Source organism: Dipodomys spectabilis, unplaced genomic scaffold (assembly GCF_019054845.1).
Source record: "Dipodomys spectabilis isolate Male_0828 unplaced genomic scaffold, ASM1905484v1 ptg000069l, whole genome shotgun sequence".
Taxonomy (NCBI): domain Eukaryota; kingdom Metazoa; phylum Chordata; class Mammalia; order Rodentia; family Heteromyidae; genus Dipodomys; species Dipodomys spectabilis.
In genome coordinates this window covers 5,637,348-5,699,069 of record NW_024870746.1, presented here as the reverse complement: position 1 = coordinate 5,699,069, position 61,722 = coordinate 5,637,348, and the positions used below count along the sequence as shown (strand labels likewise).

The window sequence follows — 61,722 nt, the reverse complement described above, 5'->3', positions numbered from 1 at the left end:
TGATCCTAAGATCTCAGCCTCCTGAGTAGCTAAGATTACAAGTATAAGTCACTGGTCCCCAGCTTACTTTATTATTTTATTCATTTTTATTGCTAGGGGCTGGGAAGATGGCTCAGTGGCAGAACGCTTGCCTTGCATGCATGAGGCCCTGAGTTCCATTCCTCAGCACCACATAAGCAAAAAGAAAAAAACCAGAAGTGGCGCTGTGGCTCAAGTGGTAGAGCGCTAGCCTTGAGCTGAAAAGCTGAGGGACAGCGTCCAGGCTCAGAGTTCAGGCCCCACGACCGGACCCAAAAAAAAAAAAAGAGTATCATAAGCTGAGAGCTTATGTCTCATGCCTTTAACCATAGCTACTCAGGAGGTGAGATATGAGGATTGTAGTTCAAAGCCAGCCCTGGCAGGAAAGTCTATGAGACTTATCTCCCATTAATAACTACAAAACTGGAACTAGCAGTGTGGCTCAAAGTGGTAAAGTACTAGCCTTGATGGAAAAAGCTCAGACAGCACCCAGGCCCTGAATTCAAGCCCTACAATCAACAACAACAACAAATTATTATTGTCTATAAGAAATGGCCTTAAGCTGGGCGCCGGTGGCTCATGCCTGTAATCCTAGCTTACTCAGGAGGCTGAGATCTGAGGATCGCAGTTAAAAGCCAGCCTGGGCAGGAAAGTCCATGAGACTCTTATCTCCAATAAACCACTAGAAAACCGGAAGTGGTGCTGTGGCTCAAGGGGGTAGAGCGCTTGCCTTGAGCTGAAGAGTGCAGGGATAGTGCCCAAGCCCAGAGTTCAAGCCCCATGACCGACCAAAAAAAAAAAAAAGAAATGGCCTTATGGCCTTATGACCAAGGCTCCGGTGACTCACACCTTTAATCTTAGCTACTCAAGAGGTGAACATCTGAGGATCATGGTTCAAAGCCAGATCAGGCAGGAAAGTCTGTGAGACTCTTATCTCCAATTAACACCAGAAAACTGGAAGTGGTGCTGTGGCTCAAGTGGTAGAGCACTCACCTTGAGCTGAAGAGCTCAGAGACAGTGCCTAGGCCCAAAATTCAAGCCCCATGAATGACAAAAATAAAATAAAATAAAAAAGGCCTTATTTCAAAGAAACACATGAGAAATGTTCATCATCCCTGGCTGTAAAGGAAATGTAAATAAAAACACCCTGAGATATCACCTTACCCCAGTCAGAATGGCCTATATCCTAAATCCAGACTGACAAATGCTGGGGAGAATGTGGAGAAAGAGGAACCCTACTGCACTGCTGGTGGGAATGAAAACTGATACAACCACTCTGGAAAGCAATCTGGAGGTTCCTCAGAAAACTCAACCTAGACATATGACCCAGCCATACCACTTCTAGGCATGTACCCTGTGCAACAGGAACCAGGATACAACAAGGACACCTGTACTTCCATGTTCATTGATGTGCTGTTCACAATAGCCAAGATAAGGAAAGAACCCAGATGCCCTGCTACAGATGAATGGATCAAAAAATTGTGGTACCATATACAATGGAATTTTACACAGCCATTAGAAAGGATAAAATGATGGCATTTGCCAGGAAATGGAACTAGAACAAATCATATTGAGAAGGTAAGCCAAGATCAGAGAGACAAATGGCATGTGTTCTCCCTGATATGTGGATATTAGAATTAAAATGCAGTGAAGGGGCTGGGAAGGTGGCTCAGTGGTAGAGTGCTTGCCTTGCATGCATGAGGCCCTGGGTTCGATTCTTCAGCACCACATAAGCAGAAAAAGCCAAGCCGGGCACTGGTGGCTCACGCCTGTAATCCTAGCTACTCAGGAGGCTGAGATCTGAGGATCGAGGTTCAAAGCCAGCCTGGGCAGGAGAGACCGTGAGACTCCTATCTCCAATAAACCACCTGAAAACCGGAAGTGGTGCTGTAGCTCAAGGGGTAGAGCACTCGCCTTGAGCTGAAGAGCTGAGGGACAGCGCCCAGGCCCAGAGTTCAAGCCCCACGACCGACAAAAAAAAAAAAAAGAAAAAGCCAGAAGTGGCGCTGTGGCTCAAGTGGTAGAGGGCTAACCTTGAGCTGAAGAGCTGAGGGACAGCACCCAGGCCCAGAGTTCAGGCCCACAACCGACAAAAAAAAAAAAAAAAAACAACTAAAAACTAAAATGCAGTAAAGCCAGGCACCAGTGGCTCATGCCTGTAATCCTAGCTACTCAGGAGGCTGAGATCTGATGATCATGGTTCAAAGCCAGCCCAGGCGGGAACATCTGTGGGACTTATCTCCAATAAACCACCAGGAACCTGGAAATGGTGCTGTGGCTCAAGCGGTAAAGCACTTGCCTTGATCTAAAGAGCTCAGGGACAGTGCCCAGGCCCAAAGTTCAAGCCCCATAATCAACCAACAAATAAATAAGTAAATAAATAAATAAATAAAATGCTATGAGATATATGAAGTAAACAGGACTCAAGTTACCCATACACAGTGAGACCAAACGAGGATAATCTTGGGAGAAAGGCACCAAATTGCAATACTCAAACACCTCTTCATTTGTATATAAAATAATATGCATACTGAAAAGAACCCCAAGGATAAGGAAACAAAGTACCTCTTCTTAATTTGTCCTATGGTTTTTTTAGATGACTCTGTATTCTTTACCTCATATATAGTATGTGTACGTGCACATCTGTGAGAAGGTGGGAGCAGAGCACAGAATTATTGGAAAGCAGGTAAAAATACACCAGAGGGGCCTATCAGCTGCATTGGACATTGATGAGGATGAATTAAGCAACTCAAGGGTGGTGATGGGAGGAAGGGAATAAGAAAGAGGGAACAGCTGATACTAAGCAAAAGGAAAGAAATGTATGTATCACCTGATTTTTTTTAAAAAAGTTTTATTGTTAAGGGTCATAGAGGGGGCTGGGAAGGTGGTTCAGTGGTAGAATGCTTGCCTTGCATGCATGAGGCCCTGGGTTTGATTCCTCAGCACCACATAAACAGAAAAAGCCGGAAGTGGTGCTGTGGCTCAAGGGGTAGAGCGCTAGCCTTTAGCTGAAGAGCTGAGCGACAGCGCCCAGGCTCAGAGTTCAAGCCCCATGACTGACCAAAAAAAAAAAAAAGGTTATAGAGTTCATAAGTAATATAGATTAAGATAATGATGACTATCATTGTGAAGATTAAAAGGTGTTTGTGTCTTTAAATAAATATAACTATGACCAGTATTGTGAAATTTATGTAGTCACGTAATCTCAATAAAGAAATATTTTGGGGGAAGAAATGGCCTTGTTTTTATCTTCCAAGGATTTGGCACAGTATTTGATACATAATAAAATGTTGTGATTAGTGAAAGAGAACAAATGAGTAAATAAATGAACAAATTACTAAAAAAGTTCTTAAACATAGCCAGCTGTGGCAACACCTCTCTGCATAACAATAAGGGGATATTGATGACTTCCGTCCAAGTAAAAGACTAAACTAGAAATGAGTAAAGATAAAAAAGACATGTCAGAGGACCAGACATTTAAAAATAAAAAATGGCAGAAATCTAGAACTCTAGCTCAGGTACTTTATATCAAGAAAAAGTTGTATGTGGGCTGGGAAGGTGGCTCAGTGGTAGAGCGCTTGCCTTGCAGGCATGAGGCCCTGGGTTCGATTCCTCAGCACCACATAAGCAAAAAAGAAAAAAACCGGAAGTGGCGCTGAGGCTCAAGTGGTAGAGCGCTAGCCTTGAGCTGAAGAGCTGGGGGACAGTGCCCAGGCCCAGAGTTCAGGCTCCATGACCAGACCACCCCCCCCACCAAAAAAAAGTTGTAGGTTATGTGTGGTATTAGGATGAGCTTTGTAGATGCTAGGCAAGGGCTATCTGGCTGAGCTATGCCCTGGTTATCGTTTTTTTGTTTTTGTTTTTTGCCAGTTTTGGGGCTTGAACTGTAAGCCTGTGTGCTGTCCCTGAGCTTCTTTTGCTCAAGACTGGCACTCTACCACTTGAGCCACAGCACCACTTTTTCTGAGTATGTGGTACTAAGGAATCGAATCCAGGTCTCCATGCATGGTAGGCAAGCACTGTACCACTAAGCCACATTCCCAACTCTGCCCTGGTTATTTTAACTGCCAAATTGGCAATGTAATTCTGGAGAGCTGTGCAGAAGAGTGGACACAGTTTTGAGAAATAAGTAACCGAAGTGCACAGGAATGGCCTGTGATTCCAGGAGGACCTGTGGGGCTCTCCTAACTTAGGGCTCTGTACTCCCCCACTCTCCTTTTTACCACCCCTCAAATCCTAAACTAAACATGCTGGCACTCATCCTGTATCTCTCTTACCCATAGGATTCTCAAATGGACTCATCAAACCCAGTGTGTGTGTATGTGTGTGTGTGTGTGTGTGTGTGTGTGCGCGTGTGTGTGTGTGTGTGCGCGCGCGTGTGTGTGTGTGTGTGCGCGCGCGCGCGCGCATGTGTTTGTCATAAGACATGAGCTCGAAACCCAGGTGCTGTCCATGACTTTTTTTTTTTTTTTGCTAATTATGAGGGCTTGAACTCAGGGTCTGGGCACTGTCCCTGAAGCTTCTTTTGCTCAAGACTAGCACTTTAACACTTGAGCCGTAGCACCACACTTCCAGCCTTTTCTGTTTATATGGTACTGAGGAATCGTACCAGGGGTTTCATGCATTCTAGGCAAGCACTCTACCACTGAGCCACATTCCTAGCCCCCCTGAGCCTTTTTGCTTAAGGCTAGCACTCTACCTACCACTTGAGCCACAGATCCACTATCAGCTTGTGTGTGTGTGTGTGTGTGTGTGTGTGTGTGTGTGTGTGTGGTTAATTGGAGGTAAGAGTCTAATGGACTTTCCTGCCTGAGTTGGCTGTGAAACGCAATCCTCAGATCTCAGCCTCTTTATTAGCTATGATTACAGGCACGAGCCACAGTTCCAGCACTGATATATTACCCTGCAAGTCCCCTTTGTTCCTCAGCACCCAAGAAAACTGAACATATTACCTTAATTAGCCAGCAGAGGGCAAGGAGTTGAATATGTTGGATCTCTTGAAAGAAACTTTTTTTGGGGGGATGGGGAGTACTGGAGGAGAGCAGTACTGAGATCTGAACTTGGGGCTTCATGCTTGCTAGTCAGGCTACCATTTGAACCACTCTGCAAGCCATGCAAAGTCTCTCTTTTACACAAGCACCTGTGTTCTCTAGTCCCCATCACAGTGGCCGTGGGTAGCTTTGGGCAGTGAAAGGGAATGACCTAGTGAGGCATTTTTTCCAGTTGGAACTGAGGTCATGGCGAGACAGGATGTGTCATGGTGAGGGCATGTCTCAGGCTCCATAGTTCTGAAATGGGGTTTAGGGAATGGAGAGAGTCCAGTTACTAGTGTAAATTGGCTCCACAGACCAGAATAGGCAATGTGAAGCTTCAGGAGAGATGGCAAAACTACTTAAAAGTCTGAAGCAGGAACAAAACGGAGGGCATGCCCAAGTCCACTTAGAAGCCTGAAGGCACGGTGTTCCCAGAGGGGAGTGAACAGGAAGCCAAGACTTCCTCTCTCTCCCTCCCTGTTCTTAGCTTCAAGGTCACTTGCTGCTGTAATGAATTCCAACCTGTGTTTTAATTGGCACTGTTCCCAGGGCATGATGACAATAGCTCAGCATCCTGCTCCCACTGACCCCTATAAACACCCCGAATGTTCTTAAATAATAGTCATTCACACAAATGTCTCACACATATTATCCCATTTTACCACACCAATTGTGTGTAGGACTTTTTTTTTTTCTGGTACAAAGGATTGAACCTATGGCCTGGTACATACTAAGCATTTACTCTACCACTAACCTACACCTCCAGCCTTTTAAAAAAAAAATTGGTACCAGGCACTGGTGGCTGATGCCTATAATCCTAGCTACTCAGGAAGCTAAGATCTGAGGATCATGGTTCAAAGACAAGAAAGACTCTTATCCTCAATAAACCACCAGAAAACTGGAAGTGGTGCTGTGGCTCAAGTGGTTTAGTGCTAGCCTTGAGCTGAAGAGCTCAGGGACGGCCCTCAGGCCCAGAGTTCAAACCCAGGACAAAAAAAAAGGGGGGGAGGGCTGGGAAGGTGGCTCAGTGGTAGAGTGCTTGCCTTGTATGCATGAGGCCCTGGGTTCGATTCCTCAGCACCACATAAGCAAAACGAAAAAAGCCAGAAGTGGCGCTGTGGTTCAAGTGGTAGAGCGCTAGCCTTGAGCTGAAGAGCTGAGGGACAGTGCCCAGGCCCAGAGTTCAGGCCCCACGATGGGACCCAAAAAAAAGGTTCAGAGAAGGGGAGATTCTGGGGTTTCAACTCAAGACCTCCTACTTGCTAGCTATGCAGTCTGCCACTGGAATTTTGTCCCAGCTCTTTTTGCTTTTATTTTTTTAAATTAATTTACTTTACTGTTATTATAGATGATGTACAGAGGGATTACAATTACATGAGTCAGGTAATGAGTACATTTTCTTTTGTACAGTCTTCTGTTCCCTCATCCTCTCCCAGTCCCTCTCTCCTGTCTCCACCCTTTCACCCAAGTCCAATGAGCTACCCTGCTGCACTTCACCCTTTCCCTTTGTGTTCTGTGCCCTCCCCCCAACTCTCCCAAAGATATATACGTGAATACACCATATATAAGGTAAAGAAGACAAAATCATAAAAAACTAAAAAATAAAATCTTTCTTGTATCTGGAGTTTCAGTATATATATTACTTTGTATAAATATGAAGAGGCATTTAGGCATTGTGCCTTTGTGTTTCCCTCCTAAGAGTATCATCTTTGGGTCTCACTGTGTATGATTATGTAGAATCCTGTGTAATTTGTCATATCTCAGTGCATTTTAGATCTAGTTTCTTCATATCAGAGACAACATGCGCCATTTGTCTCCCTGAGCTTAGCTTACCTCACTTAACATGATTTGTTCTAGGTCCATCCATTTCCCTGCAAATGACATATTAGTATTCTTTCTAATGGCTGTGTAAAATTCCATTATGTATAGGTACCCCCCCCCCCCCACTTTTTTTTGCCAACCCTGGGGTCTGAACTCTGGGCCTAGGTGCTGTCAGCTCTTCAGCTCAAGGCTAGTGCTCTACCACTTGAGCCAGTGTCACTTCTGGCTTTTTCTGCTTATGTGGTGCTGAGGAATCAAAGCCAGGGCCTCATGTATGTGAGGGAAGCACTCTACCACTAAGCCACCTTCCTAGCCCCCACTCTACCAATTTGAGCCACAGTTTATGTGTTTATGTGATTCAGAGGAATCAAACACAGGGCTTTATGCATGCTAGCCAAGCACTCTACCACTAAGCTACATTCCCAGCCTCATAGGTACCATTTTTTTTTTTTTGTATCAACTCATTTATTGTGGGGGCATCTGGGCTGTTTCCATATCTTGGCTATTGTGAGTAGTGTGGCAATGAACATGGATGTGCAGGTGTCCTTATCTTTTCATGGCTCATGATGTTCAGGGTAGATGCGTAGGAGTGGCATGGCTGGGTTGTAGGGAAGGTCTATGTTTAGATTTTTGAGGAACCTCCAGACTGCTGCCCAGAGTAGTTGTACTAGTTTACATTTCCACAGTGCAGTAGGGTTCCTTTTTCCTTACCTCCCCACCAACATTTGTTGTTGTTTGAATTGACAATGTTGGCCAATTTTACTGGGATGAGATAGAACCTGAGTTCTTTTGATTTGCATTTCCTTTATGGCCAGTGATGAACATTTCCTCATGTGTTTCTTTGCCACTCTTACATCTTCTGAGAAGTCTCTCCTTAACTCCTTTTCCCATTTAGTGATTGGCTTATTAGGTTTGGGAAGGGTTTCTTTAGCTCATTATATATATTAGATCTCTGTCTGATATATTGCTGGTAAAGATCTTTTTTTTTTTTTTTTTTGCCGGTCGTGGTACCTGAACTCTGGGCCTGGGCACTGTCCCTCAGCTCTTCAACTCGAGGCTAGCACTCTTCTATCACTTGAGCCACAGTGCCACTTCCAGCTTTTTCTGCTTATGTGGTGCTGAGGAACCTATCACAGGGTCTAATGCTTGCAAGGCAAGCACTCTACCACTGAGCCACCTTCCCAGCCCACTGGTAAAGATCTTTTCCCAGTTTGTTGGCTGTCTTTCTAGTTTAGCTATGCAGAAACTTTTAGTTATTTTCTTGACAGATGGGGTGTCTCTGCTGGCCTTGAATTCCTATCTCTACCTCCTGAGTAGCTGTGATTATAGGCATGAGCTAGTGAACTCAGCCCCAAAACTATTTTTGATATTATTGTTATATTGCCAAGGCTGGCCTTGAACTTCAAAAGACACACAGCAAGTATCCAGTGTAAGACTCTAGAGCCTTTGCTTTTTCCTGTCTCTTTGATGTCTATTTTGGTTTCCTACCTGTATACACCTTCCTTGTCAAGACCCTAAAGGAGTTTTGTCTACAGAAGAGACTTTGCACGGTTTGGAGAACAAGGATTTCTAGTTTGGTTCTTTTCATCTGAATTTCTAGTTCTCTTCCTAGGATGGAGGTGGGGGGCTGTTCAATGTAGTATGGTAACTACCATCCTTCTCCTTCCTGTTGTTTAGCCTTTCACACACACACACACACACACACACACACTCCGTGTCCTGCCCCACCTACACACACACACACACACACACACACACACACACTCCGTGTCCTGCCCCACCTACCACCAGTCTTGTGCTACAGGGAAGTTGTAGGCTTTTCCAGCTACACCCCTCCCTCTGAGGTGTGGGTGTGGGTGTGGGCTGGACTCCTGACAGCTAGAAGGCCTCAGAGAAACATTCAGTCCTGAGCCTCCTGCTGAGAACTTGAGGTGGTGTCTGGTGGGTGCTTGCTGGTCCCTCTGCTCAGCACCACCAACTTCTGATGTTCTGCAATGCTCACACTCAATTCTTCTGCCGCTTTGCCTATGTTCTTCTGGATCAACACGTCTGGAGGCAGCGTGCTGAGTGCTGATGATGCAGCGATGCCTGTTGAATTCCTCATCCTGCGGGTCACAGTTGCCCTAGCCTATGGGCTTGTGGGGGCAATCGGCTTGCTTGGAAATTTGGCTGTGCTCTGGGTCCTGGGGAACTGTAACCGGCGAGCTTCCAGCACCCCTTCAGATACCTTTGTCTTCAACCTGGCGCTGTCAGATCTTGGGCTGGCCCTCACTCTCCCCTTCTGGGCAGCTGAGTCAGCATTGGATTTCCACTGGCCCTTTGGAAGTGCCCTCTGCAAGATAGTCCTGACAGCCACTGTCCTCAACATCTATGCCAGCATCTTCCTCATCACAGCGCTGAGCATTGCCCGATACTGGGTGGTGGCCATGGCTGCAGGGCCGGGCAGCCATTTCTCTCTTTTCTGGGCCCGTGTAGCCACCCTCGCAGTATGGGTGGCAGCTGCCCTGGTGACAGCACCTACAGCTATCTTTGGGGCTGAGGGTGAGATGTGGGGCGTGCGCCTCTGCCTGCTGCGTTTCCCCAGCAAGTATTGGCTTGGGGCCTACCAGCTGCAGAGGGTGATTCTAGCCTTTGTGGTCCCCTTAGGCATCATCACCACCAGCTACCTGCTGCTGCTGGCGTTTCTGCGGCAGAGGCAGCGACGGCGGCAAGACAGCAAAGTCATAGCTCGCTCTGTCCGTATCCTGGTGGCCTCCTTCTTCCTCTGTTGGTTCCCCAACCATGTGGTCACACTTTGGGGTATCCTGGTGAAGTTTGACCTGGTGCCTTGGGACAGCACTTTCTACATCATCCATACCTACGTCTTCCCTGTCACCACCTGCTTGGCTCACAGCAACATTTGCCTCAACCCTGTGCTTTACTGTTTACTACGACGGGAGCCCCGACAGGCTCTGGCAGACACCTTCAGGGATCTGCGGTCAAGGCTGTGGCCCCAGGGCCAGGGCTGGGTGGAACAAGTGGCCCTAAAGCAGGTAGGCAGGCAGTGGGTAGCAAGCATCCCCCGGGAGAGTAGCCCTTCTACCATGCTCATGAGCATGGACAAAGGGACACCTGGGTGAAGAGTACAGCTAAACACTCTCCTCTTCTGGGATCTGCCAGATGCGGGACCCACACATCCTAGGGAGAGTCAGCCCTCTGCACAGCTGCAGTGTCCTCAGGGCAAGTCTGAGCCTCTGAGCACCAACTCTGGGTATGGTAGAATGGGGAGGCCAGGGCCTGGATCAGGGCTGAGTATGACACAGCTTAAATCACTATTTGAAGATGGCAAAGAGTAGGAACTGAGAATAAACCTCTAGATTATCCACAAATTGTCTTGACCTTTTATACCAGTACCACCTCCAGTTCAGTGTGGGATAATTTTCTGCCATATTTCTGCTGTAAGTATTCCAGGGAACTTTTTCCTTAGGTGTCTAATCTATCAGAAGTCAGTGCCCCGTCTGTTTGTCCTCCTGTAACCTTCACCACCAAATAGAGTGCCCCTGATGCTTCTCCAATACCAACGTCCCCAGGGCCTTCTTCCTCTGTCCTCTTTTTTTTTGGCCAGTTCTGGGGCTTGAACTCAGGGCCTGGGCAGTCCTTGAACTTCTTTTGCTCAAGGCTAGCACTCTACCACTTGACCACAGCACCATTTCCGGCTTTTTTTTTTTGTTGTTGTTGTTTATATGGTACTGAGGAATTGAACCCAGGGCTTTATGTATGCTAGGCAAGCACTCTACCACTAAGCCACATTCCCAGCCACCAACCTCCTTTTTCTTATAGGTGCCCACAAAAATAGAAGCTGGGTGATGGTGGCTCATGCCTGTAATCCTAGCTTCTCGGGAGGCTGAGATCTGAGGATCGTGGTTCCAAAGCCAGCCTGGGCAGGAAATTCTGTGAGACTCTAATCTCCAGTTAGCCACCAGAAAACCAGAAGTGACACTGTGGCTCAAAGTGGTAGAGTGCTAGCCTTGAGCAAAAGAGCTCAGGGACAGCATCAAGGCCCTGAGTTCAAGTCCCACAACAACCAAATGAAAAGAAGGAAGGGAGGGAGGGAGGGAGGGAAGGAGGAAAAGAAAGGAAGGAAAGAAAGAAAGAAAGACGTAACTTCAGCAGAGACTTTAGTCTCCAAAGCTGTAGCTCCCTGGAAGGGAAGATGCCATATGTTGGGTCTTGCTAGAACCCCTATAGCACCTGCCATTCTCGGTATAAAACACTGGTGATGATTGGAAATACATGTCTCTACTTAAATTAGGATTTGGAGAGAGAATAACAAATTAAAGATGTGGGTGAAGTGAAGGAAGATACTGAAAGTTGAGAGGCTAAAGGTGGGGCCAGGAAAATAGAAACCAGAGAAAGTGGTATTTTAGTCTTGTTTCCCCAAATGCTTAGTTTTGAACATTCAGTGTCAGAGCACCTGGATTTGTTCCTTGATCTCAAGAAAGTTTCTTTACCTCTCTGTGCATCAGTTTTCTAATCTACGAAATGGGCTATTGAGGAATCAAGTGTCTGAAATTTAGGTCTAGCTATTATTTTCTCATCCTATGTATAATGGAAGGCAGAAATAAGAAGGGGAGGAAAAAGGAGAGTAACTGGAAGGCAGGGGGCTGAAGGAGCCTTGAAAGTCTTGTCTGGGTTATTGTGGTAGTGCATAGCTGTAATCTTAGCACTTAGGAGGCTGAGGTAGTAGGATCATGAGTTTGAGGCCAAGGTGAGCTACAGAGTTGTGACCCTGGTTCAAAAAAAGAGCTTAGGGACAGTGCCCAGGCCCCATGACCAACAAAAAACAATGGCTCACGCCTATAATCATAGCTACTCAGGAGGCTGAGATCTGAGGATCACGGTTCAAAGCCAGCCCAGGCAGAAAGTTCTATAACACTCATCTCCAATAAACCACTGGAAATGGCACTGTGGCTCAAGTGGTAGAGCGCCAGAGTTGAAGAGCTCAGGGACACTGCCCAGGCCAAGTTCAAGTCCCATGACCCATCAAAACAATAACAAACCACCAACTAAATGTCTTGAAGGGCAGATCTGTCTCCACTGGTGCTTTTTTTTTTTTGTTTTCCAAGTCAAGAAATATCAATGATAAGACTTTTGGGGGCCAGCCTCTGCACAGAAGGGAAGAGCAGCTCCTGCTTGTATGTTACCCCCTTTAGGACAAGATCTCTGATGTGCCTTGTAGCTTGACACTTTCCACTCAAGGTCCCAGAGTAGCAGTGTGTCCTCTGGAGGGGAGGCCACTGGCTTTGCTTCTAGAAGCCCTGAAGAGCCACCCAATTCACAACATAGTAGGCAATGGGAAAGAGATTTAATTAGGCTTTTGATGTTCAATTTCCTCTATTTGATAATGTTTAAACTGGTTCCAAAATTCTGGGTCTGTTCCCAGCCCATTCAGGAAGATGGAAAATCCTCCCTAGCCTAAGTACCCTCTTTTCAACCCCCAGCAGCTTTTCTGATGTCCTAGCTTGGGCTCCGGATATTGATTTCTCAGGGGGGGATCTCTGTTTTATGGTACCCATAGGTAAATATTGACAAAATGTACACAGGTCCAAAACAGAGCTGAGTAAATGCACATAGACCTACCATTGGAGGGGTAGTGAGGAGACAGGAAGGGTGTGGAGATGCAAGAGGGATGGGCAGGATTAGGCATGGCAGGCCCAAGAGCTCCTCTAGGAATGGAAAGAAGCATTGTGATCGCAAGCACAAGGCCCCACCCCACAACTTTGAAAATACAGCAGGAGAGATTAATGTTTAAGACAGTCCTTGAAAGTAGGTTTAGAGAGAGGAACAAGGGATACAACGGTGAATGAGAGAAACAGCTGTCAGAAACAGGCACCATGTTTTGAGGCTGAAGATGAGGTTAGGTAAAAGGGTGACACAACAGTGCTGCTGGGAATAAAAGTGTTTCTCTCTAAGGAGCTGTGGCTTTTCCACATCCCCATCTTGGTGGTCCTTTGGATGCTAACACCACCCCTACCTCTCTAGCCCCACAGGTCTTTCCAAGTTCAGGCCTCAGCTCTTCTTTCATAGAAGACAGATGCTAAACCTTAGTGTGTTTGAAACTTGAAGTTTTTAGTATTTTTTGGCAGAGTAGCCAAGTGCATGTGGGGGGGTCGAGGGCTAAAACTAGGACTGGCTATTCCTGGGTTATCTATCCTGGCCTAGCCACCTTTCTGCACCTAGTGAATAAAATGAGAATTTTTTTTTACTTTTTTGGTCGTGGGGCTTGAGGACTCAGAATCTGGGGGTTGTTCCTGGACTTTTTGCTCAAGGCTAGTGCTTTAACGACTTGTGCCACAGCACCACTTCTGGTGGCTAATTGGAGATAAGAGTCTCCTGGACTTTCCTGCTGGGGATGTCTTTGAACCAGGATCCTCAGATCTCAGCCTCCAAAGTAGCTAGGATTACAAGCATGAGCCTACTAGGTACCCTGCCTGGAGCCTCATTCTTAACCCTGAGGCTGTACACTCACACCAACCGGTATACAACCCTAGGCTCTGTGTCCCCACCCCCACAGCCCAAGGGCATCTGTCAGAAACAGGAAATGAACCAAACCCAAAGCAAGAACTGAAACCAGTTACTCTCTCCTAGAGGCAATGAGCAAATAAGTAGTAGTTGTGAGCAGTCCATCACCCCAGGGCTCTCTCTGATACTGGAGATGAACCAGGGTACAGTAGGGGCTGGTTCCGAGAATAACATTGGGGAGAGGGCAACAGGAACTGTTGCCAAAGGGGGCAAAAGGTAGATGTGATTTGTAACCACAACATGCAAATAAGATGAAACAAGTTTTCTAATATTTGAATCCCCGAGTCATTAGAAACTGGTGCTACTTCTTTTTTGCCAGCCCTAGGGCTTGAACCCAGGGCCTGCACACTGTTGCTGAGCTTCTTTTGCTCAGAGCTAGCATTCTACCACTTGAGCCACAGTGTCACTTCCAGTTTTTTCTGCTTATGTGGTACTGAGGAATTGAACCCAGGGGCTTCATGTATGCTATGCAAGCACTCTACTACTAAGCCACATTTCCTGTTCACTACTTCATTTTTTTTAGTTTTTTTTTTGTCGGTCATGGGGCTTGAACTCTGGGCCTGGGCGATGTCCCTCAGCTCTTCAGCTCAAGGCGAGCGCTCTACCACTTGAGCTACAGCGCCACTTCCAGTTTTCTGGTGGTTTATTGGAGATAGGAGTCTCACAGTCTCTCCTGCCCGGGCTGGCTTTGAACCACGATCCTCAGATCTCAGCCTCCTAAGTAGCTAGGATTACAGGCGTGAGCCACCAGCGCCCAGCTCACTACTTCATTTTTATCCTGGCATTTGTGAGTTGCTATTTAAAATGACTAGCAGTTTAAGCTGTGCACTGGTGGCTTATGTCTATAATCCTAGTTACTCAAAGGGGCTGAGATCTGTGGATCAAGGTTCAAGGCCAGCCTGGGCAGGAAAGTCCATGGATCAAGGTTCAAGGCCAGCCTGGGCAGGAAAGTCCATGAAACTCTTATCTCCAGTAAACTACTCAGAAAAAGCCGAAGACTGGCAGCTGCATTTGGTAACACTTCTTCTGAGGCACCAGAAACTGCCAGTGGAGAGGAAAAGTCACCTTTAGAGGAACCTATGTCACCCCCCCCCCCAGCCCAACAGGAGAATATGTAGTCATTACAAAACAGCACCTCATGGGGTTTCAGGTCTTTAATTTTCTGTGTGATTTTTTTTTAAAACAATCAAATTGGCAGAAAAAATGGCTGGAGCTGGTAGGCATTGGGGGGTTCCACTGAAATCCCCCAAATTCATACTGAGGTTTTAGGTCATAGTTGCTAAGGTGGGTGATGAGGTTAGGATTTCTAGAGATTTCCCAACCCACACTAGAACTTCTTCCAAATGGCCAAGGAAGAGGTCAGAATAGGAGCCCCATTACTATAGATGAAGGGAGAGGTCACTGTCTCTCCCCCACCACTCAAGTTCAGAGATGTGGAGATAGAAGGCTACGATCTCTAAGTGCCTACAATCTTCTCTTAAAAATATAAAACACGTGCAGTTGGCTTTGGTACAAAAACAAAACAAAACAAAACAAAAAACAACAGCAACAAAAACATTCTGGTCCCTGTGGATTTTTCTCTCACCCCCAATAAACCAAGATGGCCACCCTAACCTCTACCCCATCAACTCTAGGAAGCCAGGTTATCTCCCTGAGATTTCCGTGGAGGATGGAGAGAAGGGAGAACAGCAGTAGGAGGGCAGCAGGAGTAGGAAAGGGACAAAGTCCTGCCCACAGCCCTCCTTAAAGGGGTAGTAGGCCCTGGCTGTGGTCTTGCTTTCTTTCATGTTTGCTGGGGAGAGTGTCAGACTTGAACCCTGCAGCCGCATGGCTAAGCCTGAATACCCAGACCCCAGTAGTGTTAAAGGAGAAGGGCCCCTGATCCCTATGGCTTGGTTCCCATGTCTCTGGTCCTTTAAGTCTCCTCTCTCCCCCTATAACTAATAAACAATAAATAAATAAATTTTTCTAAAGTAGAGGGAAGAAGGCATGAAAAATTGGCATCTGTGGTGTAGGCTTTTGGATGCCACTGGGGGTTATTGTGGCCTAAATCCCCCACTTCCTAAATGCCCCTAGGTATCCAAGGATCCCAGAGCTGGCAAGGACAATTAGCAGTTCTTTCAAATGTTCCCTCATCATTGGCAGATTGGAGTTCTCAAGGTTTGCCCCCCTCAGTAATGTTCTTCAGGGGGGCACTGGGCAGAGGGAGGGGCCCGCTTAGCTCTCTGAAGCCACAAGTTCCCCATCTCGGTTCTCTGTCTCCTCTGGGATGTCTTGCATTCGAGTAAAGTCTGAAGAGGGACAAGGTAAAGCCAGTGAGTGAGACTTTCCCATGACAAACTACACCCCTATATTACTGCCTCCCCATCTTCAGACTGTGGAGGGATAAACGCTCAGGTGAGGGAAAAGTCAGCAGTGGGCCATATCTTAAGTCTTTTTTTTTTTTTGGGGGGGTCCGGTCGTGGGGCCTGAACTCTGGGCCTGGGCGCTGTCCCTCAGCTCTTCAGCTCAAGGCTAGCGCTCTACCACTTGAGCCACAGCGCCACTTTCCGGCTTTTTTCGTTTTGCTTATGTGGTGCTGAGGAATTGAACCCAGGCCTCATGCATACAAGGCAAGCGCTCTACCACTGAGCCACCTTCCCAGACCCTTAAGTCTTTGATATATAAAGATACAATTATAATCAGGGCTGGGAATGTGGCTTTGTGGTAGAGTGCTTGCTTAGCTTGCAGGAAGCCCTGGGTTCGATCATATAAAGAGAAAAAGCTGGAAGTGGCGCTGTGGCTCAAATGGTAGAGTGCTAGCCTCGAGCAAAAAGAAATTCAGGGGGCTGGGAAGGTGGCTCAATGATAGAGTACTTGCCTCATACATGCATGAGGCCCTGGGTTTGATTCCTCAGCAACATGTGAAAGAAAAAGCTGGAAGTGACACTTTGACTCAAGTGGTAGATCACTAGCCTTGAGCTCAAGAGCTAAGGGACAGCACCCAGTCCAGAGTTCAGGCCCCACAACCAAAAACAACAACAAAAAAAAAGAAGCTCAGGGACTGTGCCCAGGCCCTGAGTTCAAGCCTCAGGACTGGCCCCAAAAATTTTTTTTTGAATTTTTTTTTTTTTTTTTACAATTTTATAATTTGAGGGATAAAAACATGGCTTAATGGTATCCAGCCAGCCTACCAACTACAATTAAGTTGCTCTTTGATTAGATTGTATTTCCTGTACCAATTACTGGGAGCTTCAGGAACTATAGACTTGAAAGCTTCTGAAATTTTTTCACTTTAAAAATGGTTTTCTTGGGGCTGGGAAGGTGGCTCAGTGGTAAAGCGCTTGCCTTGCATGCCTGAGGCCCTGGGTTCGATTCCTCAGCACCACATAAGAAAAAAGCCAGAAGTGGCGCTGTGGCTCAAGTGGTAGAGTGCTAGCCTTGAGCTGAAGAGCTGAGGGACAGCGCCCAGGCCCAGAGTTCAGGCCCCACGACCCGACCAAAAAAAAAAAAAATGGTTTTCTTGGCAATCCCTTAGTACAGCCTTTTTAAATTTTTTTCCAGTTGTAGGATTTGAACTCTGGGCAAGTACTCTACCACTGAGCTACCTTCCCAGCCCCAAAAATATTTTTTAAATAAAACTGAAAGAGAAAAAATGGATTTCTACCTGCAAAGCCTAAGAGTCGCCAAGCAATTAAGAGGAGAAACCCCTCCCCGTCTGCTTCCTAGAGCTCCACCCTGCTCAGTACAGGAAGTCCTGGCTCACCTGGAATGACTGTGGGCATCAGCAGCCAGTTCACTTAGAAACATACCAGGCCATGGCCCACACTTACTCCATGACCCCCACCACTCTCTCACCTCGTGGACTGTGGGGTGGAGACAGTCGGCTGCTCCCTTCCTCCTCACTGCCTGTGTCAGGGTCACTACTGTCTTGCAGTCGCTCCTCCGGGCTACCCAGCTCCTGCCTCTCACGGTCCTCAAAGGGTCGGTGGAGGGAGCGAGTAGTCACAGGCAGATCCAGGCGGTCATGGCCACGGCTAGGCTATGGATAGTAGGCAGGAAAAGTAGTAAGCCAGGGGATGAGCAACATGAATATTGCAGGATCTGCTTAGCTAAGGGCAGTGGGCCCTACGAGGCCTCAACACAGGCTTTCTTTCCTCTGGGGTCCAGCAACATCTGCCACCACTGGCTTCTTTTAGTGTTGACCATCCAGGTTGTTTTCTTTCAGCATCTGTCCCTGCACTTATCTGAATTCTTTTTCTTCTTTTTTTTTTTTTTGTCGGTTGTGGGGCTTGACTCTGGGCCTGGGTGCTATCCCTCAGCTCTTTAGCTCAAGGCTAGCACTCTACCACTTGCACAGCGCCACTTCAGGTTTTTCTGGTAGCTAACTGGAGATAAGAGTTCTCATGGATGTTCTTGCCAGGGCTGGCTTTGAACCATGATCCTCAGCTCTCAGCCTCCTGAGTAGCTAGGATTACAGGCGTCAGCCACCAGCATCTAGCTATTGCCTGATTTCTTAAGTTAAAAATCTCCAACAGGCCAGTATCTTTGAGGTTCTATGGACACTTGAATCTGGCCCAGGTCAGTTCACTACATGCTACCTTACCTGTGGGGGGTTGAAGCTCAAGTATAGGGCATCGCCTGCTGGGAGGCTTCGTCTCCTAGGATCCAGAGGCCTGCGGGCCCAGGGGGCCTCTGCTGGGAGTGGCTCATTCTGACCCAAGGCCGCCAACTGCCTTCGAGCCTCTTCAGCCTCCCGCTCCAGCAGAGCCCGGGCCTGCTCACTTTCCCGGAGCCGAGCTTCCAGGCTGCCGGCCTCAGTTGCCCGCTCTTCACCCAGCCGCCGACAGCGCCGCAGCTCCTCTTGCAGCAGTGCATGCTGTCGCTGCAGTAGTGCCAGCTCTGTGGCCTGCTTTTCAGGAGCCACAGGCCCAGCCCCGGCCCTGCCAGCCTCACCATCCCGGGAATTAGCTCGAGTCAGCTTCTCCCGACGCTCAGGACCCTCTGGGAACCGGGCTTCCATTAACGTGTCCTGCTGAGCCACAGCTGCCTGGGATGGGATGGGGACACATGGGGTACATCAGCAGCCTGTGTTTCCTTCTACACCTTCCTCTCAGCCCAGGGGATTAATCCTGTAGAGGTTGGCCTGAGGGAATACTTAGAAAAGACTGTTAAGGTGACTAGGCCCACCTACACCCACCTCTCTGCACAGCTATCATCCTTCCCCATCCCAGCCCTTGCCCACTGACCTGTAAGCCATGAAGAAGTCCATAGAGATTAACCAATCGCTGTAACACTTCCTGAGGACAAAGGAGAGAGTGGGAACAGTGCCCATGTTTAGGATGGGAGCACTGCCCAGAAGCTGAACAAGTATGGGTGTGGGTGAGGGAACAATACTATCTGGGAGATACTTTGAGGTACTGTCTTTCTCCACCCCACCCTAAATTGAGATACAATTTTTCAGGCTGGGAGTATCATCCTGTCTCCCATACCAACAGATTCCCACTTACCTCCTGAGGGGATCTTAGCTGGTTTCCATTTCGATCCTGCAGAAAGGGGCAAGGATGGAGAATCAGTGGACACACAAGTCCCCACTGCCAGCCCCAGAGGCCAGCTGCACCTTCCCACCCTCTAGCCAAGCCCCAAAACCTCTAGAGAAGCCACCTTCTGGTTGGAGTCTGAGTCAGCTCTGCAGAGCTCAATGGAGCCATTAAAGGTCCTGGCCTCTCCATCTGTTGAGGGGGAAAAGGAAGGTTTTGAACTCACTTTCCTAGACCTCACCCTACTGAGTCCCTGAAGCCCCCGTTCTGTTTAGTGCCCCCCCCCCCCCCGCCTACTACCTTAGTCCCCGGTCCTAGCACTCACTGGCAGTGACCCCAGGACTTGTGTTACCACCGCTGTCTGTTTCCAAGGGCAGGGATTCTCGGGATGTTAAGAGCAGCTCCACTCCAGGCCCCACTAGTAGGTCTTTCAGGCCCTCCACTGATGGAAAAAAGGAGGTGATGAGGATAGGAATGACAGAACCCCATGGGTCATCCCATCCACTGAACACACATGGACCATTCAGCAGGTATTTAGAAATGCCCTACATAGGTAGTGGGCAGACTTTCACTCAGTCATGTGGGAGACAAAGGTCATTTAATATTTCCAAGGACATGTAAGTTTACACACGAGGACCATGTCTCTCCCTGATATTCTGAGGAACTGGCCAGAAGAGGTACTTGGGCTGAAGAGTTGATAATCCCTCTGGTCTGCCCATACGTCCACTAATTAGGTGATGGTGAACACATGTGCCTAAACTCTTCCTGGAGAGCTCCCTCACCCTCACGGATGGCATCTTGCAGCAGCCGCTCGCCACGAGGTGACTCCAGGGACTCTGAGCGGAAAAGGCCCCTGGGCAGGCTGGGCAGGGGAATCCCACTACTGCCATCCTCTTCTGCCTGGAAGTGGGTCATCTCAGCAAACAGTCCAACCTTCTCCTGCAGCAGTTCTACCAGTGCCCGGTCCTTCTGCTGAAGTTCCACTGTGGGTGAGAAAAAGGTGAGCATGTGGAATAACCCCGTGTGACAGCCACAGGGCAGAGGTGGGCTAGGAAGAAAGGCAGAATTTTATTTTATTTTATTTTGCTGCTCATGAGCTTGAAATCTAGGCCTAGGTGCTGCCCCTGAGCTGCTTCTGCTCAAGGCTAGCACTCTACCACTTGAGCCATAGCACCATTTCCAGCTTCTTCTGAATAATTTACTGGCAATAAGTCTCAGAGGGTTTCCTGCCTGGGCTGGCTTCCAACCATGATCCTCACATCTCAGCCTCCTGAGTCACAGCACCATTTCTGGTTTTCTGGTGGGTAACTGAAGATAAGAATCTCACAGACCTTATTGCCCAGGCTGTTTTTGAACAGCGATCCTCAGATCTCAGCCTCCTGAGTACCTAGGATTACAGGCCTGAGCCACCAGTGTATGGCTCAATATTTTTTATTATTTTTTATTTTTCTCCTTTCCTCGGGCTTGAACTCAGGGCCTGGGCACTGTCCCTGAGCTGCTTTTGCTCAAAGCTAGCACTCTATCGCTTGAGGTACAGTGCCACTTCCAGCTTTTTTCTGTTTATGTAGTACTGAGGAATTGAACCCAGGGCTTTATGCATGCTAGGCAAGCACTCTACCATTAAGCCACATTCCCAACCTTCAAATTTTTTCTATTTTTTTTTTTTTAGGTCGGGTCGTGGGGCCTGAACTCTGGGCCTGGGTGCTGTCCCTCAGCTCTTCAGCTCAAGGCTAGTGCTCTACCACTTGAGCCACAACGCCACTTCCGGCTTTTTTTTTCTTTTTGCTTATGTGGTGCTGAGGAATCGAACCCAGGGCCTCAGGCATGCAAGGCAAGCGCTCTACCACTGAGCCACCTTCCTAGCCCCAAATTTTTTCTTTAACATATTTTGTTTTTATAACAAAAGTGACAAAGATTTATGGCAAAGATTAAATTGTCTACCATATTCTTTCCATCCTTCTTTAATTATAGAATGTGAACGGGGCTGGGAAGATGGCTCAGTGGTAGAGCGCTTGCCTTGCATGCCTGAGGCCCTGGGTTCGATTCCTCAGCACCACATAAGCAAAAAGAAAAAAGCTGGAAGTGGCGCTGTGGCTCAAGTGGTAGAGCTCTAGCCTTGAGCTGAAGAGCTGAGAGACAGCACCCAGACCCAGAGTTCAGGCCCCACAACCGGACCCCCCCACCAAAAAAAAAAATAGAATGTGAACAAGTTTCATTTGGACATAGCTGCCCAGGCAGATTATTTCCCAGCTTTATCTACAGCGAGTTACACACTGCCACGTGCTAAGCCCAGTAGGAACTGAACTCACAGCCTTATATTTGCTAGGCAAGTCTTTCAGCTATTTTTGCTTTGGTTATTTTTGAGATAAGGTTTCACTTTTTGCCCACACTGGCCAGGAAATCAATTCTATTTATGTTTCCCACAATAGCTAGGATGACAGGCACACATCAACAAACCTTTTCTGCTGAGACAGGGTTTTGCAAACTTTTTGCCCAGGCAGGCCTCAAACCTCCTCAGCCTCGAATCCTTCTGATTTTTAGTATTCCCAAACAGACAGGATTATAAGTGTGAGCCACCATTGTTTGGTGAAGAAACTTTTTTGTTGGAGTTGTTTTTTTTTTGGCTGGTCGTGGGGCTTGAACTCTTGGGCTTGGGCGCTGTCCCTCAGCTCTTCAGCTTAAAGCGGGCACTCTACCACTTGAGCCATAGCACCACTTCTGGTTTTCTAGTGGTTTATTGGAGATAAGAGTCTCAAGGCCTTTCCTGCCCAGGATGGCTTTGAATCGAGATCCTCAGATCTCAGCCTTCTGAGTAGCTAGGATTACAGGTGTGAGCCACCAGCACCAGTCCTTATTGGTGTTTTGGTATAGCAGGTCATATAGACCCTTACTAGGGACACTATACAACCAAAAAACACCCCCATAGAATCATCTCATCTTTTTAGCAATTGCATAATATTTGTATGGATATATCACAAAGTATTTCATAAGCTCCCTGTGGGTGGACTTACTCTTGATCCGCCTCAGGTAAGCCTCATCTTCTGTCTCAATCAGGGGGAAGTCTTCCCTGGATGGACATCTGGAGAGGTAATAGGTCAGGTGGGGTTGGCGGACAGATGTGAGGTTACATATCAATAATCAGTCTTCCCTCCTTCTGATACATGTTCTACATTCCCCTTATCTAGTAAGCTTCCTCACATCTTGGCTTCATTGACTTTTATTTATTTATTTTTTGTCATCTTTAGGGCTTAAACTCTGGGCCTGAGTGCTGTCCCTGAGCTCCTTAGCTCGAGGCATGTGCTCTACCACTTAAGCCATAGTGCCACTTCTGGTTTTCTAGTGGTTTATTGGAGATAAGAGTCTCATAGACTTTCCTGCCCGGGCTGGCTTTGAACCAAGATCCTCAGATCTCAGCCTCCTGAGTAGTGAGGATTACCGTGAGAGCCACTGGCTCCTGTGCTCTTTTTCTCAAGGCTAGCACTCTACCACCTTGAGCCATAGTTCCATTTCCAATTTTTTTTTTGTTAATTGGAGGTAAGAGTCTCACTGACTTTCCAGCTCAGGCTGGCTTTAAACCATGCATGATCCTCAGATCTGAGCCTTCTGAGTAGCTAGGATTACAGGCCTGGATGCATAAACACTTTTACATGTAAACTTCCCTTCTTGGCTCTATCAGGTTGAGTTTAATGGGAACCATCCCATCTTCTCCCTAACATCAATGCTTTTATTATCTTCTTTTTTTCATTTTCAGAAAAGATAAAATGCAATATAATCCAAAAAACAGTCTCTTGCCTACAGATCAAGATGTTAATGAGGCTCAAACTGTCCTTTTGGCTGGTAGCTGTAACCATTCTAATTGTTCTTTTGCTTTTCAGCTCATGCTACATTTGAAAGGTAGTTGAGGTTTTCAGCATATAAACTTTGACATGATTCTCTCAGCCACTGCTCCTCCCTGTTAAAGCTAGGTTCTGTTCCCAGGTGGTACTGAGGCCTAGCACAAATGCCATAGGTACTTCTGAGGCCATATGTACAAACAACACAGGCAGCAGGCACACACTCACACGCGCACACTCTGCTGAATGACTCGCATCCAGGTGCTCCGGTCATCCCGGGATGCTGTGTGCACCTCATACATCTCAGGAGGGGCCGCGCTAATCAGAAACATCCCCTTTTCTTGGTTGGCAATGTCCCGAACAATCAGATTCTGCAGTGATACCACCGAAGGCTTGTCCTGTTGGGAGAAAGAATTAAGCCTGGGAATCCTAAGCTAATTAGGTCTTCAATCCTGGAATGCCCAAAGGATTGAGGAAGACACGCTGCCCCCTCTTCTGGGCCATTCAGAGAGAACTTGGAAATGTGTATGACCTTTGTCAGATTGACTTTAAGATTTATTTTCATCATCTATAAAATGCCAGTGGCTAAAAATGGGCTTTCCTCATAAATATTGAAATATCTGAATATAATAATATGATAGCAAAAATGATAACTAATTTTTATTTTATTATAGTAATAGTTATAATAGTTGACAGGAAGACTCCAGGGCTTTTTCACTTGGGGAAGAAAGCAAGCAGAGCTTGAGACATTTGCAAGTGTTAAGAGAATAAGGACTCACCAGAGCAGGAAAGATGTACTTCTGATCCTTCTCTTGGAGAAACAGTAGCACATCGGTCATGAGCAGCATTAGCACATCTGGTAGGAGTATAAAGTGGGAGAATGGTCAGCACTAGAGAGACTGAGCAGCCATTTCTCTGTGGGCCTACACCATCAGATAGAACTTCCCATTCCCCTCTTCTTCCCCTAATCCCCCTTTTCTTTTGGTTGCTTCTGCCACCTTTGTAGACCTCCCACTTTCTCATTCTGAGAGCAGAGAAATGAAGGGGAAAAGAGAGATGTATGTGATACCAGATAAAACACCCTTTTAGGCTAGCAGGGACAGCAGGAGACCACTCAGTGCTTTTGTAGAAAACTGCCACAGCTGATCAGGCTTCTTAACCAAAGGTCTACAGGTTCCCAGGATAGCCACTGCTAGCTCCAGGGGCTCTGTAAACCTTCTGAAGTTGCATCGACAGCTGGATGTATCAATATAACATATATGTGTATTCTTCTGGGTGGAAGGGTCCAATAGTTTGTTTTGTTTTGGTAGCACTGGGGTTTGAAGTCAGCCTTGCACTTACTCGGAGAGTATTCTACCACACTTGAGCCACACTTCCATTCCTGCTTTTTGCTGGTTACTTATAGATGAAATAGAAGGAACTTCTCTCTCTCTCTGTTTTTTGGTGCTGGTCCTGGAGCTTAAACTCAGGGCCTGGGAGTTGTCCCTAAGTTAATTTGTGTTTTTGCTCAAGACTAACAGTCTACCACCTGAGTTATAGCTCCACTTTGGTTTTTTTGGCAGTTAATTGGAGATAAGAGTTTCACAGACTTTCCTGCTTTGAACCATAATCCTCAGACCTCGGCCTCCTGAGTAGCTAGGAACACAAGCATGAGCCACTGACACTGGTCTGTAGAGAACTTTTCTGCCAGGGATCGCCTAGCAATCCTCCAGATCTCAGCCTCCTGAGGAAGCTAGGAATTTAGGCTTAGTCAATGGCACCCAGCTCCCAGACTGGTCTTGAACTTGTATGGGCTCAAGCAACCTCCTGGCCTCAGCCTCCTGAATAGCTGGGAATAAAGGTGTATGCCACATGGGGCTGGGTCCAAGGCCTTTATGTTACTAAGGATTCTAAGACCAATAGGAGCTATGTGTTTCCCAGCCTTTATGGGCTTCCCTAAGTTTCATGTCTAGCATCTAACTAATATAAAAATCTTTTTTTTTACGTTTTTGCCAGTCCTGGGGCTTGAACTCAGGACCTGGGCGCTGTCCCTCAGCTCTTCAGCTCAAGGGGAGCGCTCTACCACTTGAGCCACAGCACCACTTCCAGTTTTTTTTTTCTGTTTATGTGGAACTGAGAATCTAACCCAGGGCTTTGTGCATGCGAGGCAAGCACTCTACCACTAAGCCACATTCCCAGTCTAATATAAAATCTTTTTTCTTTTTTGTCAGTCATGGGGCTTGAACTCTGGGCTTGGGCGCTGTCCCTAAGCTCTTCAGCTCAAGGCGAGCACTCTATCACTTGAGCCACACCACCACTTCTGGTTTTCTGGTTGTTTACTAGAGATAAGAGTCTCAGGGACTTTATTGCCCAGGCTGACTTTAAACTGTGATCCTCAGATCTCAGCCTCCTGAGTAGGTAGGATTACAGGTGTGAGCCACCAGCACTGAGCTAACATAAAATCTTTTTTTTTTTTTTTTTGGTGGGGGGTCCGGTCGTAGGGCCTGAACTCTGGGCCTGGGTGCTGTCCCTCAGCTCTTCAGCTCAAGGCTAGCGCTCTACCACTTGAGCCACAGCGCCACTTCTGGCTTTTTTCTTTTTGCTTATGTGGTGCTGAGGAATCGAACCCAGGGCCTCAGGCATGCAAGGCAAGCGCTCTACCACTGAGCCACCTTCCCAGCCCTAATATAAAATCTTTAAAAAACTTTTTTTTTTGGGTCCGGTCATGGGGCCTGAACTCTGGGCCTGGGCACTGTCCCTCAGCTCTTCAGCTCAAGGCTAGCGCTGTACCACTTGAACCACAGCGCCACTTCCGGCTTTTTTCTTTTTGCTTATGTGGTGCTGAGGAATCGAACCCAGGGCCTCAGGCATGCAAAGCAAGCGCTTTAACCACTGAGCCACCTTCCCAGCCCCTAAAAAACTTTTTAAAGTATCTGACCTAAATTCTTTCTGCCTTGGCATATTCCTATTTTTCACTTTGTGCTCAGTAAAGGGAGAAAGTTCACATTCTGTCTACTAGAGGAGGATTGAGAGGTCAGCCCTCATCCAACAAAGGTCAATTCTATGCAACCTAGATGTCACAGTCAAGAACACATACACTCACCCTTCATCCTTGGGATCTTACTAACTGTGGGCATACAGAATGGGAGGGCTTTTGCTAAATGCTCAGAAATAGAGCTCTGTAGCCTTGCTATTTTTAACCCTCGATGCTTTATATTCTTAGCTGCTGTGTGGGAGAGATGAAAAGGAGAGAAATGGAAGAAGCTGGTGAAGACAGAATATCCAGGCCCTCCAAGCAGATTTTATGACCTGGACACAGAGGAGCAGGCACTCTGGCCTCAGATGTCACTTGTTTTTGTCCCGAGTCCTTACCCCCAAAGCTGAAGCTGCTACTTTCTTGCCCTGATTTAGACAGAATACTTTGCAAGTGCACAAAAATTCTGAAAAGGGAGCCCACAGGACTCCATTCTCTCTCGCCTTTCCTGCCTGACCTTCTCTGGGTTCAGCCTCTCCCTGGAAACTCCCAGCTGTGCTCCTTGAATGCCAAAGCATTCCACAGCCCTGATGGCTGGGATTCCGGTTGGGGAAATTAACTGCCTTAATCTTGTCCTGTGGTCTGCATTTCTATTTTTTTTACCCCTGGGACTAGGGCTTGAACTGAGGCTCTAGCATCACAGGGTCTTCCACTCTTCTTTTTTGGTCAGTCCTGGAGTTTGAACTCAGGGCCTGGGCACTGTCCCTGAGCTTGTTTTGTTCACTCTATCACTTGAGTCACAGTCCCCTTCAGGCTTTTTCTGTTTATGTGGTACTGAGGAGTCGAACCTAGGGCTTCATGCATGCTAGGCAAGCACTCTACCACTAAGGCACACTCACAGCCCAGGTCTTCCACTCTTGAGCAATGCTCCAGCGTGTGTGTGTGTGTGTGTGTGTGCGCGCGCGCGTGTGCGCGCGCTGCTGTGGGGTCTGAACTCAGAATCTCAGACTTCAGCTAGCATGCTTAGCTAGCACTCTACCACTGGGAGCCATACCTCCAGCTCACCTTTTTATTGGTTATTTTGGAGTCTCAAGGACTTTTCTGGCCAGGCTAGCATCAAACCTTAATCTTGTAGATATCAGCCTCTCAGACAGCTAGGGTTACAGGTATGAGCTACCAATGCTCAACTGTGGTTTACATTTCTATGTCTTCATTAAAACTGATGGTTCTCTGGCCTGGCAAGGACCACAGAAATGAATATAAACTCATAAGACTGTCTTGTCCAGAATATTAAAAACAGAATGCAAAACTTTGGCTGCAATAAACAACGTATCTTTTCCTCCTACCGAGTCTCATACTTGGTGCAGGCCTACATAAAGAGAAGTCTTTTTCTTTTTTTTTTTGGTCATGGGGCTTGAACTCTGGGCCTGGGCACTGTCCCTCAGCTCTTCAGCTCAAGGCTAGCACTTTACCACTTGAGCCACAGCGCCACTTCTGGCTTTGAACTGTGATCCTCAGATCTCAGCCTCCTGAGTAGCTAAGACTACAGGCGTGAGCCCAGCGCCCAGCTAAGAGAAGTCTTTTTTTATTTTTTTGGGTTGGGGGAAGGGGGTCTAGTCATGGGGCCTGAACTCTGGGCCTGGGCACTGTCCCTCAGCTCTTCAGCTCAACGTTACTACTTGAGCCACAGGGCCACTTCCAACTTTTTTCTTTTTGCTTTATGTGGTGCTGAGGAATCGAACCCAGGGCCTCAGGCATGCAAAACAAGCGCTCTATCACTGAGCCACCTTCCCAGCCCTAAGAGAAGTCCTAAGAGTGGCTGTATCTCCCATTCTAACTCTGGACTCTTGTAGGCGCTTCCCAGAAAATCACTGATCTTTTGTTTATTTTTATGTTTTTGATAGCGTCTCACTATACAGCCCAGGTCGACTTTGAACTTCCTATATAGTCAAGGCTGCCCCGGAATTTATGATCATCCTACCTCAGCCTCCTGAGTGCAGGAATTACAAATGTGAACCACCACGCCCAGCAAGGTCTACTGACCTTTAAAGCGACCTGTCGCTGTCTTCCAGAGCAGGCAGCCATCATGGATGAGCTTGCGCCGCAGAAGCTCCTCTCGGCCAAAAGGGCCCTTGCCAGGTACTGGGGCCTGGGCCCGAGGGTCCATGCGGTTATAGATTTCCTGCAGGCGAGCTCCTTTCTCCAGCTCATGAACATCTTGGTCCACATTCGACAGCAACTCTTTCACTAGCCCCAGTGCTGCTGTCAGGTCCTGGCGCTCCTCCTCAATTCCTGTACCAGAAGGCCAACATGGGGGACAACTTTCCCACTGTCATTCCAGTCCTAACTCCCACTGTGTCCCAACTCTACCTTTACAGGCTTCCCATAACTCCATACCTGCCCTTTGAGCCTTTATCATCCCAAGCCTTTCCTTACCCATAATATCCCCCTCCCTGGTGCTTCTCCTCACCATGGGAATGCTGAAGGATCCGGTTGATGAGCACTGGATACTTGGTGATGCGCTGAGTCACCAGGAGGATGCATTCCTGTACCCCATGTCGCTTCAGCACAGCTAAGCGGGTCACTTTCTGCAAAGGAAGAGGCAGGGCTCAGGGCTGTCGAAAGATGCCAGTCCTAGCTTTTGGGGCTGGTCCTGCCTTGGCTATTACCTGACACTGGTCTATGTGACATCAACTGGAAAATGGGGACAATGTCCCCGATTTGTGGTAAGGATCAACCCAACAAAGTCAGGAAAAGTGGATGGGAAAATAGTAGGAGATACTGTCCTCTCTGAGGGTTAACTCTTGACAGGGTCCACAAATCTAAAGGGGTAGCCAGTGCTTGCTGTCTGGGTAGGCACAGATCACACCTGACCTTCCCATGAATGAGGAAGATGGATTCAGGCTTATGAGGAGGTTGTGAGTCTGGATCTGCAGAGGCTGGCTCACCCGAATGAACTGCTGGAAGCGTTTGTCTCGAGCATACAACTCCTTATAGAGCTTTAAGGCCTTTGTGTGGCGGCTACAGAACTCTGAGTAGGTCTTCCGCATCTGCTCTGCACTGGGACCTGAGAACTAGATGTCAGGAGAGCAAAGCCAAGTCAACATTTCTCACAAAATCATACCTTATCCCTTGGGCATACCTCCAGCCTCCTGCCAAACAGGCTGGCATCCTGCCTCTGGAGTGTGGTTGGAAACAAACAAACAAAAAAATGCTCACTCCTCCTTCAATGACTATTACCCAGGGGTCCTACCCTTTCCCACCTGGCTGATAAGCAGGTCACCCAAACGATGGATGACAAAATTCCGAGTGCTGCCAGGGCACAGGGCTTGGCGCCGGCGTTCTAACAGTTGGCTAAGGAAGCGGGTATGAATGTCATTGAGCTCATCCACGCAGGGGAATAGGCCCTGGACCACTCCTGGCTCTAACTGTAGTTCTTCTAGCATCCCAGTGCGGAAGAGGCGGGTCATGATCTTCAGTGTCTTCACATGGTGCAGCTCCGTCTGGATTAGTTCTGTGGGGACAATGGGTCATTCAACCTTCTACTCTGGCTTGAGCACAATTTATGGGCCCCTTGGCTGGTCGCTTTTAGGTTAACATCTGCATTAGTGGGATCTTAAATCATTTTTTAATTAATTTTTTTATCTTTACACCTGTCATCTGACGATTATCAACTATTTTAGGAAAAGAACCATGTGTCTTCTATACATCTAAGCCTCCCACACCCAGCATGGTGTCGTACATTAAAAAGGCAGAGTGAAAACTGAGAACCACGTTAAAAAAAGGGATAAAGATGGAGCAGTTGAATATGATTGGTGCATGCCTGTATTCTCAGCACTCAGGAGGTAGAAGCAAGAGGATTGTTGGCTACCTAACAAAACCTTGTCTCAAAAAAACAAAACAAAATATGGGGCCTTGGAGACCAGGTGAAGGCCTAAGGAGCAACCTGATGCCAAGCAGGGTCATGGAGGTAAAGAGTCTGGAGAGGTGGGACTGCTAGAAAGGAGAACATAGACAATCAGGGCCTGGTAAGGGAAGAAGGCTGGGGTGATGCAGTTGGCTCACCATAAATGACATCCTGCTGCTTCATTACTTCCTTTTTATGTTGCTGCAGGAAGCTGCCATCCACAGCAAGGCTCCAGGAATCTGCTGCAAAGTCCTTCTCGTCCATTTCAAAGTCACTCATCAGCTCATTATAGATCACTTCTGCACCTGGGCATCAGTAGAGGAAGAAACTCAGAACGGATTCCTCTTTCCTGGTTTCTAGGCCCTCCTTTACATCCCTTGTCTCCCTGCCCTTCCCAAGGCTGCTCCCACCAGCCCTGCTTCATCTCCTCCAAGTCTCTCCAGCCTCAGGCATGCTCACCTTCATCAATAAGGGATTCCACTGACAGGGTTCGGTTTCGCATGTTGAGGGAGTCTGTGGACTGAGAAAGGATCCGACGCAGCCCCAGGGGAGACTCATCATTGAAATGTCTGAAGGAAGTGAAGGTTGTCTGCATCATCCCTACTCAGGCAGAATATCCCTTCCCAGGAGGGGAACCAAGACTGGGAACTTGAAAGGCAGTCACCCTAAGTTCTCCTTACTTATCAGTCTACAATTCTGAACTCAGAGATGGAAAAAAACCTTAGTCCCCCCCTTTGGGATCCATACTCTGCTACCTGGTCTTCCCTTCCCCAAAAGAGGCTCACCCAGCAATGTTGGTGGTAGAAACACTCTTAGCTAAAGACAAGGAGGAGCGACCACGGCGGGAGCCAAGGAGGGACTGTCGGAAGCTGTCGGAGGAGGGGTAGATGGCAGAGGTAGGCCGCTCCCGGGTAGTTGCTGTCAGGAGAGAGGCCAAGCAAGCAAAAATCAAACTCTCTGCCTCCCCAGAGTTCCAGCCTCCCAAGCTCCTCCACTAGAAACAAGGTATTCTCTGGAACCACTCCCGGCCCTTCTGGTCCAAGAAACACTTATAATGTCACTTTACATCTGTACTATCCTCCAATGTTTGCAGAGCTTTTTCTTGCCTTACTTCCTCTCTGAAACAAACTGAGCAAAGTGAAGCTCAAAAAAAGTAAGAAGACCTGATCAGGACCAATGATGATGAGACTTGGGGCTCTGATCTTTCTGCCTAAGTACCATGTTGTTACACCAAAGCTATCTGACCAAAACCTGACAATTGCCATGAATATTACCAAATGCAGTGATAATAATACAAGGCCAGGCATTCAAGCCTCTAACCCTACTACTTGAGATTGGGAGAATCACAGTTTGAGCGCCAGCCCAAGCAAAATGTTTGTTACAAACTCCATCTCACTCATGGCTCAGCAAGGTTGTGTGTGTCACCTACAGGGGAGGTACAATGTGGTTGGGTATAGTGGTGTACACCTATCATCCCCAGAAACACAGGTAAGCATGAGTAGGAGTACCAATCCCCAGGCTAACTTACTGAGCATACCTCAAAAATAAACAATGTAGACAGGTGCTGGTGGCTCTTGCCTGTAATCCTAGTTATTGAAGAGGCTAAGATGTGAAGACCACAGTTCAAAACCAGCCAAGGCAGGAAAGTCCATGAGACTTTAATCTCCAATAAACTACTAAAAAAAATCCGGAAGTGGAGCTGTGGCTCAGGTGGTAGAGCAATAGTCTTGAGCAAAAGAAGCTTAAGGACAGGCTGGAAATGTGGCTTAGTGGTAGACTGCTAGCCTCACAGCCCATAGAAATGGGAGCATCTACCTTTATTTTACAGATGAGCTAAAGGAGCTCAGGGACAGAGGCCAGGCCCTGAGTTCAAGTGCTAAGACTGGCAAGAAAGAAAGAAAGAAAGAAAGAAAGAAAGAAAGAAAGAAAGAAAGAAAGAAAGAAAGAAAGAAGGAAGGAAGGAAGGAAGGAAGGAAGGAAGGAAGGAAGGAAGGAAGGAAGGGAAGGGAAGGGAAGGGAAGGAAGGAAAGGAAAGGAAGGAAGGAAGGAAAGGAAAGGAAGGAAGGAAGGAAAGGAAAGGAAGGAAGGAAGGAAGGAAAGGAAAGGAAAGGAAGGAAGGAAGGAAAGGAAAGGAAGGAAGGAAAGAAAGGAAGGAAGGAAGGAAGGAAAGGAAGGAAGGAAAGGAAGGGAGGAAGGAAAGGAAGGAAGGAAGGAAGGAAAGAGAGAAAAGAAAGAAAGAAAGAGAAGCAGCAGCAGCTTAGGGATAGTACCTAGGCCTTGAGTTCAAGGCCCAGGACCAGCACCAAAAAAAAAAAAACAAAAACCAAAGCCGGGCGCTGGTGGCTCATGCCTGTAATCCTAACTACTCAGGAGGCTGAGATCTGAGGATTGCAGTTCAAAGCCAGCCCAGGCAGGAAAGTCCGTAAAACCTCTTATCTCCAATAAGCTACCAGAAAACAGGAAGTGGCATTGTGGCTCAAGTGGTAGAGCACTGGCCTTGAGCTGAAAAGCTGAGGGACAGTGCCCAGGCCCAGAGTTCAGGCCCCACAACCACCACCAACAACAACCAAAAAAAAGGTCAAAAAGGGGTTGGAGGTGTGGCTCAAATGGTACAACGCATGCCTTTAGTGCAATCCCTAGTAAAAAAAAAAACAGGTAAATGATACTAATACAGCATGTACCAGGCCCAAATGACAGACCATCACAATCCTTCAGCCCTATAAGGATTTCCCTGTCCTACCTCTAAGCCCAAGAATATAGACCATCCCCTTCCTTATGCCCCTTTTAGCCACTTCCACTAGAGAGGAAGTTGCTGTGTCAAGGTATAACCTCAGGGGGGCAGCAGAGCCCATGAGCTGAGAAGCCTGGGGTCCCAGGGGCTTATGGTGGCCTCCCCAATACCCAACTACTCACTCTTACTTCGAAGAGAGACAGACTGCAAGGCAGTGTTGTTCTTCAACAGAGCAGCTTTCTGTTGCTATGAGAAAGAGCAAGAGACACCAAGAACAGCTGTCACCTAAGGATCACCCCCTCCAGAACCTAGGAGGAAGCAGGTACTGGGCACTGCTCCCTGGGGAGAAGCTAGCACTATGGTTACAGGAATCAGGATGGCAAAGCCCAGTGATGTGGGGCCATGTCTTCAGCAGTAGGCCTGATCCACTAGGGTCTGAGGCCTGGGGCTGAGGGTCTGGGCTGCCCCGTGGTAAGAAGGGTGGAGGAACACAGGGTAGGGAATGAATGCAAAGGCATGAGGGCACCACACGCTTATTACCCTCTCCCCCAGCCCTTTGCCCTCCCTGTCATCTCACCTTCTGCTTGACCTTGGTACAGTTGGCCAGGGTGTCTTTACAGCGGTTGTGGATAGTCACATTGCAGGCTGGGAGGGTGGGGTAAAGAGGGTAAAGGGAGGGCTGGGTGGTACAGGAGGGGACACACCCATGTGCAGACACCCATCTCCCCCTGGACACAGGTATTTCCCCCCTTCCCATACTTCTCAATAATTACCACACCTTAATCCCTTCTCCTCCCACCTCCCTCTTTCTTGAAGCAGGAAGTGAAGTGAGAGAGGGGTCTGGATGTGAACTGGAATCACAGAGTCAGGAGGAGTGAACAATTCTGAACTTGAAGCAAGCTTGAGATGTGGACTACAGGGAAGAGGAGTTACTGCTGTTAGAGATGAGCTGGAGAAGCACAAAGGAGGGTGCAACTGGAAGATGAGAGCAAGGACTCCCACAGACCACACGATGACAGGATGGCAGCTGGGGCGGGGGCTAGGGTAGGGAGCCGTGAACACTCCTTGAGCGCTAAGGACATGCTCCACCTTGACAGTGTTCCACAGCCCAGAGGTGGGTGCCACTACCCTTATTTTACAGATGAGGAACCTGTCCTGGAGATGTTGTAATCAATAGCCTGATACCCTCTTGCTGGTAGCAGAGCTGGCATTTACTCCTTCCTGCCAGTGCCGCACATATATGCCCACTGCCTCTGGCTGGGTCTGAGCAATTCCAAGGCTGATGGATCTAGTGGGGAATAAACAGGTCCACGCCTTGCCCTGCCTTCCCTGCCAATCTATCAGCCTTCTGTTCTGATCCCAGTCAGGCTGCCTCTTCCCTTCCAGGCCCAGGGAGTCCTGTTCACCACGCAAGGCAAACCTACAGCTCCCACACACTCCATCTGCTTCTCCCCCACTTTCTGCCCCACCTCGCCATGGAGTAGGGAAGAGGAGGAAAAAGGAGGGATAGCCAAGTCTAGGCACAGGACCACTGATGTCCCCTTCCCAACACACTCGCAGGCCTTGGCCTTCTCCAGCTTCCCCTCCCCCGCCCAGCACCGGAAACGCTGCTAACTCCTTCAGACAATACTCAGCCCCAAGCTCACTTCCACAAATACAAGGCAAGTAGGGTGGGGCAGAAGGTTCAGACAGATGTGGGGGCTACAACACTGCCCACCCCCCCCTCCCAAGGAGCTCCCTTCTACCCCCAACACCTAGTGTCTCTGGATCAAACCTCCGCTTTCCACCTGCTCTCAAAATAGTAGTGCCCGCCTCCCCAGTTCCCCTGGCAACAAGCTTCCGGACTGGGTATTTTGTCAAGTCTCTAGAGGAATCTAGATGGGGGTTCCCTCCTCATCCTCCCAACTCTAAATCGAGCAGTGAGAAAGTAGGGAGGAAGTTCTTTCTGGGTTTCTTCTCCATAAACCAAAGGGATTCATTTGGAAGCTAGGAAATTCATCCCGTTGGTCAGCAGCCAGTCATAATGCCTCCAATCCTGTTCTAATCAAACGCAAATCGTTGCCATAAATTTGAGGGAGCAGGCCCGAGCTAGAGCCTTCTGCATAAACAACTTCAGGAAGGAAAGGATTTCTGGCTGATACTCCCTCATGCATGGTCCTTTCTTACTGTCTAGTTAGACTGGAAATCTAAGACAGGGTTCTAATCCCATTTTGTCCTTGAAAGGACGTAAGATTTCAGACTCTACCCACAAGTATCAGAAAGGAAAGGACAATGGAACCCTGAGGTCCTGAATGTCCAGTTTTGCCCAGCAAGATGGACAAAGCCAGCTGTGAGGCTGGCAACTTTCCCCAGCGCCTCTCCCACCACTTTTCACACACAAGTCCTCCTCCTTCTGCAGTCAGTTCCCCTCAGCAGCTGTTCAGGGAGCAAGAAGGCTACCCCGCGGGTGACAGCTGCAAAGAGCCATTCCAGCTTTTCTCATCCACATCCCCAGCTAGACCTGCTTCTGCCACATTCCAATAGCCACCACCCTCCAGAGGAAGGAGAATAAGAAAGAAGCATCTGGTCCTGGCACTTGGGCTCAGCGGAGAGCTTCCCTTATGATCCAGGGCAGAAATGACAGGTTACAACTGGTAGTCACCAAATCTGTTCAGGGGACAACTTACTTGGGCAGATGAGGGCTTCCTTGGCTGTGATGCTCTTGTTACAGGCATAGCACATAGTCATGCCCGAAACTGAGATGGTAGTGAAGAGGTGCCCATTGGTATAACGGGCGTCCTTGGCTTCCTTCATCTTCTCCTTTTCCCGGTTCTGTGGAAGGGATGCAAGAAACAGGAGGTGAAGCTAGGTGGCATCAGGGTACCTGGAGTCCAGTCACAGGTTGAGGGCAGAAGCAGAGAAATGCCTGCTTGCTGAGCTGGAAAGACCATTCTCAATACAGCCTGCAACAGGGTATCATCAGGGGTAGCTGTCCAGAAGTGAGCAGGCCGAGGGATAGCCAGCTGCAAAGGGCTCCTGGACCCCTGACCTACCTGGCCCCTGCGGCTGGGCTGCCTCCTATTGCCACTCATCTCCCTGGTTCTGCGATCTCTGCGTCCTCACTCTACCTCCCAGCCTTAGCTCTGCTCGCCCCCGGGCTGCTGTACGCTCTTCTCTGTGCTGGGGGGGGTGGGGGGGGTGGGAAGATGCGCAAAGAAGAGGGAAGAGCAGGCAAAGCAGAGGGTGCCAGCTCACCAGCGCTTTCCAATCTATGGGAGTTAGCTCCTCTCATAACCATGACAACCAGCGTTAGAGCCGCTATCTCATGGCAGTCACAGTGGCAGTGGGGGGGAAGGGGGAGGCAAGAATGAGAGGGCAGGAGTTTCCTCTAATAATGGCTGAAGGGGCACAACACCTCAATGGCTACCCTCAACTTAAGAGGTCAGGTCCCCCAACCTCTAACTCTTCCACCCATTCTCTCAGCCAAAGCCTCTGTTTGGAAGGCAGCATGTCTCTCATGGACTTCTAGATAAGGGGAGCCTCATTCTGACCTCAGGTCAGTCTTCCTCTCTGGCACCTTTAAGGAAGGAAATCAGCCAGCAGGCTGGGATGTCCTAGTGGAAAAGCTCCCTTGCAAACAAACTTATTCCTCTCATATTCCTCTTCAGACACAAAACCTGTGGAAGCTCCAGATTGTTCCTCATCCAACTGGTCCTGGTCTCCCACATCCTTTCTGCCATCTACACCATCCATCAGTATTTTTTTTTTTTTTTTGGTTGGTCATGGGGCTTGACTTCTGGGCCTGAGCACTGTCCCTCAGCTCTTCAGCTCAAGGCTAGCACTCTACCACTTGAGCCACAGTGCCACTTCCAGTTTTCTGGTGGTTCATTGGAAATAAGAGTCTCACAGAAGCTGGATCCCGGTGACTAACACCTGTAATTCTAGCTACTCAGGAAGCTGAGATCTGAGGATTATGGTTCAAGGCCAGCCCGGGCAGGAAAGTAGTCAGCAGAAACTCATCTCCAATTAACCACCAGAAAACTGGAAGTGGCCCTGTGGCTCAAGTGGGAGAGCACTAGCCTTGAGCTGAAGAGCTCAGGGACAGTGTCCAGGTCCAGAGTTCAAGCTCCACGACTGATCCCCCCCACCAAAAATAAAATAAAATAAAATAAAAAACAATTGACCCTCCCCCCCAAAAAAAGTCTCAGAGCCGGGCGCCTGTGGCTCACGCCTGTAATCCTAGCTACTCAGGAGGCTGAGATCTGAGGATCTCGGTTCAAAGCCAGCCCGGGCAGGAGAGACCGTGAGACTCCTATCTCCAATAAACCACCAGAAAACCGGAAGTGGCGCTGTAGCTCAAGTGGTAGAGCGCTCGCCTTGAGCTGAAGGGCTGAGGGATAGCGCCCAGGCCCAGAGCCCCACGGCCGACCAAAAAAAAAAAAAAAAAAAAAGTCTCAGAGACTTTCCTTCCCAGGCTGGCTTTGAACTGTGATCCTCAGATCTCAGCCTCCTGAGTAGCTAGGATTATAGGTATGAGCCACTGGCACCCAGCTTCATCCTTCTCTTGATCTCCATGGAGATAGGACATACTCCATATATGTCCCTTCCCAGCCTTTCCTCTGTAAGCTTTCTACCAGCTGCTTCTGCAAGTCTTTTTTCTTGACCTCTTGTCAGCCCCTACTTAAGCCCGAGCTTCTGAAACAGCGGGAGGTGAGATGGTGAGGACATCATTCTTCCTCACCTCTTCTAGTACGTTCCTCAGTTGTCACTTGAGGTTTCTTAATTTCCCCTCCATTCTTTTTCTTCTTCTGTCATGGTCCTAGGGCTTGAGTCAGGGGCCTGAGCTTTTTTTGCTCAAGGCTAGTAGCACGCTACCACTTGAGCTACAGCTCCACTTCCAGCTTTTTAGTGGTTAATCAGAGAATCTCAAAGACTACTTCGGAGCTGGCTTCCTACAGTGATTCGCAGATCTCAGCCTCAGATCTCAGATCTGGCTTCCTGCTTCCCTCCACGCTTAAAGGACCATAAGGCAGTTCTAGAAGCAGACCACTCTCTTCAAGGTAGCCCTGCCTCTCTCTCAGAAATCAAGAACAGCAACCATCTGGGTGCTGGTGGCTCATGCCAGTAATCCTAGCTACTCAGCAGACTGAGACCTGAGGATCAAAGTTTGAAGCCAAACCTGGCAGAAAAGTTGTAATACTCTTTTTTTTTTTTTTTTTTGGGGGGGTGGTCCGTCATGGGGCCTGAACTCTGGGCCTGGGCGCTGTCCCTCAGCTCTTTAGCTCAAGGCTAGCACTCTACCACTTGAGCCACAGCGCCACTTCCGGCTTTTTTCTCTTTGCTTATGTGGTGCTGAGGAATTGAACCCAGGGCCTCATGCATGCAAGGCAAGCGCTCTACCACTGAGCCACCTTCCCAGCCCCAGTTGTAATACTCTTACCTCCAGTTTACCACCTGCAAACTGGAAGTAGAGCTGTAACTCAAAGTGGTAGAGTATGAATCTTGAGAAAGCAAAGCGGGGGGGGGGGGGGGGGGGGGGGGGACTCAGGAATATAACACCCAGGCCCTGAGTTCAAGCCCCATGACCAACAACAACAGAAAAAGAACAACTGAGGCTAAGGATCTGAGTCCCAGTGGCTGGGCCCTTGGACAAAGAATTAGAATTACAACCCAGTGAGGCCATAAACCAGTCCTGACCACAGCTCCAGCCATGCTCAGGGCAGTTACACTAGCAGTCAGGGGTTGGGGGAGGGGAGAACAGTGGCCTGGTGCCTAAGGGTAGAAAAGGGAAGTGTGCAGGGTCTGAGTCAACAACTCAGGGGCCAGAGGGCACTGGGCTACAGTACCCTAGGTTTCAGAGTGTCCTGTGACTTTAGGCCTCAGGGTGTCCTGGTACCCAAGATCCTTCTCTAGCCCCTCCCCTCCTTAGCTTAGAGTGGCTGGTGGATGGCTGACAATGAACAGAGCTCAGAGGCTTGCAGGTCTTTTCCTTATCTTTATTCTTTTCATGTACCCTCTCCACCCCCTTGTTCTCTCTCTTCCCATCACCCAGTTTTCTCTCCATGTCTTCTCTTCTGAGCTCAGACTCTCCCTCCTCTGCACCTCCACCTCTGCCTTCCTTTTCTCGGCCAGCTTTGCTTCAGCTCTGGCTTCTGCTTCTCCTCTGCTGCAATGAGGCCCTCCCTCTCCTTTCCCCTGCAGGCAATTCCTCCTTTCTGCTTGGGCCTAGCTCAGGAGCTGAGCTGACAGATTCTAGAACTCTGTCTAGCCTCTTGATACTGCAGCCTCCCTTTTTCTCCACTGGTACCTAACATACCCGAATCACTAGAAACATCATTGGTCTAATCTTAATCTATCTTGTGCCAAAGTATAGGTCTTTAATCAATGCAATTTAGATCAAATTCTCCTGTAGGACCTCAAAGACCAAGTCCAAAGGGCTGGCCACACACTGAATGTTTGAGCAATTATGACATCTGAATGAAAAGAAGCAAGCAGACAAACATGAAAATAGCAATACAATCAAACATGCCTGGAAGGATCACTCCAGAGGGTAGTGCTACAGATGGCCAGAATGCTGCTACGAGAACCCTTTTTCCACACACAGCTGGGCCCCTGGCCTCAGCCTTGGCCTCTAATTAATTTCCTGAGGTAGGAGACCTCCATCCTCCAAAATTCACCTATCAGGCCAGTTCTGATAGGAGTAGCAAAGGGAGAGAGAGGCTTCAGACAGCTAGAGAAGGGCTCTCCAGTTCACTCCTGCCCTTTGGCACAGAAGCGGATATAACCCAGGCACTTGGGGCCCTGCTTCCTCCACCTCCCAACACTCACCCTGTCTTGAAGTGACCCCCTCTCTAGGTGGGCCAGCAGCGGGCAGCAGCCACAGCAGCAGCACATCCCAGCATGGGCACTGCCCAGCAGCAAGCAGCCCTGGCACTGCCTAGCACTATTGTTCCAGAGGTGGCCTGTGCCCGCCCCAGGGCTTGGGCTACTGAGGATGGAACAACACAGGGACAGCGCCCAGGCCCAGAGCTCAGGCCCACGACCGGACCCCCCCCCAAAAAAAAAAAAAAAAAGAGTCTTATGGACTTTCCTGCCTGGGCTCGCTTTGAACCACAATCCTCAGATCGCAGCCTCCCGAGTAGCTAGGATTACAGGTTGAGCCACCAGTGCTCACATTCCCAGCCCACAGAAAAGTTCTTAAAAATGCATCTTAATGGTCTCAATCAAAGAAGCTGAGCCTGGCACCAGTGGCTCACGCCTGTAATCCTAGTTACTCAGAAGGCTGAGATCTGAGGATCAAATTCAAAGCCAACCTTGGTAGGGAAGTTTGTGTGACTTATCTCCAATTAACCACCAGAAAACTGAAAGTGTCACTGTGGCTTAAGTGGTAGAGCACTAGCCTTGAACTGAAGAACTCAGGGATAGCACCCAAGCGCAGAGTTCAAGCCCCACAACTGACAAAGAAAAAAAAAAGAAGAAGCTGAGTATGGTGATGTGTTCCTGTGATCCCAGATAGATCAGTCTAAACACAACCTGTCTCAAAATAACCAGTATAAAAAAGGGTTGAAGCCGGGCGCCTGTAATCCTAGCTACTCAGGAGACTGAGATCTGAGGATCTCGGTTCAAAGCCAGCCTGGGCAGGAAAGACTGTGAGACTCTTATCTCCAATAAACCACTAGAAAACTGGAAATGGCGCTGTAGCTCAAGCAGTAGAGCGCTCGCCTTGAGCAGAAGAGCTGAGGGACAGCGTCCAGGCCCAGAGTTCAAGCCCCACGACGGGCGGGGGGGGGGGGGGGGGGCTATAAGTGAAAAAGCAAGTGACACACAAGGGAGGTCCTGAGTTCAAGTCTCAGGACCAACACCAAAAGCGGGTTGAAGGCACGGCTCTCTGGCAGAGCACCTGCCTAGTAAGCATGAGGCTCTGAGTTCAAAGGCCCATCACTTCATAGTCCACAAGCTCCCCACCATGCTCAGAGGCTCTTCCTGCTGGATCCAACCCTCTGCTGTCCAGCATGTATGGTCAGTGCCTCTTCATTACAAACCTTGTGATAAGTCTTTTCCTGTTCACTGCCTTTATCTATGCCACTGTTACATCATGGATTAAGTGAATAAAGACTATGAACCCACCTGCACTCTAACATAATCCCTCACTTACAATAAACATAATCCCTCACTTACAATAAGCACTCAATGCATGTTTAGAAAGAAAGAAAGAAAAAGAAAGAAAGAAAGGAAAGACATGGGATCTCAGCAGCACCCATTCCTTATGGGAGCCTCAGGCCTTCCTCTCCTGTCACTCATTTTCTCCTTCTTCCTAAAGTGTTCCCAGTCCTATACTTTTATTTCCTTTGAGCATAAATCATAAGAGTAACCTAGATCATCCTTCTACTCAGATCCTCATCATTGTGGGGAAATAACAACAGGCTCGGGGCTGGGAAGGTGGCTCAGTGGTAGAGTGCTTGCCTTGCACGCATGAGGCCCTGGGTTCAATTCCTCAGCACCACATAAACAAAAAACCCCGGAAGTTGCTCTGTGGCTCAAGTGGCAGAATGTTAGCCTTGAGCTGAAGAGCTTAAGGGACAGCGCCCACGCCCAGAGTCCAGGCCCCATGACCAGCATTAAAACAAAACAAAACAAAAAAAGAACAGGCTCACTGGCTGACTGCTGACAGGTTGAAAGGTTCCCCCTCTCTTCTGTCCACCTTGTTTTCCAGGCCAAGAGAGTAAAACAGTGACATCCATGAAGGACAAGGCCTGCCAAAGCCTGGACCTTATCTCCTGTGATCCCCAGTGGGCTGCAGAACCTCGCAGAGCCATCCAGGCAAGTCAGGGCTTCTCCCAACCCAAGGATCCTTGACAGGGTCCATTGGCTCCTGAGTCATTTATGGCTCAGCTGTGGATAGCAGGGGTGCAGGGTTACTGGCACTGAATCATAGGGAATGAATGAGCTATAGACTGGGAAATGAAGAGGGAAAGGGCTCCTGACAATGGAACTTGAAAGAGGACCTAGGATGGTCCTGGCCAGGCCTTGCTCCTTTAGGAGCTTCCAGGGATAAGATGAAGGCAGGAGGCTGAGAAAGTAGCCACATGGAAGAGAAACAAACAGCAAAGCCAGAAACCACACAGAAAACCATCACAGAACACACAAAGGCACTTAATACTTGCTAAATGAATGAAGAGAAGACACTGGTCTTAGGGGGTGGGCACACTGGTAAAGGAGAGGAGGGATGGTTAAGGGCTATAGGGAATAAAATCAGGCTAGAGACTCAGAGATCCAGGCACTGTGGATGCCAGCCTGCCCAAACCCAGATGGCCACACCTGTCCGGCCAAGAGACAGACAAGCAGAAAGAGAAGGAGGGAGAAAGATGCAAACAGACAAGCATTTGTGCAAGCGAACAATAGCTGTGCCAGGACTCCCTGCCCTCCTGGCACAAGGCAAGCTGGCTGAGTTAGGAGGGGGCAGCTGCTGCCTGCAGTCCTCCTCCCACCCTCCCCCAAGGAGACACAAACAAACCCAGAAGGGTCCAGCCAGCTTCTCTTAGCCTTCTCTACCAGCTCCAGAAATCCTGACCAATCCACTTACTCAGTTTCTACAGGATACTTCAAATCAGAGGCTGAAGCTAAGAATGGAACCACTTCCTCACATCCAGAGAGCATGAGCCCCCTAACTTTGGTGACTATGGTTTCAAGCTAGAGTAACCCAGAGTACCACATGCAGGTAACATGCACACATGGGGTTCACATTCAGATAATGCCCCCTCCCTGATCCAAGATCAAAGCTGCAGAGCCTGTGGGACTGAGATCAGACCCCTCTTTAACTCCTATGCTTGCCCCCAGCAGATCCCTCTGTAGGCAGTCCCTCAGTGACTTTGTTAAACCTTCCCCATCCTGCTTCCTCTCCCTCCCTCAATTCTTTCCCTAACCTTCATGATCCCTAGAATCCTCTTCTATGTCCACAAAAGCTTCATCCTCCAGGGACACCCCCAATCCCTCAAGTCTCCTCCCAAACTGTCAGTCCTCTCCACTCCCTCCTGGCTCCTCTCCGCTACTCTTGGCCTTGCACACAAAGCCAGCCACCTCTCCAGTGCTCAGAACAAAGACACAGTCTCTCTCTTCCGTCTCCACTCCACCTGCCCACCACACACGCCAATGCTACAGTCCTGGAGATTCTAAGCACCCTCTTTGCCCCTGGCCTCCAGAGTCATCCCTCCATCTCTGGCCCTTGCTTGTCAGAAAGGGACCCTTTGTTCTGAATAGGAAGGGAAAAAAAGGGAAGAAAGAGTAAGAAGGCGAAAAGACAGAAAGGGGACCTATGGGCTTTGGGATCTGAGGAGGTAAAGAAGCAGAGCAGAGAGAATTGAGGGGGTGGATAACTGAAGACAGTCTGGAAGACTAGAAATGGAGTGAAAAGCAAAAGGAAGCATGAGACATCCTACGAGGCGGGAAGGAAAAAGGGACAGCTTATACTTAACTTCCTCCTCCTATGAGGCGAGAACTAGAGTGGGGTTGGGGCATCTAGCCCCAGCCCTGACCCATCTGCCTACACAGGTAGCCGGGGAGACCGTCTTCCTCAAAGAGTCTCATTTCCAGCAGGCCCCCTCCACTTTCCACCACCGTATAAAAAGAAAGGAGACAGCTGGTGAGCTTGGGGGGAGGGGGAAAGAGGGGATCCAGGGCTTGTTGGCTAAGAATCAACTCCCCCCTTCTTGTAACCACAGCCTTCCGGAGGCAGCCCTCCCTTCCGACCAGCCCAAACTGACAACCGCCCTCCTCCTGTGGCCTCCTGGCCCTCTCAGATCTACCCACTCAGGCCCCCCAGATGGGTTCCCCAGTCCCCCCTCCATGTCCAGCCAGGGTAGAAAGTAGAGCCATGCATGTGGATCCCTGTTCCTCCACTACTAAAAAAAGAAAGAAAAATATAAATAGAGGGCATGAGAATCCAGGTATCTGGCCTACCAGCTCCGCCATTAATAGAGAAAAGACCCCAGTTTTTGCCCTCCGAGAAGCTCTCACTATACCCCCTTCTCACCAGGTCTGCCCCCTCACCAGCTCCCCCATAGCTTTCCTTTTTAGGGTGGAACCAAATTTCCGTGGTTTCAAAAAGCCTCTCCCGCCCCCCTTGGCTCTGCTCCAGGGCCTCAGCTCAAACGGTTGAAAAAATAAACAGACCTTGGAAGCCGGGGCCTGGCCTGGCACAAGGTTGTGAACAGTGTCTGCGCCCCACTGTTGCAACACACTTCAGTCATTTCACCCTGGCCCTCTGTTTGTCTTAGGCATCATTCAAATCCCTGGTTGTTTTCTCCTTAGCCTTATCTAAGCCCAAATCCCAAAGGAAGCCTTCAAACCTTATTCCCTGCCCCCAACCCCCACCCCCACACTGAGATGGCCCCTCTCCATTAAACATCAAGACAGGTAGCCTAGCAAGGAACCAAAAGCAAGATGGAAGAGTGCACTTTCCATGCCCTGGAGGGCTCCAGAAAGGTTCGGCTCCCTTGCAGGAAGGTGATCCAGCCAGACTGGCCACTAAGCAGAGGCTGGACTCACAGGAAAGCCAGAGATTAAGATGAAAGCAGCTCTGGGCTGGGTCCTGGCCTTCTGGAGAACAGGGGACAATGTGGGAGCCCTGAGGAAATGGGAAGTGCTCTCCGTCGGCACCACCTTCCTCTCAGCTCTCACTTATTCACTGGTCCGTTTCATCATTTCCTGGGGGCTGGGGTGTGGAGAGGTCGTGGAATTTGGGACTAAGGCTGGGTACAAAGGAAAATAATGGATACTTGCAGAGGAGTAGCCTAGAGGTCCTGATGGCTGTGTGTGTCTGTGTGTTCACCCAATCATACGTCCAGACTGGAGATGACAGGCAAGAGATGATAAAATGAGCCCAGGGAGGTGGGAGTGGATCAGCCTAAGGGTTCTGGTGGTTTCCGGCTGAGAAAACAAGGATCCTGGAAGCTGGTGGGGCAGGTGGGGCGCTGGGGACCTGCCTGTGTCCCAGACACAGGGGTGCTGGAGAGGAAGGGCAACGCACACACCAGCTACACAAAGACCTCGGCTCTCTTCACCTGAGGGTGAAGAAAACCAAAGCTCCTGACCCCAGCCACCAGCCCACCCCGAGGGGAGAACTGAATCACAGCTGGAAAGTCCATTTGCGACGAGAGGAGGAGCTGACTTTTGTCTTGGAGGGGTGGTGGGAGGAAGCTGGGAAACCACCCCCTCCCGCCCCCTCCGGTGGGTGGCGGGGACAAAGGGGGAAACGACCGAACCCGCGGCTAGGGTTTGGGGGGCGGGGGGCACCGCCAAAAGCAACCCGGCAGGACCCGGGAGCCGAAAGGGGGGGGTGCCAGAGAGTTTCCACCGTTCCGACCCCCCAAGACACACGCCTCCCTCTTCCCGCTCCGTCCCTTACCAGAGCAACTTTCTTCCGAGCGGCTCAAAACACTCCAGTCTCACCGGATCGAGGCCACCAAACCCCAGGTCCGCCCTCTCCCGGTCCCGGCGCAGAATCCGCGCGGCAGGGGCGGGAGGCGCGGGGCTGGTCGCGGGCTCCCCGGCCCCCTCCCCACCCACCCTCAGTCCCCACCCACCCTCCCCGTCCCGCCGCGCGCTTGCTCGCCGCTCCGCCCGGAAAGCCATCGCGGAGCGTGGGGTGCGCCGCCCGCCGGGGTGCGGGGGTCGGAGGGCACCTGGAGGACAGCGGCGGGGGCGCGGGGCGGGGAGGGCTCGCGGACCCCAGCCCACCTTGCTCGCCAGCTCTTTGCTCCGGTCAATCCGCGCCCGGGTGAGAGATTCGATCCGAGACATAATCCTAGGTGGGCCGCGGGGAGGACGGGGCGCGGACCCAGGCGTCCGGCGGCAGCGGGGGAGGAGGGGGAGGGTCCGCCCCGCACGCGTCGGTCTCGGGGACAGGAAGTCTGGCTCCCCGCGCCCGGCACGGAGCGAGCGAACGAGCGAGCGCCAGTTCCTCAAACCCTTGTCTCCTCCCCCCGCCGCCCGGGCTCAGGAAGGGGGGAGGCGGAGCGCGGGGAGGGAGGGCGGGGGACCGGCGCACGGGACAGGACGCCCGGGTTGCTGGAGCTGCCAGGAGAAGATCTGGGGTGCCCCCGCACGGGTTGGAGGGGGCCCCCCCTGCGGGTTTCCCCTCTCGCACCTCGGGGCGCCCTCTAGCCCCAGGCAGCCGCCTCTTAGCCGTGCGTTTCCTTAAACCCCACTAGTGCTTAGTCCCGCAGTCCTGGCGGGACCCGAGCGCTTCCCTTTCCCCTCCCCCTTCCCGCCGCCACGGACTGAAGGATTCCATCTGTCCCCCCCCCCACACACGGGGAACCTGGGATCAGTTCCTTCCTGGCTTTCAGGGCCCATCAAAGCAGGCCAGGACTGACAGACACTCCCCACTGCCCCCACTTTTACGATTGGGGGCAGGGGTAGCAGAGAGGGGAAATGACAGAACTAGAAGCTGGGTATGTAGTAGTTGTGAAGGAGAGGACTCAGAGAAGTAAAATAATTGAGAGTATTCTCCCACAAGCCTCCGCCCCCTCCTCCCCCCTTCGGCCCTCAGTCCTTCTGGACCACACACTGCCCATCTCCTCCTAACTCCGCCTCTGCCAGCTACTTTGGTGGATGAAGAAGGTAGGATCTGGCCATCTTTCCAGAGGCTAGGAAACTCAGGAAGTCCCGCCATGTGTCTAGCCTCAGTTCCTTCTGTTCTAAATTAAGCTGGAACCAGAAGACCAGGAAACAGCCTCCCAGAATCAAGGAGTGATCAGAGCACTTCTTGGGTCTCTCTCACTCTGAGGAGGAGGGTGAGGTGGGAGCATTCATCTTTCTAGACCTTTTGCCCCAACCTGAGCTGGAAAATTCTTCCTCTAAACTAACTGTAATCACTAGCATTGAAATTCATTTCCTCCCCTGAGGCCTCCCATTTCTCTGTAATACCAGAACCTTAGAGAGCCTTAAGATGGGACATTTAGGGGCTAGGAAGATGGCTCAGTGGTAGAGCGCTTGCCTTGCATGCCTGAGGCCCTGGGTTTGATTCCTCAGCACCACATAAGCAAAAAGAAAAAAGCCGGAAGTGGCGCTGTGGCTCAAGTGGTAGAGCACTAGCCTTGAGCAGAAGAGCTGAGGGATAGCGCCCAGGCCCAGAGTTCAGGCCCCACGACCGGACCCCAAAAAAAAAAAAAAAAAGATGGGACATTTAAGTTGTAGGTTTAGGGGGAAAAGGGAGGCAGAAAAGGCCCAACCACCCTATCAATCCAGGTCTAGCAGCTCCAGGCCTAGATTAGTGGCAGGTCCAAGCTGCAGGTTTCAAGCCCAACTCTCAGCACTCTTATAGGTGCCAATTTTAGCCTCTGCATCTATTTTAGGCTCCACTGCCTTACCACTGGGTGAGCTGGTTGGGCTCCTCACCCCAGCACCACCCCCACGCTGCTCCTCTGCCCCCCTTGCCTAGCAACTCTCTTTTCCTGCACCCATTCTTCTGTTGATGATCCTTATATAACAAAGGGCAGAAGAAAGGAGAGCAAACAAGCCATGCCCAGTGAATGCTGAATAACAATTAGAAGCAGAAAGGACTTTCCCAGGTCAGGACTGGTTCCTTCAGGCTAGCACCTGCCCTGGCAGACCTATGGAAAAGACCTAGGAACTCCACAAAACCAGCCATCCTGAGGTTCCTGGCTCCCCAACTCCAGACTTACCTCCCCACAGTGGTCAGCCAAAGTTGAGGAATGTACTAAATTTAAAAACAGCCAGCGAGACACTGGGATTCTGGCCTCATGGTTCCACCCACTGGGGACCTAGAGACCTGGGTTAGGCTGGGACCTCAGCTTTTCTCCCAGGCCTGGATGCTGAAAGCTGAGGACAGAATTTTAAAGAGCCAACTCTGCCTGCATATCTAATAAACCAACTTGAATCCCAGTCTGAGAGTCTTTAGTAAAACAAACAAAACAAAACAAAACTCAAGTTAGATCTTCAAAGACTCCCAATCTCCAACTACCCCCACCCCAACCTTCAAGCTACTTTCCATACCATTTGTTTTTTTGTTTTGTGTCTGGGCATGGGGCCTGAACGCTGTCCCTCAGCTCTTCAGCTCAAGACTAGTGCTCTACCACTTGAGCCACAGCGCCACTTCCGGCTTTTTTTCTTTTTGCTTATGTGGTGCTGAGGAATCGAACCCAGGGCCTCAGGCATGCAAGGCAAGCGCTCTACCACTGAGCCACCTTCCCATTTGTTATCCTGAGCCTCACTCTTTGCCCTCTAGTTAAAAGGAAGAGGCCAGCACCAGTGGCTCATGCCTGTAATCTCAGGAGGCTGAAATATGAGGATCATGGTTTGAAGCCAGCCTGGGCAGGAAAGTTCTTGAGACTTGTATCTCCAATTAATCACAGAAAAAGCCAGAATTGGCGCTATGGCTTGAGACAGCACCCAAACCCTGACTTCAAGCCCCAGGATTGGCCAAAAAAAAAAAAGAGGAGGGGGGAGTGGAAAACTGTTCTCTACCTTTAAATGTTTAATCTGCATTTACTGAGCTAAGCCTGCAGCTGGACTCCCATTTTCATTTTCTCTATCCTCTGGAGCAATGAATACTTTCCCTTGGGTGTCCCCCACTTTCCTAATCCCCTTTTTCATTCCAGCTCTCACATCACTTCTATCCAGTGATATTTTCCAGATTTTCAAGAAATATTATTTTAGGTTGATGGCGGTAGACTAAGCTACTTGATAGGTAAGGATCAGGAGAATCACAGAAAAAGGCCAGCCCAGGCATAAACTTAGCAAGGCCCCATCTCAAGCAATAACCCTGGTATGGTGGTAAGTATCCCCAGACATCCAGCTATTCAGGAGTCCATAAAATAGGTGGATCAAGGTCTGAGGCAAATCCCAGGCAACAATGACAAACCATGCCTGGCACCGGTGGCTCATGCCTGTAATTCTAGCTACTAAGGAGGCTGAGATCTGAGGATCGTGGTTCAAAGCCAGCCTGGGAAGAAAAGTCCATGATACTCTTATCTCCAATAAACCGCTAGAAAACCAGCCGTGGCACTGTGGCTCAAGTGCTAGAGCACTGACTTGAGCTGAAAAGCACAGGGACACCGCCCAAGCCCAGAGTTCAAGCCCCACAACCGACCAAAAGGAAAAAAAAAAAAAGACCATATCTAAAGCACAAAAGGGCTAGAGGTATGGCATAAATGAGTAGTAGAGTGCTTGCCAAGCAAGCACAAAACCCTGTGCTCAGGGCTGGGAAGGTGGCTCAGTGGTAGAGCGCTTGCCTTGCAAGCATGAGGCCCTGGGTTCGATTCCTCAGCACCACATAAACAGAAAAAAAAAAAGCTGGAAGTGGCACTGTGGCTCAAATGGTAGAGCGCTAGCCTTGAGCTGAAGAGCTGGGGGACAGCGCCTAGGCCTAGAGTTCAAGCCCCACGACCGGACCCCCCAAAAAAACCCTGTGCTCAAATCCATTATGGAAAGAAAAAATAAAAAAAAGAGAGGGGTAGGGGTAGAGAGGAAGAAAGAGAGATAAAAAGAAATTAGATATACAAAGCCAAAATTTCCTCTAGAATCTAAAGTAGCCACAATCTTTAGTTTGTTTAACTAGACAAAATACACTCCTCTCATTTCGGTGCTAGAGAGGATGCCTCAGGTAAGGTCCTGGTTGCCGGATGCTTAGCCAGTAAGGGAGCAAAGGGCCTGCAGCTCTGTGTACTCAAACTCCACTCTGTCCAGAACAAGTCTGCTTTCCTTCTGATTCTTCCGCACCTTCTGCATTCTGGGAAGGGGGGGTTATCCAGCAGAGACTAGTGGAAGAAAGCTGATTTGCTGAGTGACTGAGAGATGAAGAGGCCACATAGAAAGGAAGGAAGCCCCACCTCATATTGGCTGTAAGATATTAGATAAAGAGCCCAGCCTCAAGTTTATGTGGTCTGTGAAATGGCAATTAAAAATACTTGACCTAGCCGGGTGCCAGTGGCTCAAGCCTGTAATCCTAGCTACTCAGGAGGGTGAGATTTGAGGATGGCAGTTCAAAGCCAGCCCAGGCAGGAAAGTCTGTGAGACTCTTAATCTCCAATTAACCACTCAGAAAACTGGAAGTGACACTGTGGCTCAAGTGGTAGAGCGCTAGCCTTGAGCTGAAGAGCTGAGGGACAGCGCCCAGGCCCAGAGTTCAAGCCCCAATGCCAACAAAAACAAAACAAAACAAAACAAAAAAAAACCCTTGACCTTTACTGGAGTCAATATAAGAAGGTGTCTGGATGGGGCTGGGAAGGTGGCTCAGTGGTAGAGCGCTTGCCTTGCATGCCTGAGGCCCTGGGTTCGATTCCTCAGCACCACATAAGCAAAAAGAAAAAAAGCCGGAAGTGGCGCTGTGGCTCAAGTAGTAGAGCACTAGTCTTGAGCTGAAGAGCTGAGGGACAGCACCCAGGCCCAGAGTTCAGGCCCCAGGACTGGACCCAAAAAAAAAAAAAAAAAAAAAAAAAACAAAGTACAGGATGGGATCCAAAAACAAAACAAAACAAAGAAAGTGGTCAATTACAATGCCAGTCAAAGAGGTAGACACGAGCACCTCCTCCTCTCCCTGCCTTCCTGCTGAGTGGCTCTCCAGCCCCACCCTGATGTTTACTTGCTAGGCCCCCTAGCCTGAAGTGGGTACAAGAGGAGGAAGAGATATATACATTCATGAGGTAGGAGGGAGGCGACCAGGGCTGGCCAGACAGAAATAAAGACAGGCCCAGAACAAGTTGCAGAAAGGCCGAGAGGGACAAGATCCTGACTTACTCTGCCTCTTTCTTCTTCTCTATTTGAGCTTCAAAGCCTCTACCCATTAGCAAATGCAGCCTGGTCAGAAGCTGGATGGCTCCCCGTCCCCCCACTGCTGTTCACCACACTGGAGGAAAAGAAGGGTTCTCTTAAGACTCTCCTACATTTAACTAACAGTCTGTGGGTAGGGTGAGCTTGAACCCCAAGAGCTCTGTGTTTGTTTTCTAGAGATCCTTCCTCCAACTGACAGAAGAAATCTTTGTCTCCTCTGCCCACAGGCCAAACTGCCACATCCAGTGGCTTTAAAATTCCCCACCTGCTCCTGAGACATTCAGAGACACACCCGCTCATGCCTTTCTCAGACCCAACTTATCCATGGCCTGTGGGAGACGGTGCTAACAATGCACCTGCTTATATCTCTACCTTCTTCTACCCACCCACCACAAGGCAATTTTGGCTTAGAAGAAATCCCAAAGGAGGGCCCTGGCCTTGAGATGGGGTAGGAAACCCAACTAGGAGAAAAATCTCCTGACTCTTACAAGTGAATAGGATGGTATCTACTCTGAGGATTCATCTCGAGGCTAGGAGACCATCTAGGTTGGAAAACATGCATATGTGGGGCAGCCATGAGAGGAAAAGTAGTAGTTTGTTCTGCTACTAAATAGTGCACCGTCTGCAAAAAATAAAGTGGAAATGAAATGAATTTGGGCTGTAGTCAGAGCTCCTGAACTCAGCAGAGCTGAGGACTGATGACAGAAGGGAGAGCGGTGTGCCTTCATTTCCTTGGATCAGAACGCATAGGGCCACACAGGCACCATGTGCATGTGCTTCATAATCACATACTTTCCTAGCTTCCACACCACCTATGGTCTTATTTCAACTCTTTCAGCTGTAACACCCACCCATAAAATTATGAGTGTAAAAGCACTTTGCAAACTAATACTCTATGAAGAAGTAAAAAGTATCACTGTAATTATTATCATTATTCTGTCCAACAGGCAAGATTTCTGCTGCCCACCTCTTAACTAGATGAGGTCTAAAGTGAGGGAGGGCCAAGCCATTCTGAAACTACTGAGGCTTTTGGCCCATTTCCTCTTGCAGCTGTTCACAGCTGGCTGAGCTGGAGGCATTGGAGGGGGGGGGGGCGGGCAGCAGGGTGGGAAGCAAAGAAAAGGTAATTTACTGAGCCACAGACATATTAGTTTGGTGACAGATAAAATGTTCTCTGACCATTTGAGTCATCTCCCTGATTCTCTAATAGGGAGAGCTAGAGAGGGGTGGCATGGAGAGAAGCTGTGGCACTGTGGCTCAAGTGGTAGAGCGCTAGCCTTCAATTGAAGAGCTGAGGGACAGTATCCAAGGCCCAGAGTTGAAGCCGGAAGACTGACAAAAAGAAGGAGGAGGAGGTGGGGGTGGGGGGAAGCAGGGAGGACAGCAGGTGTAGGCCGCCTGCTTCCCAGGCTAACTCCTACCTTGGTTTTGCCCGTCATGCTCAAGAGGAAGCTGAAGGTCCGCCGCAGGGAAGAGCCTGCCCAGACACCTGAGTCCCCTTCCAGCTGGCTACAGCTGCAGAGAGAAAAGGAAGTTGTGAGGAGATGGGACACAAAGTTAGAAAAGAAGAAAAAAGTACTCCCAGAGAAGCAGAGGATGACAGGCCCCTGACCTGCGGAGAGGGGCTGGAAACAGGAGGAAAGACTCTGAGAAAAAAAAGATGAGGGACAAAAGGGAGGAAAAACCACCTCTACCTCCTAGAGCTTCCTGGATGTGAACACATCAGCTTTCCAGGCCCCTCTATTTAAGAGGAAACTCCTCCAGGCTCCTCCCAGACACATTGCAGACTCCCCTTCCTACCTAATCCAGGCTCCAGATGGGAGGACCCAAACTCCTTTCTGTTGCTCTCCAACAGAAGTGGATGGGGTGAGTTCCCTCCAGGGGGGCATTTTCCCCGCTCCAAACAAGAGCCCTGTGTAGACCCTTGCTGTTTGGAAAGAGGCTCTGGGCCTACAGCCAATAAAGACTGAATTTCCTGGGATTTCATCAGCCCCATCCCATGAGCTAATCCCAAACTCAGAGCCAGAAGGATGTGTCAGCTAGAGAGTTTTCAGGACCACAAATCAGAGCCTGATATCTTAAAGGGCCCATTACTTGCTCTCTCTCATGGGCAGAGTTAGAGGGCTGTCTCACTCTAATGAATCTTCAGCCACACATGCCAAACAGGTGCTGATTTTGCATGCTTATTTACATAGTTACTGGAACTCCTTTCCTGAGCTGTGTGCTTTAGGCTCTGCCCTCTTCTGGGACTTCTCTTCTCATTGGTCATTTATCTGAGTCATCCAAAACCCATCCATAGTCCTTGGTCACTACCTCTGCATAAGGCTGTCAATCAGCTGATCTGCCAGCTCACCTTTGTGTCATTAACAACAACAAGCAACTCTCGCTCTTCTATTTCTTTTCATCCCTTAATCTCTCCTCCATCCCAAGGATGAATTCTATGCAGCTCGGGGAGAAGGATCTCTGATATTTAATCCGAAATGTTCAAGAAAATAGTGTTTCAGGAAGCGGAGAGACCCTTGGGACTACAAAACCCCATGGCCTAGACTCATCTCTCCTCCCGCATCTAGGCCTGTGAACAACAAGTCCCCCAAACTCACCGTTTGTTGAGGTCAGTGCAAGAGGAATGGGACAAATTCCCTGCTAACACAAAAGGAAAAGAAAAGTGTCCAGTTAAAGCCAGACAAAAGCGCCCAGGGCTGCCTCCCCCACCCCCTCCACCTGGATCAGGTTCCCAGGCTGCAGGTGCATGTGACGCCATTCCTGAGGGCGGGCACTGGGGAGCAGGGATGAAGGGCGGGGTCTGATCAAGGCAGAGCTGAAGAGCTTAGGAACCAGGGTTACATGAAGGGTACTGGAGCCTGATATTTTAGTCCAGTTTCAGTGAACGAGGAGGGTTGAGGTTTCACAATGAGCTCCCAACACTCCATCTTGAAGACAAGATGCATTGCAGGAAAATGATCTCCATCTCTGGTGATAGTTGATTTAGAAAGCCTCACTCTGTCCTATGTTCCCAGCTTTTCATTGGCAGGAGAGTGTCACAAGGGCCAAACCCCAAACTTAAGACCTCTTCTCATTGGTAGGGGGGTGGGGATGGTATCAAGGAAGAGTAGGTATAAATAATGCAGGGCATATGGACCTTAAATAACTGGCTTTGAGGACTAGAGATGAGATGGGCTGGGGAAAGTGCCACCACTACTTTGCCCCCACTTTTACTCACCATCTGAATTTGAGTAGTCCAAGAGGTAACTGATGTTATTCATGGAAACAGACTTGGAAAGCATGCCAGGGGTCGAGTGGTGCAAAGAGCCAGCAGGTGGGTGACAGGAGCCCTGACCCTAGAACACATCAAGAGTCCTCATACCAAGGTCATGCTTGGCACACCCTCCCACTATGTCCTTTCATTTTTCCACTGCTTAGCCCTTCTTTAAAACCAGACCTCCCAATCTTGGCACTAGGAGCTCATGCCTGTAATCCTAGCTACTCAGAAGTCTGAGATCGGGCTCGAAAGGTGGCTCAGTGGTAGAGCGCTTGCCTTGCATGCATGAGGCCCTGGGTTCGATTTCTCAGCACCACATAAACAGGGAAAAAAAAGCCGGAAGTGGCACTGTGGCTCAAGTGGTAGAGTGCTAGCCTTGAGCTGAAGAGCTGAGGGACAGCACCCAGGCCCAGAGTTCAGGCCCCACGACTGAAAAAAAAAAAAAAAGAATCTCAGAGACTTTCCTCGGCTTCAAACCATGATCCTCCTATCTCAGCTTCCTAAGTAGCTAAGATCACAGGTATAAGCCACCAGTGGCTGGGTTTTATTCTTTCTTCTTCTTTTTGAGACAGGTTTGTTGGCCTTGAACAATGATCCCAGCTTGGCCTCCTTGGTCTCTCAAGGGCTGGGATTACATATATTGTGCCCCCAAACCTAAATTTTTTTCCTCTTCCCCCTCCTCCTCCTCTTCCTCCTCCTCTTCTTCTTCACCATCATCATTATCTTCTTTCCTATTATTATTTTTTTTTGGGGGGGTCCGGTCATTGGGCCTGAACTCTGGGCCTGGGCACTGTCCTTCAGCTCTTCAGCTCAAGGCTAGCACTCTACCACTTGAACTACAGTACCACTTCCGGCTTTTTTCTTTTTTCTTATGTGGTGCTGAGGAATCGAACCCAGGGCCTCATGCATGCAAGGCAAGCGCTCTACCACTGAGCCACCTTTCGAGCCCGATCTCAGACTTCTGAGTAGCTAGGATTACAGGCATGAGCTCCTAGTGCCAAGATTGGGAGGTCTGGTTTTAAAGAAGGGCTAAGCAGTGGAAAAATGAAAGGACATGCAAGGCAAGCGCTCTACCACTGAGCCACCTTCCCAGCCCAAATTGCTTTTTTTTTTTTTCGGTCATGGTGTTTGAACTCTGGGCTTGGGCACTGTCCCTTCACTCTTCAGCTCAAGGCAAGCACTCTACAGCTTGAGCTACACTGCCACTTCCTCTATTATTATTATTTGCTATTTTTTAGTTTAAATTTGGGGCCCACTATTATTGGGGCTTGAACTCAGGGCCTGGGTGCTGTCCCTGAGCTTTTTTTTTTTTGATAGATCATGGGACTTGAACTTTGGGCTTAGGCACTGTCCCTGAGCACTTCAGTTCAAGGTGAGCACTCTACCACTTAAACAACAACTCTACTTCGGGTTTATTGGAGATAAGAGTATTATGGACTTTCATACCCTGGCTGGCTTTGAACAGTGATCCTCAGATCTAAGCCTCCTCTGAGTAGCTAAGATTACAGGCATGAGCCACCGGCGCCTGGTCCTTGAACTTTTTTGCTCAAGGCTGGGGTTCTACCATTTGAGCCACACAGCCCCTCTTCTGGTTAATTGAAGATAAGAGGCTCTCGAACTTTTTTGCCTGGGCAGGCTCTTTCTTAACCTCCTAATTAATTAGATTATAGGCATGAGCCATGGGTACCCAGCTTATTACTTTTCTAACCTATGTGTGATTACAGGGCGTTTGCTTCCTATTTTACTGTACTGTAAGGTCTCTGTGTTTCATTTTGCTAAATTGAAAATAATCTCTGGAAAAAACAGAACTCTAGAGCTAGGGGTATTACTCAGTGAGGTAGTACAGTCAAGACCTGCATGTAGGTTTGATTCCCAGAAGGAGGAAAAAGTAAAAAGATTTTTTTTTTTCTTTTTTGGTAGGTCATGAGGCTTGAACTCAGGGACTGAGCACTATGCCTGGGCTTTTTTGTTTAAGGCTCACATTCTACCACTTTGAGTTCAGTTCCATTTCTGGTCTTCTGGTGGTTAATTGGAGATAAGAGTCTCACAGACTTTCTTTCCCAGGCTGGCTTCAAACCATGATCCTCAGATCTCAGTACTTCTTTTTTTTTTTTTTTTGCAGTCCTGGGGCTTGAACTCAGGGCCTACACACTGTCCCTGAGCTTCTTTTGCTCAAGACCAGCACACTACCACTTGAGCCACAACACCACTTCTGGCTTTTTCTGTTTATGTGGTACTGAGGAATCAAACCCAGGGCTTCATGCATGCGAGGCAAGCACTCTACCACTAACCACATTCCCAGCCAATCTCAACCTCCTAAGTAGCTAAGGTTATAGGCATGAACCACCAGCTCCTGGCAAAAAGATAGTTTTAAACTATATAATAATGAAAAGACTTTGGGAAATAGCCAATTGATATTTCAAGAACAATTTATAGCCTTAAATTGTCTAAATTAAAAAGTTTTAATAGTTGAAAATTAGTTTTTGTCAATTTAAGAAGTTAGAAAAAGATCATTAGAATAAGCCCAAACAAAACAGAAAATTTGCAAGTAGAAGCAGAAGCTGGCTGCCAATTGCTCACTCTTATAATCCTAACTATTCTGGAGGCTGGGATATAAGAATTGAGATTCAGAAGCTGGGCGCAGGTGGCTCACGCCTGTAATCCTAGCTACTCAGGAGGCTGAGATCTGAGGATCGAGATTCAAAGCCAGCCTGAGCAAGAAAGTCCGAGAGACTCTTATCTACAATAAACCACTCGAAAACCAGAAGTGGCACTGTAGCTCACGCAGTAGAGTGCTTGCCTTGAGCTGAAGAACGCAGGGACAGCGCCTAAGCCCGGAGTTCAAGTCCCACAACCGACAAAAAAAAAAAAAAAAGAATTGAGATTCAGAGCTAGAACAGGTAGAGAATTCTCAAGAGTCTTATCTCCAGTTAACCAGCAAAAAGCCAGAAATGGAGGTGTGGCTCAAGTGAGAGAGTGCCAGCTTGTGTGAAAAAGTCAGTGAGAGTCTAAGACTTTGAGTTAAAGCTCTAACACTAGCAAATAAATAAGTATAGAAATCAATGAAATGGTAAAAAGACACAAAATAGCATTAATAAAGCAAAGAGTTATGCTTAAGAAATAGGCAAATAAACTTGTAAGCCTCTGGTAAGAATGACAAAGACAGAGAGAAATCAGAAATAAAATTTCAAATAAAAAAGTAGACATAACTACATAAAGAGCAACAGTTAAAAAGAGAACACTGCCTACCAACTTCATGCCCTTAGTTTCAAAAAAATGCAAACAAAATAAGATAAATTCTTATAATGTATGGATATTAACTTACCAAAACTGAATCAAGAAGAAAGAGAAAATCTGAATGGTCCTATCAAAGAAATGGAATCAATCATTAATCTTTCTGTTAACATAACGAAACAAAAACACCAGGCCAAATAGTTTTGGACAGATCTTTCAAGAACAGATCATATGAACATAAATTCATTGAGTTGGAGAAAACAAAAATTATAATTCTCCAACTGTCCCTGCATGAGAAGTATAACCTTAATTCTAAAACTCACATGGACAAAATAACCAAGGAAAAGTATGGGCCAATGTCTTTCATAGACATGAAATACAAAAATCCATAATAAAATTTTAACATTTTAAATGGTCACATACTATTTGCAGCTTCTACTAAGAAAGATTATTTCTTCATTCTTTCACTCTGGCCTGACCTGCGACTATGATGAACACAATGTGACAGAAGTAGCATTATGTGAATTTTTTTGAGACTTAGCTTCAAGAAGCCTTAGCATTTTTCTCTTAGAATACCATTTCTGCTGGGCACTGGTGGTTCAAACCTGTAATCCTAGCTACCCAGGAGGCTGAGATCTGAGGATCACAGTTCAAAACCAGCGCTGGCAGGAAAGTCTATGAGACTTTTATCTCTAATTAACCACCAGAAAACCAGATGTGGTGTTGTGGCTCAAAGTGGTAGAGAACTATTCTGGAGTGAAAAAGCTCAGGGACAGTGTCCAGGACCTGAGTTCAAGCACCACAACCAACTGAAAGAAAAAAAAAATTCCAATGGGCTCAATGTTGGCTCATGCCTGTAATCCTAACTACTCAGGAGGCTGAGATCTAAGGAACATGATTCAAAGACAGTTGTGGTAGGAAAGTCCAATTAACTACCAGAAAACGAAGTGGAGTTGTGGCTCAAAGTGGTAGATTGCTAGCCTTGAGCAGAAAAGTTCAGGGACAGGGCCCAGGCCCTGAGTTCAAGCCCCATGCTGACAGAAACAAAACAACAACAACAACAAAAAAGCCATTTCTATCTAAAGAACCCTAAGCTAGCATTCTAGAGAGCCATATGAATAAGAAGCAACTGGCAACTTAACAATTATTCATAAACAACAGTCTTATTCAAGCTACTGGAGGACTGCAGTCCCAGGAAAAAGTAGCAGAAGAGCCATTAGCTAAGCTTAACTCAAATTACATACCCATAGAATTGTCACCCATAAAAGTGTGTTTTTTAAGCCACTAAGTTTGGAGTTGCTTTATGACATAGAAACAGATAATTGGTACCAAGAATAGAAGTCAGCAATGCCTTAAAAAAAGAAAATACAGGGGCCAGGCGCCGGGGGCTCACACCTGTAATCCTAGCTACTCAGGAGGCTGATATCTGAGGATCACAGTTCAAAGCCAGCCCGAGCAGGAAAGTCCATGAGACTCTTATTTCCAATAAACGACTAGAAAACTAGAAGTAGCGCTGTGGCTCAAGCGGTAGAGTGCTTGCCTTGAGCTGAAGAACACAGGGACAGTGCCCAAGCCCAGAGTTCAAGCCCTACAACCGACCAAATAAAAAAGAAAAAGAAAATACAGGGCTGGGAAGTTGGCTCAGTGGTAGAGTTCTTGCCTAGCATGTATAAGGCCCTGTGTTCAATACCTCTGCACCACATAAGCAGAAAAAAGCTGGAAGTGGCGCTGAGGCTCAAGTGATAGGGCGCTAACCTTGAGCTGAGGAGTTGAGGGACAGTCCCCAGGCCCAGAGTTCAGACCCCATGACTGACCAAAAAAAAAAAAAAAAAAGAAAGAAAATACAAATTTTTTATTTGTCTTTGTGGTGCTGGGATCAAACCCAGGACCTCACATATACACTGCATTACACCCCCAGCCCTGAAACACTGTCTTGACCAAGTTGCGTGTATCCTGATATTACAAGAATGATTTGACATGAGAAAATATTTATAAGTATACCTCAATCACATATTAAAAGAGATAAACATAAATGTCACAGTAAATGTTGAAAAGCATAGGATAAATGTAAACATTCATTCTAAAATCAAAATGATGGCAATTAGAATAGTAGGAATTCTCCTTGATCTAATAATATATTTCACAGCTGAATGATGAGTAGCTCTTTGAGCTATAGTGCCACTTCCAAGTGATGATGGCTTCATGTCTGCCATCTTAGCTAAGTAGAGGCTGAGATTATAAGGATCAATCATGGTCAACCAGGACAGAAAATCTGCAAGACTCCATCTCAGTAAAAGAAACTTAATGTGAAGGTATGTGTCTGTCATCACAGCTATGACAGGATGCTTAAAAGAAGGAGGATCAAAATCTAGGTGAACACTTAGGCAGGAAGTAAGACTATCTCAACAATAATCAGCATGTAAAATGGAACAAGGCAACTTGATATATGGACCACAGGACAAACGAAATTGAAATAAATTCATTAAATATATACAAAACAGGATTAGTGTTCAGAATATATAAAGAACACATTTAAAACAATAGAAAAAAAAAACCTGAGCCAGGCACTGGTGGCTCACACCTGTAACTCTAGCTACTCTGGATGCTGAGACCTGAGGATCCATTGTGGTTCTAAGCCTGCCTGGGCAGGAAAGTCTAAGAGACTCTTATCTCCAATTAACCACCTGAAAACCAAAGTAGTAGCGCTCTAGGCTTAAGCAGAAAAGTGGTATAGCTCCAGCCTTGTGCAGAAAAGCTCAGGAACAACTGCCTAGGCCCTGAATTCAAGACCCACAACAACAACAACAACAAAAAGCAATTCAATACTAAAGTAAGCAAAAGATATGAACATAAATTTTGTATTTGTAGTAAGGGTGGTTCAGATTAAGACTACAATGAAATTTGTGTGTGAGTATATGTGTGTGTGTGCATGAGTATGCATGTGTGCATGTACATGTGTGCTGGGAATGGAAACCAGGGCCTCTCTCATGCTAAAGCAGCACTCTACCTCTGATGTGCACCTTCAGTTCCACAATGAGATTTGTAATTAAGAAGTTGATGATAGGGGCTGGGAAGGTAGCTCAGTGGTAACAATGCTTGCCTTGTATGCATGAGGCCCTGGGTTCGATCCCTCAGCACCACATAAGAAAAAAGAAAAAAGCCGGAAGTGGTGCTGTGGTTCAAGTGGTGCAGCGCTAGCCTTGAGCTGAAGAGCTGAGGGACAGTGCCCAGGCCCAGAGTTCAGGCCCCACGACCAGACCCAGAAAAAAAAAAAAAAAAAGTTGATGATAGGCTGGTAATGTAGCTTAGTGACAGAGTGCTTGCCTTGTATGCATGAAGCCCTTGGCTAAGTTCCTTAGTACTATATAAACAGAAAAGGCCAGAAGTGGAGCTGGCTCAAATGGTAGAGTGCTATCCTTGAGCAAAAGAAGCTCAGGGATAGTGCCCAGGTGCCCTGAGTTCAAACCCCAGGCCTGCCAAAAAAAAAAAGAAAACAAAAAAAAAGAGTTGATGACAGCCAGGCACTGTGGCTCATGCCTGTAATCCTAGCTACTAGGGGAAGCTAAGATCTGAGGACCATGTTTCAAAGTGAGGCCAAGCAGGAAGGTCCATGAGACTCTTATCTCCAATTAACCACTAAAAAACTGGAAGTGGTGCCGTGGCTCAAAGTGGTAGAGCACTAGCCTTGAGCAGAAAAGTTCAGTAATAGTGTCTAAGCCATGAGTTCAAGCTCCACAACTGACCAAAAAAAAAAAAAAAAGTTGTCTGCTGGACGCCAGTAGCTCACACCTAGCTACTCAGGAGGCTGAGATCTGAGGATGTCGCTTCAAAGCCAGACAGGGCAGGAAAGTCCATGAGACTCTTTTTTTTTTCCTTTTTCTTTTGGTCGGTTGTGAGGCTTGACGCTGTCCCTGAGCTCTTCAGCTCAAGGCAAGGCTCTACTGCTTGAGCCACAGCACCACTTCCAGTTTTCTAGTGGTTTATTGGAGATAAGAGTCTCATGGAGGGGCTGGGAAGGTGGCTCAGTGGTAGAGCGCATGCCTTGCATGCCAGAGGCCCTGGGTTCGATTCTTCAGCACCACATAAGCAAAAAGAAAAAAGCCGGAAGTGGCCCTGTGGCTCAAGTGGTAGAACGCTAGCCTTGAGCTGAAGAGCTGAGGGACAGCGCCCAGGCCCAGAGTTCAGGCCCCATGACCAGACCCCCAAAAAAAGAAGAGTCTATGGACTTTCTTGCCCGGGCTGGCTTTGAACCGAGATCCTCAGATCTTAGCCTCCTGAGTAGCTAGGATTACAGGCGTGAGCCACCGGTGCTTGGCCTCCATGAGACTTTTTTTTTTTTTTTTGGGGGGGGGGTCCGGTTGTGGGGCCTGAACTCTGGGCCTGGGCGCTGTCCCTCAGCTCTTCAGCTCAAGGCTAGCGCTCTACCACTTGAGCCACAATGCCACTTCCGGCTTTTTTTTTTTCTGCTTATGTGGTGCTGAGGAATCGCACCCAGGGCCTCATGCATGCAAGGCAAGCGCTCTACCACTGAGCCACCTTCCCAGACCCTCCATGAGACTCTTATCTACAATAAATTACAGCAATCTGGAAGTGTCACTGTGGCTCGAATGGTAGAGTGCTAGCCTTGAGCTGAAGAGCTGAGGAACAGTGCCCAGGCCCAGAGTTCAATCCCCATGGCTGACAAAAAAAAAAAAATGTCAATGACAAATGTTGAGGAGGATATGGATCAGAGAAAACTCATTCTGTGCTGATGAAATGGAAAACAATTTGTCACTCTCATGTAAAATTGTCTATCTGCACAATCTGTGATACAACAATCCTACTCTGAACTATAAATGCTTTAGAAATTCTCACAAATATGTACTAAACAATGGAGAAAAGGCTGTCGATAGAGCATATCTTCATGATAGCAACCAATGCTGGAACCCAGTGGCTCACAATGATAATCCTAGCTACTCAGGAGGCTGAGATCTGAGAATCATGGTTCTCAAGAAAGTTTATGAGACTTATTTCCAGCCAATCACTAAAAAAGCTGGAGGTGGCGCTGTGGCTCAAATAGTAGAGTACTAGCCTTGAGCAAAAAT

The 61,722-nt window shown here is 48.4% G+C and overlaps 2 protein-coding genes across 8 annotated transcripts; one reads left to right on the top strand and one right to left on the bottom strand.

The window, feature by feature from the left end:
* Positions 1-8,866: 8,866 nt before the first annotated feature.
* Rxfp4 (relaxin family peptide/INSL5 receptor 4) lies at positions 8,867-9,991 on the top strand. The gene has a single exon (XM_042682344.1). The coding sequence runs from the start codon at positions 8,867-8,869 to the stop codon at positions 9,989-9,991; it is 1,125 nt and encodes a 374-aa protein (XP_042538278.1).
* Positions 9,992-15,210: 5,219 nt separating this feature from the next.
* Positions 15,211-52,801, bottom strand: Arhgef2 (Rho/Rac guanine nucleotide exchange factor 2). Of its 7 annotated transcripts, none has more exons than XM_042681566.1 (23): positions 52,746-52,801; positions 51,567-51,660; positions 35,043-35,187; positions 32,954-33,021; positions 32,559-32,622; positions 30,431-30,563; positions 30,105-30,214; positions 29,804-29,950; positions 29,002-29,252; positions 28,687-28,812; positions 28,209-28,326; positions 27,782-28,030; positions 23,565-23,641; positions 23,014-23,183; positions 21,964-22,031; positions 19,735-19,935; positions 19,278-19,394; positions 19,077-19,144; positions 18,923-18,958; positions 18,662-18,712; positions 18,019-18,462; positions 17,271-17,454; positions 15,211-15,724 (listed from the first exon to the last, which is right to left on the bottom strand). In XM_042681566.1, the coding sequence occupies exons 2-23, from the start codon at positions 51,582-51,584 to the stop codon at positions 15,651-15,653; spliced, it is 2,919 nt and encodes a 972-aa protein (XP_042537500.1). In that variant the 5' UTR covers positions 51,585-51,660; positions 52,746-52,801; the 3' UTR covers positions 15,211-15,650. The 7 variants fall into 7 exon arrangements, with proteins under 7 accessions (XP_042537500.1, XP_042537497.1, XP_042537495.1 ...); XM_042681563.1 differs by having other exon boundaries at positions 19,305-19,394; positions 52,746-52,788; XM_042681561.1 differs by having other exon boundaries at positions 32,565-32,622; positions 52,746-52,787.
* Positions 52,802-61,722: the final 8,921 nt, after the last annotated feature.

Excerpts from the sequence above, each read along its gene's own strand:
- Rxfp4 (XM_042682344.1), top strand. The coding sequence starts at position 8,867 with ATGCTCACACTCAATTCTTCTGCCGCTTTGCCTATGTTCTTCTGGATC.
- Arhgef2 (XM_042681562.1), bottom strand. The coding sequence starts at position 52,034 with ATGCCCCCCTGGAGGGAACTCACCCCATCCACTTCTGTTGGAGAGCAA. Across the intron at positions 51,661-51,945 it reads CCATCTGGAGCCTGGATTAG|CTGTAGCCAGCTGGAAGGGG; the intron begins GTAGGAAGGGGA and ends TTCTCTCTGCAG. Across the intron at positions 30,215-30,430 it reads TCTACCACCAACATTGCTGG|ACATTTCAATGATGAGTCTC; the intron begins GTGAGCCTCTTT and ends CACTTCCTTCAG.